Source organism: Lampetra fluviatilis, chromosome 54 (assembly GCF_964198595.1).
Source record: "Lampetra fluviatilis chromosome 54, kcLamFluv1.1, whole genome shotgun sequence".
In the NCBI taxonomy this organism is placed as follows: Eukaryota; Metazoa; Chordata; class Hyperoartia; order Petromyzontiformes; family Petromyzontidae; genus Lampetra; species Lampetra fluviatilis.
The window spans coordinates 7,371,871-7,434,072 of NC_136328.1; the positions used below are offsets into that span (position 1 = coordinate 7,371,871).

At 44.0% G+C, this 62,202-nt stretch overlaps 2 protein-coding genes across 3 annotated transcripts in view; one reads left to right on the plus strand and one right to left on the minus strand.

Annotated features, from left to right (window-relative positions):
- LOC144949495 (E3 ubiquitin-protein ligase RNF212B-like) overlaps window positions 1–11,321 on the plus strand; it is a 13,188-nt gene extending 1,867 nt beyond the window's left edge. The window contains exons 3-15 of the mRNA XM_078879420.1: window positions 1–37; window positions 466–522; window positions 783–841; window positions 3,214–3,274; window positions 3,389–3,414; window positions 4,550–4,608; window positions 5,714–5,780; window positions 6,759–6,813; window positions 6,977–7,076; window positions 7,637–7,673; window positions 9,405–9,592; window positions 11,112–11,152; window positions 11,279–11,321. The exon at window positions 1–37 is cut by the window's left edge and continues 38 nt beyond it. Coding sequence (XP_078735546.1) covers window positions 1–37; window positions 466–522; window positions 783–841; window positions 3,214–3,274; window positions 3,389–3,414; window positions 4,550–4,608; window positions 5,714–5,780; window positions 6,759–6,813; window positions 6,977–7,076; window positions 7,637–7,673; window positions 9,405–9,592; window positions 11,112–11,152; window positions 11,279–11,299 — 808 coding nt within the window. The 3' untranslated portion in view covers window positions 11,300–11,321. The remainder of the gene's footprint in view (window positions 38–465; window positions 523–782; window positions 842–3,213; window positions 3,275–3,388; window positions 3,415–4,549; window positions 4,609–5,713; window positions 5,781–6,758; window positions 6,814–6,976; window positions 7,077–7,636; window positions 7,674–9,404; window positions 9,593–11,111; window positions 11,153–11,278) is intronic.
- Window positions 11,322–25,320: 13,999 nt separating this feature from the next.
- LOC144949672 (uncharacterized) lies at window positions 25,321–48,235 on the minus strand. 2 transcript variants are annotated; one of them, XM_078879668.1, is made up of 8 exons: window positions 47,533–48,235; window positions 42,517–42,897; window positions 38,136–39,549; window positions 36,980–37,101; window positions 34,576–35,603; window positions 34,259–34,364; window positions 27,933–28,008; window positions 25,321–26,691 (listed from the first exon to the last, which is right to left on the minus strand). In XM_078879668.1, the coding sequence occupies exons 1-8, from the start codon at window positions 47,575–47,577 to the stop codon at window positions 26,507–26,509; spliced, it is 3,357 nt and encodes a 1,118-aa protein (XP_078735794.1). In that variant the 5' UTR covers window positions 47,578–48,235; the 3' UTR covers window positions 25,321–26,506. The 2 variants fall into 2 exon arrangements, with proteins under 2 accessions (XP_078735794.1, XP_078735793.1); XM_078879667.1 differs by having other exon boundaries at window positions 36,905–37,101.
- Window positions 48,236–62,202: the final 13,967 nt, after the last annotated feature.

A 62,202-nucleotide genomic window follows, 5' to 3' on the forward strand; every position in this document is an offset into this window, starting at 1 on the left:
AGACACAGTCAAAACATGTCTGATGCAAGTTACGCAAGTATGAATATACATTTTTAAAATACCATGTAGGGGAGGGGTGGGGAATGATTGTGAGATTGCGATGGACGGCAATATCCATGGGGCCCCATGTTGAGTAAGCTTGTGGGGCGAACGAAACTGGTTGAGGGGACATAAGCGATTGGCTTCCATCCCATTGTATAAAAGTTGGGTAGCCAGCTGTTCTACCCCACCCACTTTGTTTGACTTTTAAGAGCCGGCAACCAACCTTGGATGAATGTCATCTTTTCAAGAGGTCTGACAACAACAACAACGACTGTTGAGTTGATACTTGTTGCCGCACGCGAGTAATGGCAGGCGGTGTGTGACGTGTCACTGCGTGCACTTTTGTGCGTGAAGCATGCTTGATTCTCCACAAGCTCGTAAATATTAAACCACCTTGAACATGTTCTTGTTTTTTACATGTAGATAATGGCATTTCAGAAAACTCAAAGGTGTAAACTTTTCATTCACCAAAAACAGAAGGTAACATTGACTTTGTTTAAATAATAAATACCCTATTGCTACATACAGCTCTCCGACGTGCTTTTGTGTTGTGCCGCGCGTTGTTCAGCATGGTGTTCGACGTTTCGCTCCACATGCCATGGTTGAACAAACGCAATACAACCTGAAAACACACTAGTGAGCTATACAGCATAACCGCATTATCCGACACGGGTGTAACACTACTTTACATCTCTGATATTTAAAAAAATGCGTAACCAGGACAGTGGGTGTTTCTTCAGATGTCAAGATTGGAAGTTGCACAAACGCAAATGACCAATAAAATACAGGAAATGGGAAGGTAAGCAGTACATCACCTTCGTGTCAGTGAAACAGAGTTGCCAACTTACTTGTGAAGTAACTGCATCCTTTTAGCACACACTACAATGAGCATTACATTAGCAGTTCAGTTCATGTATTAGGTATAGCCCTGTGAGCCATTCGGCTCTTGAATCGGGTGCAACCGCAACAAACAAAAACATGAACAAGAAACATCTTAAAGTGACTACGCGCAACAGAAAAATCCAGGAAAAAAACGGCAAAGTCTTCCAAAAAAAGCACCATATATCAACGATGTGTGCAAAAATCCCAGTTGGATGCAAGTAAAACAATAACCACCATAAGACAATTTAGATTAAAGTTATCAGTCTAATGCTGTACTACAACAAACCAATTTTGCTAAACCAGAACCTTTTCGAAATCACCAAAATAAAGCTATAAAAACAATGTAACAGTGATCATAGGAACTGTGATTGCCATTTAACAATAAACGATATACATAACCTGTACGACCAAACTTTGCAGCCATAGCATCATGAGATGCGTATTACGACTAACGAAGGCGGCGTCTTTGCATAGACCTGTACTGACGAGTGGTCGTTAAAGTAAAAGTACAGTGGTACCCCGGAGATCGAACTTAATTCGTTCCAGAAGGCCATTCGAACACCGATTTCTTCGAACACCGAATTAATTTTCCCCGTAAGAATTAATGTAAATGACATTAATTGGTTCCAGACACAAGAAATATCTCTATAAAGCATGTTTACACGACGTTTACAGTAATTAAATGCATAAAATCATAAAAAAAAACAAGAAACAATAAATATATGTAATAAATGAACATTGAACTTCACTTTACCTGTAGTAAGGAGAGTTGATGGCTTGAGTGAAAGGTGGTGAGGAGGAGGAGGTGGTGGTGTTATTGTTTGGAAGGGGAGTCCCCTTCCATAATAACGTCGGGTGACTGCCCTTCTAGAGTTCTTTCTCTTTTGTGCTTCTTTTCTGCCGCTAACTGAGTCACTTGAGCTCATTCTGACTAAAAACGTATCTAAAGAGGTTTGTTTCTGCCTCCGTTTTAGGATGTTTCGAAAATGACACATTGCATTATCATTGGCGTATCACTACCACTAACCTTAGGAGACATTGTGTATGGATGAACACCAAAAAACACTAAAATAAAGGAAATTTACGAAAAAGTTAAGGAACGATGTTTTGCGAGTCTGCACCCGCGTGAGAGCTATGTGTTAACTGAGCCTCTCACACGGTAAAAACTTTGTCTGGGCAAGCATCATGACGCTGGCCATACGCGTCTCAGCCGTGTACAGGTTCTTTCAAGTCGCGATTGCCCGTTCGACCTCCGAATTTCGTTCGGTTTCCGGGGCAAAAAAATGTTCGGAAATATCATTCTAACACCAATTTGTTCGAGTTCTGGTGCGTTCGATCTCCGAGGTTCTACTGTATTAAAACGGGCGAGGAACATTTTCCTTACCGAGGGTCGAATAGGACTTAAATACCTTTGGTGGATTACACAGTGATACACGTGTTAACGTTACCCAATGATACAACATAAATAATTCGGGATCACCTATGCCACAGTAACAAAAGAGGCTGAGCTCAATGAAATTATAATCACAACCGCTGTGAACAGGTTAAAATATTCCCCTCTAGTATCACATTAGCGTCCGCAAGATGCAGCGATGAACAAATAATGTTTTGTGGGCCTTTTCAAAGTGATAGGCCTCGTAGCCGTAGGCCATACAACATTAATTCTTCTTCTTCTTCCTAGCGTTGTTCCCGCTGTGGCGCAGGGTCCGCTTTTCGGCATTGTCTTCTCCATTTGGCTCGGTCCAGGGCATCTTCAGGGGATGCGTTGACCGTCTTCATGTCTTCCTTTATTCGGTCCATCCATCGCTTCTTCGGACGCCCGCGTGGACGGCGGCCCTCTGGCTCAATATTAATTCATAGGCCAGATATGGCCCATGCGCTATCGGTGGCCCACCCCTGTTTTAATTAAATGATGATGCGGTCTCTTTTTTACCTGAATTTGTATTTTTTTGTGTCTTATATGTTTTAGTTTGTTTGTTTTTTCCATTAGGCTAAGTGTAATGTTAGATAATTGTCATAACACTTTTGTGTTTAGTTTGTTATCCTTCCTCATACCTCCAATTAGCACGGTTGGCTACGTACGTTGCGAAAGAAGTTGAACATACATCTATAACGTTTGCATAAATATATATAAATCCGAAATTGTATGCATGTATTTGGGGGTGCAATAAGTAGTTTTTATTGGTGAATTGATGCATTATTTCATGCATAGCGCACATTAAACACATGTATTAATAACTGGTGCCAAATTAACAAACACCACCATATGCCTTAAACTTTGTGTGTTAGGGAATGTGCCATGCTTAGGAGAGAGAATGCAGAGCTGAGAAATGCCGCACAAATGGCAAGAGTAAGCACCATTACAATCGCAACATTTATTGCAATGTATTAATAGATTTACATGCATTCATTTGGTAAAGTGTAAAGTGACACATTCTAATTCTGAATCTTCTGATTTTTTTAGGGTTCCCCTGCAATGTTTGGTTTAAGGTTGGTATGAATTTTACAAGTCACACCTTTGGAATGACCGTGCAAGCTGCAATTTCCCAAATAACATTATTTATAATGTTCAAACTGGTTTCTAATAACTTTTTGCACTTGCAAATGTAATTTATCAACAATCATTATGCAAAATACCTTATTGGTTTTTATATCCAAATTGTGTGATTATTTATTAATATGTAATTGTACAATGGTATCTTGATACATATTGCCCTATGTTAAATACAATTTATTATAGGCACCAATATAATTAATCAATTTTGTCCTTTCTTAACACTGCTAGATGAAGGCCTCCTCACCATGGAGTTTTTTTTTTTACCATACTTCAAAATGATCAGTGTGGGAGAATTGCGGTGTTTTAAGACCAGTTAAGATATCACTCATGCGTATATCAGTAGGATGCATTGTGGTAGTGCAGGCCCATAGGGCATGGCGTGGAATGGTTTTAATTCGACAGTGAATTGATATTGGCTGATGATGATGTGGGGAAATACTCCGTCACGTGGATGCCAACGTATACTCCCTGAAATATAACTTGTCTCTAATTGAAACACCCTTGTCAATGTTCGTTTTATTTTTAAATATACATTACACGGCAGACGGAGCTATTTACTACAGCAGTGGACAATAAAGAGTAGCCCAAAGTGTGATGGCGGTCACCAATCTAAAACTATGGACTGCATCGTAATTCTACTGCCCGCTTATACCAGCAAATGGCAGAATTTCAGATAATTACCGCGCTACTTCTGGAGCAATCCTAATGGCTCAAGCACCAACCTCAATATTAACAAATAAACATTGCAGATCAACTCTCCAGTTGACACATATCCTTGTCTGTTCACATGTAGGTACAATGGTCCCTTTATGTCTGTTTAATGTTTCTGTAGCTTTGGTAATTGTACTATGACTGGTATAAAATGAATGCTCAAGCAAACTTGCGATTCCTTGTGTTATAGTTGTTTTTGCTTTTCATTTTTATTTGTGATCCAGGTCATTCTTGCGAATTACAACTTTCCTGTTCTCTTGAGTTCTCACCTGGTTAAACAAAAATCAACTTGAGCTCCCCACCATATGAAAGAAGATATACCGTATTCTCCTTTAACTTTGTACATTTGTGTTTCAGCTTGAATACAACAGGAAACAGACAACGCAGTTTTGCACCATCTGCCATGCCAGGGCTTGGTAAGTAGCAGGATTAGTCAAGTAAAATACTGTATTTTGATTTAAAGCTTTCGTGACTGCAGGGATTCATATTCTTGGTTCTTTCGGTAAAGTCACGTAGAAGGGAAATAACAAAATAATGAAATTAGAAAACAATAAAATCGTGTTGCAGTCGAAACGTCGTGAGAATTTTATTGTTTTATACTTTTATTATTTTATTATTTCCCTTCTACGTTACTTTACCGAAAGAACCAAGAATCTAAAATACTGTAGTCGGCATCCCATGACACACTTGAATGACCTGGTTGGCAGCAGAGGGCAGACCAGCATAGTCCATTGTTGTACTCTACAGTACTTCTGTGCCCTTGTATTTTTACTCTCCACCTTCACCAATCAGTTTCTCTCAGTGGTGTAGTTTTTTTATTCATTCACAATTGAGTTTTGGGTCAGATCACAACCGAACAAAGTTGTAACGTGAACAAACGCACCAATGTATTATTGCTTTAGCACGTTGATATGTTGATGAGCAGTCTACAAACTTTTAACAATTAGCTACACCGTCTCGCTGACAGTTGAAACCAGCATTACTCAAATGCCAAACAGCATTATCATCCCCTTTAGTCTTGGGACTGATGTTATGTATCAGCATGCCTCCAAAAGGGAGGGTAAAACAAAATATCTATTTGGCTGTGTTGGGTGGAGGAGGGTGTACCACACAATTGGTGTTTCACTCATGCACTCTGACCCAAAATCAATTATGAAACAAAATATTAGTCGTGAAAGCCCACGTGTTAAATCACCATCATGAACAATATAATTCGTACTCTTTGGTTCTTTCGGTAAAGTCACGTAGGTATAAAATAAATCACGACGTTTCGGGCGCAACACAAGCGTCCGTCATCAGGTGAGCTTTCCCACCTGATGTGTTTCGCCCGAAACGTCGTGATTTATTTTATTTTATACCTACGTGACTTTACCGAAAGAACCAAAGAGTATGGATTCCTGCAGTCACGAAAGCTTCAAATCAATATAATTAGTGAAGATACCTTGTTGTGAACATTAGTTTGAAAGAGAGATCATTTGGCTTCAGCCTTAACCAAAATGGTGAAAATGTCTTCATTTTCAGTGACACCTCAACACATTCACGGTGCTGTGTCTCCATTTTGTCGGAATAAAAGATCCTTCTCAAACACGTGAGTTGTTCACACATGGCTTTGCTTTGAAGTACTTGATTTCTCATCAGCTACGGTCACTGCAGTTCATATCTGTGTTAATTTCCCCCTGAGCCACGAAATATAATATGTTGACACTAATAATAATAGTCAATGACCTCTGAGATGGCCGGATGACTGAGGTTAGTGCGATGAGCTGGCGCCACTGAAAAAATTAGTTTAAATCCAGGCACGCCAGGTGTGATTAAACTAGGTTCACAAGTGTAATGAGTTGATGGTCTAAGCCCGATCACAAATGACCTCGCACAAAGATCATCGCATTCCAACTTCGTCCTGCACCTAATTGGACTAAATTCCAGCGCTGAGTATTAACAATATCGGTTTTACTGTCATCTGATGAACATTGTTCTCGGTGGGAGGCCGGATGGGAAAGTGCTGCCCCCTTACTCTGCGGACCAGAGGTTACTGGCAGGGAATTCAGAAGGTGCTCTGTTATCCACTTATGTGGGCTGTTCTCCAACATAAAGGGTTGTGCTCTCCAAAAGATCCACATTCATCTCATGACATGACACCAGTTGCACAATAAATATTGGGAAAAACTATATATTTAAAGTATCCTTTTGGTGCAACATGTTATTCGTGTACTTGACCTTGGACTGCTTTTCGATAAATAAGCATTACCAAGAGGCCAGCATGGATTTACCACCGGAGAAAAGTAAACATTTTAATTGTTTGAGTTCCTTCCACTTTTGTATGCACATGCATCATTGAAAGACACTGCTCTCAATGTATTAGGGTGCCTTGAGACATTAGTGGAAGGTGCCTTCCAAATAAATGTAAATTATTATCATTAGAAGTCTGACACTTAAGCAGGTCAAGAACATTTTGTGATATCAGATAAACCGTTTTGGCCACACCTGATTAAAGAATTATCAAAGAATGTTCAGTCTTTCAAAGACTATGGTGTTAAATAACTAAACTACGTTTGCACTCTCCCAGTCCTGAAGGAGGAAACTGTGGTAGTGCCAAGGGAACACGGGCTAGGCCTTCACCGGTACGCCTCTCAAGAAACTCAACACTTTTCTTTAATTTTTTCCCATATAAATACAACATCAAAGTTTGATTATAATTGTGCTGATTCAATGGAATGTATATTTCGTTGACCACTTTTTTTGGTCCATTCATATCCGAGTGAATAGTGTTGTGTTGATGGTCAGCCCGACATTGTTTGGCAGAATGCCATGCTATCCACGCCACGGACACCTTCAGGGTCTTGCCGAGTATCGATGAGGAACCCTCCAGCACAGGGCAAGATGGGTGAGGCTTAGCACACTTAAACATGAAATAACTCAAAATACCTCAATGGCTAAATCACTTTAAACTGTCATAATATTTGCACGACATAAGCCAAACGAATTAAGAACAGCTGAACGCAGGTCACTGACTTCATGAAGCAGTTCAATATCCACTGCACCAGTACCACCGCTCCACTGCTCGCCGACTAGATTGGTACATTAAAATGTCAATGCTGCCTCTTGAGGCCTCTGACTAAAGTACCCTGGTATTATCCAGATGTCGTCACATCCCAGAAGCTAAGGTAGACTTAATCCTGGAATGTGCTTGGTTAGGTGACCACCATGCATTCCTGATTGTCATAGGCGGCTAAGGGCCTGTGCTTTGTCATGATTTGAAAAGGACCATGTAGCAAAATCTACTGTTATATACTTCTATGCTTCCATGATTATACTCCCTGCCTTAAACCCGCATTGACCAGCCCTTCATCCAGCAGTGGATTTAAAAATGGCTGTAAAATGATTCACTTTCAACACCGAAATATTTAAGTTTTGTTAACTGTAATTATTTTATCTATTTGACAGGAACACCATCTCAAATGCAAAGTCAAAGCACGATGAGGTAATATATTATTCTTTGTCTCATACATATGCAGTGTCCTCCTTTCCCGAGGCACGCGTGTGGCATGCGGCGCACACACTCCGTCGGAGACGTGATGGTTGCTGGAGGCACCGTCTCTCTTTATTATCTCGTTCAACTCTACCAACTCCGGCCCCCTCTCTCGCGACCACGCTGCCCTACTGCCCGGCCCGAACATGACCCTATCCGCGTTCCACCGACGGCAACGACCGAGACAGCCAACTACTGTCCGGCCGCGTAATGATCGGGCGAAGGCGGCAGCGACGAAGGCGTCGACGGCGACAGCGACGACGAGACGAGTCCACTCCCAGAACCGACAGCCCGAAGCTCTCGCTCTCCGCTGCTTTTATTCCCCTCGGCGTGGCTTGGCTCCGCCCTCACCGCGCCTCCCTTCTGGAACCCACCAGAGGGTTCCAGGGGCCTCCGTATAAGGTCTACAGTGACCCTTGTCCCAGTTCCTCCGCCCTGCCGGTACACCCGTGTCTATGCTCAACGGCGTGTGCGCTGTGTCCACCTGCAGTTGCTGCTGCTGTACAGCAGTCGGCGCTGTGTCACCACATGTATTCAAGTCGAAACGAATCAAAACATAACACGATTGAAATATTCCTTTGTTTTGACTCCACCACTCAAGACCTGCACATCATGCAAGTTTATTTATAAAAAATATATATACACCACTATTTCCTTCAAGAATTAAACAGGGCACAGTGCCCACAACGATCTAAAACAGGATCCAGAGACGAGAATTACTTTCGGTACCATAGGAATGGCGTAAGCTCGGTCAAAGATGCGACTCGTCGCACTCCCAAGTAAATCGGGAAGTTAAGACATTGGGCAATCTCAAGCGACTTCTGTTACTGCGAAATAACCTTGCAGTGACGGAAGTGAATTTGTGTTAACGTGTCACCTGCCAAAGGTTTTTTGAAAGTCTGATTCAGCCCTCAGTAGGGAAAAGGTTCCTGAGCCCCCTGCTTTAAGAAGACGCTTGGGACTAAGCTTGATAGGCTTCACAGGCTTTGTAAACACTTTCCAACTCAGGTTGAGACGGTGAGTGCGTTGCCTCTGTCACAACTCTCAGAAATTATCCAACGTGAATTACATTTCAATGTAAAGTTGTCTTGCTATGATGGAATTACCTGAGTTAAAACCGAGCCACATTGATTAAAGGGGTTGCACAAAACTTGCCGAACCCAAACCAGCGTTAAAAGGATTCGGCTTGCCGGCCAAGACGATGAACGTCGTCTAATTATTGCGGCTCGATGAAGCTAACATTACCATTGGAACACTCTTGAAAACACACGTTGGAAATCGCGAGAAACAATCCGAGTGTGCGTGCAAGATCCGTCTGTGAAGCGCCATGGTCGCTAGGAGATGTTAACTACCTCGCTTGGTATGCAGGAGGTCGTGGGTTCGATCCCGACCCTGACGCCTGCTGTATATTTAGAGTTTGCGTGTCTCTCTCTTCTTGTGGTCGCGTGGATTTTACTCCAGGTCCTCTGGTTTTTCCCTCCATATTTAGAATCAACATCACGCATTTACAGTATTTGGCAGATATACATTTCCACGAGATATGCCACTTCGTTGAGCTTATCATTTGTGGCCAGATCGCTTCTGACAAAAGAGCTACGTAGCTCTGTGGGCCTTACCTGGTGAAATAAAAAAAACACTTTGTAGTTTTTAACATTTTACTTTCACATGTGGTTAACATTGCAGGCTCGGAAGACACCCAGGAATGTGTTCAGGTCCAGTGTGTTCTTCCGACTGGTCGAGCAGCCAGGGCAGGCCTGAGGGCTCGCAGTTCAGGAGGATTGCAAAGAGCAACTACCCCTCGACCTTCCAGACGCCGTTGGCATCGCCCAGCACTCGGCAGATGCACGGCGTGTCCTCGTCTCGCTTCACAGGTGTGTGCGCTGTTGCCGTGCGCTCTTACGATGTTACACGGTGGGTGCCATCGGGATCCAAGAGGCGACGTGACGTGCGCGTGCGGCCCATTCTTGTGAAGCCACCGTTTGGACTGGCGCCTCCCCCCAACGCCGTGCTGGTTGCCAGGGTCATTTCGCATTTCAGCGGTGGGTTCGTGAAGCAGAGGAGCACAGACGTGGATGAGTATAGATGTACGGCATGGATGTTGCTACACTGCCCCGCAGCGATATAAGCCTATAACACCTATCGCGCATGGTGGTCATGCATTTCATGCACTGTCAAGGCTCAGCTGTTCGTAGCTTTCAGAGATCTGCCGCATTATGGCTCCCCAGGGGTAACACTGAAGTCTGAATGTCCCAATCTAGTAGGCAGTGGCGGAGCAGCGTGCAGTGGTTTTGCGAACCACAGCAAGATGCTGGCTACTAGAGTTGAATTTCTGCCCGTGGCTAAAGTCGTTCGCGAGCGACGTCTGAACTGGTCCTGAGCACCGCCGCTCGACCCACATTGACCAGCATGTGGTGAGGCTTTCATCCAGTAGTGGATTGAAACAGAATGTTTACAATTTAGTAGGCAAGTGTCAATTAAATGCTAATTATAGGCTCATTTACTTTTAGGATGTTAAAATAATACATAAGGCAGCAAACCATGTGACTATATATAAAAAATATTGATTCTTAAATTGAACATAATCGATTTTTGTTTTGGTGAATCATATAGGATAAGTAGTGTAATACATACCTATCGATGTTATTGATTAGCCTTTGAGGGTTGAGAATGTGATGATCTCTGAAGGGGATTGACATTCATCTTTCGTATGGCCAAGTACCGAGCAAACATTTTACGCCGATGTTGGGGTTGGTGGGCCAGTTGGGGGCTACGCAAGTGATGTTGCCATTTGTCTTGATCATGCTGCCAGGGAATGAGCAATTCGGGCATTTTTGGACGAGGGTGTTCCACTGTTAGGCTTGATAGCCACGGGGGCGAGATGTTCAGTACCTCGTCTGGTATGCAGGAGGTCGCGGGTTTTATTCCGACACTGACGCTTGTATATTTGGAATTTGCATGTTCTCCCCGGGGACCCGTGGATGTTTCTCCTGGCCCTCCGGTTTCCCCCTCCACATTTAAAAAGATCCGTTCAGAGTATTTAGCTAAATAAATGTTTCATGTGATAAGCCACTTCGTTAAGCTACCATTTGTTACCAAGTTGCTTCTGAAAAAGAGCAATATAGCTTAGTGGGCCTTACCAGGTAAAATAAAAAAATTGTTCAGTTCAGTTGATTCAATGTCAGCTGGTTTTAATCTTCCAGCGATGTAATGGGTGCCTGCACCTGCCGTGCCACGTTCGGATGTGGTTCAAAGCAAGCCACATTATGGCAATGAAATTACGTACTAACTCTCCAAACACTGTTGGATCTCATTATTTTTTTACCATGTGAAAATGTATCGAGACATTGAAGTTTTTACTATAAATCTTACTAAAATATTACGTTTCAACAGGTACAAACTTATCATCCAGCCAGGCCAAGACACATATTCAGGTTTGTTGTTTCATACAAGGTTACATTTTTACTCTATAAATAATTATACGCGATCACGAACATTATAGTTGGGTATACTCATTGGCTAGCATGACTGATGGGGAAGGAATTCCATTCTTTCCTCAGTTTACACATCCAAAGATTTGATTTCCCGATGCTCTATTATCAGGTGAGCCCTTGACTTATCTCTTTACGTCGTGTTATACATCTACATTAAAGTACTTAATTGTATTGTGCAATATGCTTTGTTACAACATTGACACTTTTTTCTTCCCCGCTGCAGCTCCAAGATGCAGCATTAAGAGAGAAACCTGTTGGGACCATATAACGTTACAGCGCATTGAACAGATTAACTTCTTACATGAAATGGCCTCTTGCAGTTTAAAGGCTTCATTGCTACAGGAGTGTGGCTTTGCTTTTTGTTGTTGTTCTCGTTTGAATTACAATAAAGTTGTCAGTTAACATGTTCAAGGGTCGCACTTAATTCTTCCAATTGTGGGCGTCTATATCATATATAGGACCGGTAACTCTTGTACGCAATGACTGTCCTTTCCGTCAGAATTGGGTGCACGATTTCTAGATTTGAAGTTTTCGTGACTGCAAGGATTCATACTCTTTGGTTTTTTCGGTAAAGTCACGTAGGTAAAAAATTAAAATGAATTAAATCACGACGTTTCGGGCGCAACACAAGCGTCCTTCTTCAAGTGGGGACAACTTAGCAAAAGCACACCGCTTAAGTGTGCACAACTTAGACAATGAAAAGCCTCAACTCCAGTGGCAATGTGGATTGCATTTGACCCAGGTGCAACGATTGAAATGGAGCATTTCCTGTGCCTGGGTCCCTCTGCCACCTGGTTCCCCCTTGTTTAGTTCCACCACCTGCACACTCTGATAATGATAAAACACGTTCCTTCGGAGTGGGCAGGTAGGAACTTGGTTGGACAGCGCATTCGTGCACGACAGACAGACAAATAATCCCTGGTGGGCAGTGTGGAACCTGTTGTTCCTACCTGTATGTATACAAGATAACTTGACTTTAGGTAGCCAGGCAGACAGCCCCCTGAACTATCGCCCCCCCCTCCCTTAGGCCCCTCCCCTGACCCCCTTTCCCTTAAGCCCCTCCCCTGACCACCCCCCCCCCCTTATCCTCAGGCCCCTCCCCTGACCCCCCTTCCCTTAGGCCCCTCCCCTAACCCCCCTTCTGTTAGGCCCCTCCCCTGAGCACCCCCCCCCATATCCTTAAGCCCCTCCCCTGACCCCCCCTCCCTCAGGCCCCTCCGCTGACCCCCCCCTCAGGCCCCTCCCCTGACCCCCCCCCCCCTCAGGCCCCTCCCCTGACCCCCCCCCCCCTCAGGCCCCTCTCCTGACTCCCCCCTTCCTTAGGCCCCTCCCCTGACCCCCCTTGTGTTAGGCCCCTCCCCTGAGCACCCCCCCCCCCCATATCCTTAGGCCCCTCTCCTGACTCCCCCCTTCCTTAGGCCCCTCCCCTGACCCTCCTCCCTTAGGCACCTCCCCTCTCCGTACCCGGCAGTAGGTCTCCACCAATCAAAGAGCTGTTTGTAAGGTCTCCACCAATCAAAGAGCTGTGTGTATTATATATTATGTACGACAGACAAACAGTCAGACAGACAGACAGCTAAATAATCCCTGGTGGGCAGTGTGGAACATTGTTCCTCCCTGTAAAATAATATCTATGGGACCTTTTTCGCCTGTATCAGGCCAATCGGTTTCAAAGACAAGTAGGTTAATGCCGATTTGATACCTTGAAAAAGGTATCTATTTGGTGTTTGAACATGTTAAACCTGCTTTATTGCCAGAAAAGGTTAAACCTATTCTTATTTTTTGTATCAATAATAATATTTACATTTGTGTAACGACTCCAGAGACGCGGTCTTGTGAGGGTTCTTTTATTGAAGATACGTCCACTTGACAGCGACGACCCCGAAGACGCCAGATCATTCCCCTGTCTGTCCCTTAACCTGTCATTACCCCTCGTGACCTCTAGTCCCCTTCATAAGGTGAGAGAAATTAACACTGCAGTTGAACCTTTTGACATTTTTTTTCATTTCAAAATGATCAATTACATCTTTAAATGGTGTTTATCACACAATCTCATTCTCAATAGACAGTAGTGCAAGGGAAAACAAAGCGGCGTTGTTGTCCTATGATTGATCGGAGACAGTTTTTTTAATCAACTTTAGCCTCGAAAAGGAACGCTTCCATTCACAATTTGAAGTTCGCGTGAAGCAAGCGAGTGACTGCTGTGGAAGTAACCATGGGGCAGCAGCACCGACTGTGTATAGTTATCACTCAACAAGGCCTACGAAACGGAAGTGCATAGGGCCTACAACAGTGGTTCTTAACCTTTTTGGAGGTACCGAACCCCACCAGTTCATATGCGCATTCACCGAACCCTTCTTAATTGTAAAAATAAAATATGATTTTTTAAAATTAAAAACATAGGTATATTTTTTACTGGTGCACAATCATATGAGTCGGGTGTGTGTCTTAACCTCCGCCGAACCCCTGAGACTGACTCACCGAACCCCTGGGGTTCGATCGAACCCAGGTTAAGAACCACTGGCCTACAAGAACCTTAATCCGGCCCTGGAGGAGATCCAACGAGTTCGGAGGGGAGCCGGATGAACAAAGATGTTTGAGAGAACAGAGGAGCCGAGTCAGCAGGGAAGTGGCACTCGTGAGCAAGGGGAGAATGGGACGGGACTTCTCTGATAGACGTCAGGGGAATGGGAAGTAATTTTGCAGAATGAAATGCTGTGCTTAGTGGACAGAGCAGGAGGGGCAGAGGGACATTAACGAGAACCAGTGAATGATCAAAGAAAACCCTGGATCCATGGCAGTCGGTTAAATTGTTGAAACCGCTGCGAGGGCACGCCGGGGCTAAAGTGAGTCCGCCAGAGTGAGTGGACATTTGGATAAGGGGCCGTCGATAAATGACGTCACGCGATTTTGGACGATTTTTTACCCCCCCCCCCCCCTTAGTCACACGGCGTCACAAAAAATCAGACCCCCCTCAAATATGACGTCACAAAGCTCTGCCCTCCCCCCAAATAAAACATGCTTCAAATGGCTTTAAACTATTGTCATTGTAGTCCGCATTTAATGTGGCGCTGCGCTCTGTTTTAGGAGAAAACATTTATTTCTCAAACCCCCCCCCCTTCGTCACACATCGTCACAAATGTCTGACCTAGGTGCGTGACGTCATTTATGGACGGCCCCTAAGCTGGATGAAGCCGAAAGAGTTTAGAATGGCCAACAATCCCTTGCAAGATGTCTAGATGGGGCATCGACATGTATAGTGGATGTGGGGGGTGCCGCGGTGGCGAGATGTTAACTACCTCGCCTGGCATACAGGTTGACGTGAGTAAGGTAGTCGTGGGTTCAATCCCGAACCTGACGCCTGCTGTATATCTGGTGTTTGCATGTTCACCCCGTGGTCGCGTGGATTTTTCTCCGGATCCTCCGGTTTTTCCCTCCACATTTTGATGAATGCGTTTTTGGCCGCTATAAATATCCACGTGATAAGTCACTTTGTGGCCAGGTCGCTTCTGAAAAAGGGCTATATAGCTCAGTGGGGTCTTACCTGGTACAATAAAAAATTATTTAGTTTTTATATTCATAGTAAAGGTTTATGGGTTAGATCGAATAAGTTATAAATGTGTTCAGAATCATCGGGCGATTTGCCAGAATGGCAGAATGGCAAATCGCCCGATGATGCTGGATGTAATTGCAATCGGGCGCTTTGCCAGAATTGGGCGATTTGCCATTCTGGCATGATGCTGGCTGTAATTACCTGCGACGCGTCGTCCTCAAATTGTAATCGTTGTGGATTTACTCTCCAACACACCGGTGGACTAAAGTGGTAACTAATTGGCGCGTTTGTATACGTGACAAACCTTACTGGCTGTGTCCGATGGTGGAGGGTTACGACACAACATTCATACTCACGCGATCTAACCCAATAACCTTTATTATGAATATTGCTCGCGAAAGCCTGCCACGTGTTGAGCTGAGTTGTATAGTTTACTTTAACCCCAGGGCACCTCGACAGCCAGCCCCCCCCGCCCCCCCCCTAATCAGTGGCTGCACATGGGGTGTGATGGGTCAACTACGAAGGATGCGGACTATGAGAGCGCCTCGTAAACTTGGCCATTCATCACCCGCCCTCACCTCTGGCCACAACTGCAGGGGACCGGAGGCTGTGAGAAAAGTACAACGCTCCTGCCTCACCGCGAAGTGCCAGACAAATCTCCCCCCCAAAAACCCAAGACTCTCAGGACATCAAGATAACTCGTAACAACAACAATCAGAAAGCTGAATTAGAAACCTGAATAACTCCAGCCCCGCAGGACACACAATATAAGATGAGTTGGCTATCCCCCCCCCCCTGTTTTTGTTCACCATCATAACACCCCTGCAATTAATACCACCTCATCACCACGGCTCTCGGATCGCGTTAATAGACTCAGTACACAGCACTTATGCTGGCAGGAACCTCCTGGTTACATCAGCCCACAGGGGATTATTGTGTCCGTCCGTCGTGCAGGGAGGGGCTGGGTGGGGAGGGGCTGGTTGTGGAGGGGAGGGTGGGGAGGGACTGGGTGGGAAGGGTGGGGCTGTGTGGGGAGAGTGGGGCTGGGTGAGGGGTGGGGAAGGGCTGTGTATAGCAGATTGTATAATAATAGTATAAAAGTGTAATGTTTAATATAATGTATAAGGTAATATATAGTATCGTAATTGTATAGTGAATATACTGCAGTGTGGTATACAGTAGGGTGGGTAGAATAATACATAGTGTAATATTACAATATATAGTCTAAGGTATAGGGTGGTGTATAGTAATACAGTATATAATTTAAGGTTGGGTTTGTCAATGGCAGTATATAGTACGAGGTAGACCCGTGTGATGTAAGAGAAAAAAGTTTAGCTGGAGGCATATGATATATTTTTTGCGACATAGAATTGTAATGTATGACTTACTGTTAGTAGCTCAGCTTATTGGAGAGTATATTTAGTATACTGATGATACTGATGTAGTTTATATTTTAGTTTTTTACGTGGTGGTTTAGTTGCTGCAGCTCCATACTATTAACATTCCTTCCCTTTATTAATGCTAACCCTACTCCCTCCCTTTGATGCTGCTAATCCTGCATAATGCACGGGCATAATATGACTTTGAAACCCCCCGCCTACCTCCTACGCATCCCACAAGTAGTGAATAATCCCATATCTGCATTTCCCATAAATATGCTAAATTCCTCTTGATATGAAAATTCCTTTGTCAAGGCGCTCTTCACCCTCCAACTCAGCTTAAATATACGCTGCCAAGCCTGGTGGTGTTCATTCAGACGCTGTCTTTCCGACAGACCTGTTCTCCACCTGAGGACGGCTGCTTGCATTGTGGCCGAAACGTCGTGAGAATTATTTTATTATGTTTTATTTTTTTTATTTTATTATTTCCCTTCTACGTGACTTTACCGAAAGAACCAAGAAGATACAGCTTACTTTGTTTCATCAAACCTATATATTTATTAACTTACATTTTTTACGATTGAGAACCAAACGGATGCAGGCTGCAGTGAAGGTTAAGAACCACTGACCTAGACTCTCACCTTTTGTCCAAATACAATTCGTCTTCTGAATAAATAAAACTAAATCAAAGTCTCCCTCTTCCACTGATTACCATTCAAACAGATATCCGAGGATTAAATGTTCCACTATCCACTCCCATTAATATCTGTCCCTCCAATTCCCCTTCCATTTGATCTGCATCCCTCCAGGTTCGAGGGCACTGTTGGTAAGTTCCACTCGCTCTCACAACTTCAGAACTCACCTCTTTGATTGCCGATTCCTGATGTACCTGTTGCCCATTGGAACAGGACCCTGCGGGGTGGGCTGGTAGGAACGAATAACCAAAGAATATAAACATAATGTATTATTACACTTGGAAAGCCCCACTGAGTCAAAAGGTTTTTGTAGGGTCCTGCCAAGTGTTTTGCAGTAGGGGGCGATGTTGATACACGGACGGACGGACGGACGATATAATCTATTGGTGGTTTGGTCCACTTCGTTCCTACCAGTAAAAGTTTCTGCATTGGGGCCCTTCGCCTCTTCAACAAGCCTCTTGAGACCAATATTGGTTCCCACCAATTTTAAGATGCCTGCAAGTCATCCCACTCTTGCAAAATCTCGGTCTTGATCCAAAGCTTCCCAATAACTGACGTCCAATTTATAATCTTCATTTATGCATCCAACATCTTGGAATGTGCTGTGGCCTGTTGAGTCTGCGAAAGCTGTGCTTGTCTGCGTCGTTACGATTGGTGAAATATTGGTTGCAGCAAAATTGTATTTGCGTAAATTATGACAAAACTGAGACGGAGATCCAAAGAAAAGGAAGAGACGCGACACGCATGGATGCAATAGAAGCTGGATATTTGATTATTATTATTACACGCTTTTATTTAACTCATCCTCAAAAAAAATCTTATAACTAAAATTTTACCCACTTCCCACTGTGCTATCGACTGCAAACTTGAAATAGCAATGTCATACTGATGACAAGACTATATTATATAATAAAAAGTCCGAAACTTATTTTTAAACATTTTACGCACTTTTATTTAACTTTGTGTGTTGTCGTATCCTAAAATCTTGTAACTCAATTTCAACCGTATTCCCAATGTCGTATCGACAAACTTGGTATATATATATGTCATACTGATGAAAATACTATATTCTATCATTGAAAATGAAAAATATATATTTAAACAATCTTTTTTACGGCTCTAATTGTCCACGCTCAACTCACGTTGCTTGTAAATCACCACGTGGTCCCTTACGTCACGGCAAGCCTCGGGGAGCCACGCCGAGGGGCGGGGGGAGGGGCAGCTCGGACAGTACATTTCATTAAAGCGTGTTTAAAAATAAATACATATTCTATTTATTACACGCTTTCTTTTAACTCACTCTGTCTGTTGTCGTTTTTTCCTCAAATCTTGTAACTCAATTTTAACCCACTTCCCAATGTGGTATCGACTGCAAACTTGGTATACTTATGTCATACTGATGACAATACTATATTCTATCATAAAAATTTTAATATTTTTTTTAACATTATTTTTTATACGTATGTTTCGGCTTGGGTCTAATTGTCCACGGTCAACTGACGTTGGCTGTAATTGCCCACGGTCCCTTACGTTATGGCAAGCTTCAGGGCCATTTCCTGGAGTCGTGGAATTCTCCCATTACTAGTACGGTACATTTCATTAAAGCGTGTTTTTAAAAATGTTATTTTTAAAAAATACTTATTTTTCCTTTCATTCCCACTCTGCGATAAGATCAAGGGTTTGGCCCACACAATTTTCGTGTCATCGTTTTGCTGTTTAGCCGTTTGGACGTGGTTAGAACACCAACACCAGGGGGCGATGTCATTACTTAGTCATTACCAAGATGCCGTAACGCACCGCCCAACCTTGGCGACAAACAGAACAAAACTCGCCATCCATTCCCTTGCCTTACCGAGTAATTAGTGACGGATAGCTTCGTCGTTTTCATAGATACAAATGTATAATTAATATTTGTTATTGCGTTTATAAACATTAGTTTGTGAATTGTGGCTCTTTAATAGTCTGTAGGTGGTTGATTATAGAGCAGAAAGCAACACAATCAAGCGGAAATGAAAAGTTAAAGTTTAGAAACACCTCCCCACGAAGGGGTTGAGAATATTATTCTGATAGCCCTAGAACCCCCCAGCCACCACCACCCACCACCACCACAACTATTAGGGTTGATAATCAAGAGCTCTAACATGCTATGTTGGGAGCTAGTACGGTTGATCATCGATTATCCGGCACAGCCTGATTATCCGGCTGCTGCTTCCAACATTAGCCGACAGACCCGGGCCGATCCGGCGAAACCGCTCCAAAGGCTGTAACCCAGTCCGGCGAACGGCAACCACGCTCGTGCTAACAATAAAAAGTAGCTATGCTTGATTTCAGTGTCAAATATTAGATACAGTACATGATACACTCAATGGCGGAGCCAGGATTTTCAGGTAGGGTGGGGGCAACTCCTCCAGCGATGAAAAAATTATAGAGGAGTTGTTAGTAAGTAAGGAGTTGTTCGTAAGTAAGGAGTTGTTCGTAAGTAAGGACTTGCCCCTTGCTTTCTATTCGACGCGTGTGCGGCGATGGTGCAGTCATCGATCGAGGGTCGAATTCGAGCCGCGTTGTGTGATCGGCATCGCGCTCGCTGAAGCTGTTGATGCCTTCAGGGAAGTCGTGTGCTGTAGACGCAACTGCGCGCAATTCTGAGTCGCTTATAAACGCTTCGCCGTTACTTATTGCCAATTATGGACTCAGACTATTGTCCTATCATCTCATAGAGTCCCTGGCACATAATATGCTACACGGTGGCAGTGGGGGTCGCAAAATGCCGATTTATTACTAATAAACCCCAATGACCCAATCGAAATTAGGGATTTCGATCGGATCATTGGGGGGGCACGTACTCCCCACTGGCTCCGCCAGTGGAAACATCATTACACTCATTGTTGGGTCTTTCGGTAAAGTCACGTAGATAGGTTCAAATAAATAAAAATAAAAACTACGACGTTTCGATCGCAACACAAGCGGTCATCATCAGGAAAAGGGGGGTTACCTTCTAAAGGCAAACTGTTTATGAAGGTTTTCAATGGGCGTAGCCCAAATGTCAGCAGCCAAATGTTAATGTAAGTGGTGGGCAGCGACTGCGGCGGTGGTGGGTTTTCCACCAATCAAAGGGCTGCCAGGTAAAAATTAGCATGTTAATGTAAGATCGCCGAGCATCCTCCACAGCAAGCGTGCCAATGTGGCTATGTTAATGTGAGAGATGAGCATGTCAATGTGAGAGATGAGCAGAGGTGTGGACTCGAGTCATGTGACTTGGACTCGAGTCAGACTCGAGTCATGAATTTGATGACTTGCGACTCGACTTGGACTTGCATAACAATGACTTTGTCCCACCTCTGAGATGTGGACTCGAGTCATGTGACTTGGACTCGAGTCAGACTCGAGTCATGAATTTGATGACTTGCGACTCGACTTGGACTTGCATAACAATGACTTTGTCCCACCTCTGAGATGTGGACTCGAGTCATGTGACTTGGACTCGAGTCAGACTCGAGTCATGAATTTGATGACTTGCGACTCGACTTGGACTTGCATAACAATGACTTTGTCCCACCTCTGGAGATGAGCATGTTAATGTGAGAGATGAGCATGTTAATGTGAGAGATTAGCATGTTAATGGGAGATCGCCGAGCAGTAAACTCGAGGATGGCGCGCGAGGTAGCTGTGTTAGTGTGAGAAATTAAATATGTTAATGTAAAAATCGGAGAGCCGAAAATAACAACGAACATCGGAAGGTGGTAGGATGGGAACATCACAGCCAGTTATGACCTAAACTGGTTGATAACATCCTTCCAATGATTGCTACGTTTTGTACCCATCTTCTCGGTTGAAATTGTGTCTATATATATTGATGGCTTCATGAACGAATCTTTTTTGATAGCCAGTGGGTTTCCAAAGGACCTTCGTCTTAGAGAAATCAATTTCGTGTGAGCCCACCGCATTAAAACACTGATCGTTACACTTAAAATTAACAAGAAACATTGTGCATTTGCATGTAACACGATGTAAAAAAGACTGTATTGTAAATAAAACATAAAATAAAGCAAATAGAAACAAATCTTATATTTTCACTTCCCTTGACTCCTGATGCAAGCTTGCTTGTCGGAAAGGGGGCAATGAGTAACCACAGTTGCACGCACACACACACACATAGACCAATACCAACAACCTCCATTTGCCACGAAATGACGGTGACGTCATCACGGCGCCTGTGCCAGGCCACGTGCACTTTGAGGCCACATGAAGTGTCGAAGGCTTTCTGACAGATCTCGGGACACACCCAGGTGCCATCGTTTGGCTGAGATGACTGGTAATTGCACCCAGCTGCACCCCCAACTGCGCCAACTTGCTGTATTTTAGCCGCCCGGTACTCCACTCGTTGTTGTGAGCATCGCTCCCCTCTGCCCTCCGTTGTTGCTGGAGGACGACTGCCTCCAACTGCCCAGTAGCGTCCTTCACGAGCCTCCTCCATAGAGGCCGATCTTGACACCGCTGGTACCAGTCGTCGGCAAGTCTATTCAGCTCCACTTCCTCCCATACCACATCACTCCATCTCTTCTCCAACCCGTATCGTGCCCGTTCAGTCCCTTCTATCCGGCCAAACAAAAGCTGCATGGGCATGCAGTGGCTTGGCATGCAGGCTACATGACCCAGTCACCGCAGCCTTTGTCTGCTGGAGGAGCTCCACCGATGGGAATGTGTCCAGATCTTTCAAGGATTTGCGAGCTCGTCACACAGCACGTAGGTTAAACCCAGGATGGATCGTAGGCAGGCCAGCCTGAATGTTTCTAACCGGCGGAGATGTTTCATTAGAGGGGTCCACGTTTCACAAGTGTAATGCGAGCGTAAATGGGAAGGCCGGATGTGACGATCCGAGAGGAAGGAGTCAGGGTCACGTGGGAGAGAGGTTATAGGAGGGAGCCCGGAAGAGATCAGGGCCAGTCGATGGAGTGAAGAGGCGGGACCACGTTGGGTGGCCACCGCGCCATCAGCCACGTGGCTGATGGGGCTTGGGACACCGTCAGCCAGGCGCACGGGGCTAGCGGAGTGGCTAGCGGAGCGTGCGGAGTGCACGGGGCTAGCGGAGGGGCTAGCGGAGCGTGCGGAGTGCACGGGGCTAGCGGAGTGGCTAGCGGAGCGTGCGGGGTGCACGGAGCTAGCGGAGGGGCTAGCGGAGCGTGCGGAGTGCACGGGGCTAGCGGAGTGGCTAGCGGAGCGTGCGGAGTGCACGGGGCTAGCGGAGGGGCTAGCGGAGCGTGCGGAGTGCACGGGGCTAGCGGAGTGGCTAGCGGAGCGTGCGGGGTGCACGGAGCTAGCGGAGGGGCTAGCGGAGCGTGCGGAGTGCACGGGGCTAGCGGAGTGGCTAGCGGAGCGTGCGGGGTGCACGGGGCTAGCGGAGGGGCTAGCAGGGCGTGCGTGGCACGTGAGAGGAGACGCCGGTCCGAGGAGGAGGCCAGCGGGGTGCGGAGGAGAAGAATCTAAATAAAGGACCAACGGAGAGCGACATCTTGTGACCGAGTCCTTTATTACACAAGCATAGAGAAGGGAGAGCATGACTGTGGGCGAGAAGACCTGAAGTTTTGTGCGAAGCGAGACCGGGTAGCTTCCACACAGCATTACGCAGCCGATGACATGATGCCACCCGACCTCTGCTGTCAAACCGGAGCTGGTCATAAGCACACTACCCGGGTATGGGAAACTCTCCACTCTCTCCACGACTGCTCCATCACCAATGGGAAGCTGAGGGGGTGGAGTGTTTGGTGGCATAAAATGCCCAGGCAGATGCTTAGTTTTGGTAGGGCTGATGGTAAGACCTTCTCTTAAGACACATCAACAACAACCGCCATTCGCCACTAAGTGGTTGTGACGTCACCACAGCGCTTGTGCCAGGCTATGTAAACGTTAAGGCCATGTGAAGTGTCGAACGCCTGCTGGCAGGAGGTCACAGCACGGACCCAGGTGCCAAGAGTTGATGGTCGGTGCCCCCAATGATCCGATCTTAATCCCTAATTTAGGGATCGAAATCCCTAATCTCGATCGGATCATTGGGGTTTATTAGTAATAAATCGGAATTTTACGACCCCCATTGCCACTGTGTAGCATATTATTGCGTGCCATGGACTCTATGAGATGATAGGACAATATTCTGAGTCCATAATTGGCAGTAATGGCAAAGCAGTTATAAGTGACTCAGAATTGTGCGTAGTTGCGTATACAGTACACGACTTCCCTGAAGGCAAACACCTTCAGCGAGCGCGATGCCGATCACACGTGGTTCGAATTCGACCCTCGATGGATGGCTGCGCCATCACCACACACGCGTCAAATAAGAGGCAAGGGACAAGTTCTTACTAACAACTCCTCACTTACTAACAACTCTATCATTTTTCATTGCTGGAGGGGTTGCCCCCCCCCCTACCTGAAAATCCTGGCCTCCGCCATCGTTTCCCACACACACACAAACCCTTACTCCCAGTGCCAGGTCGGCTCACTACATCTCGCGGAGGAACGCTCATCTGAACAAAAGAGTTTGCGTGGTTCAGTTTGCAAATGCGAGTTCGGGTTTTAAGTCAATATTTTATATTTCATGGAAGTTGGTTCATAAGTCCGGTCATTGGCAAGTCGAAGTCTGCCTGTGTTGGTTTCTCAAACTTTTCGCGCCACCATGCTTGGCCCTTTGTACTCCTCACATCTAGAACTATACTGTGCAGGATTTCACCTTTTCCAACATGTGGTAAAAGTCCCCGGTCCCCTCCACCATCCTAGAATCACATTCCCTCCTGCTCACAACCGCGGTGTAATCTTAAGACCCCTCCCTCTCCAACCACATCTTGCCACGACCAGCACTTTGTTTTCACATTCCATCAAATCTGTCCCATCTCACTCCGCTGTGAAAGTCTTGAATCACTCCCTCGTTTTCACTCACCTTGACTGCAAATCTCTTCTTCTCACCCTTCTTGCTTACACCTTTGCGCTTTTAACGCATATGTAGTGACATAGCAATGTTGTACAGCAGCTGAAACTGCAAGTGGGCACTTACCACACACCTCGTGGGGAAGCCCCCCAAAACCCTCTGGTTCCAGAAGGGAGGCGCGGCTTGGGTGGACCAACGCCGAGGGGAATAAAAGCAGCGGAGAGCGATAGCTCGGGGCTGCCGGTTCCTGGAGTGGACTCATCTCGTCGTCGCTGTCGCCGCCGCCGCCGCCCTCGTCCGGTCATTGCGCGGCCGGACAGTAGTTGGCCGTCTCGGACGACGCCGTCAGTGGAACGCGGACAGGCTCGTGTCTGGGACGGTCGTGCGGCAGCGTGATCGTGGGAGCCCGAGTGGTGGTGTGAACCCAACAACAATAAAAGGTGAGGACAGTGCCTCCTGCAACTACCTCGTCTTTGACTGTGTGCGATGCACGCCACCCGCACACACAGACACTACACATATATATAATTCCTAATCCCGGATTATATTTAACCTCCCCCACAATTACGCTCTCCTTTCCCAACCACACTGGCTCCCCATCTATCGCTGTCATTTTTACATTTCTGACAGGGGTGTTTAAATCCCTCCATGGTATTTCCCCACTCGATGGTCTTTCCCCACCCCTTGATTTTCTCATATCTTACCGTGTCCCAGCCCCGTCGTCTACGCTCCCAATCTCGACTGTCCCCTTGTGTACCCCCCCCCCCCCACTTTCACCCTGCGCCCAAACAACCACGCTTTCGTTCCTTTTCCCTTCTTGCCTTCACTTCGCTGGAACAAACTACCTCTGCACATAAAAACAATCTTCACCATCCAGCTGGAAAGAGGCCATTGTGCAAGCGATATCAGAAACGCAAATAGACCACGAAGCAATTACCAGTACCTTTAATTTTTGTGAGACTTACTTTAATATAAAAGTAACACTTTTCCATTAAATGGGCTTAAACAATGGTTTGTTGTGTCGTGATTTTGTTAAGTCTTGGGGCGGATTTTTGTTATTTTTATTTGTAAGAATGGAAGTAGTGGGAAAATATGGTTCCGATTGACGGAATTTCGCTTTGTGAACTTTTCACAAACATATCCATTCCTACCTGTATGCGGACTTCAAAAAAGGTATGCAAGAAAAAGTCAAGCGGTCATTTTATCTTGCCAGGTGATAATCCATTTGTATGTCATTTTGGAAACGTTAACCGTCCTAAATACAGTTCTCCCAAATGTATTTTGCCAATATATATTTAATGAAATTGTTTAAAAAAAATACACTTTAGAACTGAACTTAGTTGCCTACCACATATAAGACTTTACAAACATTCCACTTAGCTGTTGGCAAGTCAAAATCTAGTTTAGTGGTAATGGTGTGTCAAGTAAAGAACAAGTGGTAAAGACCCTTACACCCATTTGTGAATGTAAATATAGGTCTTCAATTATTCTCACAAACGAATGCATTCGAATGTCAAATTATCGTTAAAGGTTCCATAGTTACCATACAGAAAATCCTCCACAGCTTGGTATAAAGACGTTTATTAAAATGGCATCCATTCTCTAAATATCAAGTTGAATAAACTACGTTTGGTATAAAATAGTATAAAAAATAAAAATAACCTAGACATCAAGAAAAACCAAAACCAGAGAAAAAAAACCACAAAACACAACTTCAAGTTTTACAAATGGAAATCCAGCATCAATATTTACAGATTATTTAAGCATTGGAAAAACCATGATTGGGAGAATCCTTTTACTTTAGGTTACAATTCAGAAATGTGCCACAAAAAAAACCAGTCGCATCACTCCGCATTGAGGTTGCGCAATGATTGATTTGCCAGTGCGTTTTATTGAAGTATCTACTGCTGATTACAGTCACATTGTGCCAATGGTAGAAATCACTCAACTCGCTGCCTTTGCCCATCAAAGATGCCCTAGAGCAGTTCATATACACCAGAAGCAACATTTCAGATAATATTACTTTGGTTTAACACGTAAGCTTTCGCGACCAATATCATCCATAAGAGGATTTTTGGGTTAGATCGCGTAAATAATGTGTCACCACGCAAAGAGAACGTGGCAATTTGTCACATATCTGGCTGTCGCCAGATGAAGCTAGTTGTAATTACTGGTGAAACGTTGTACTCAGATTATAAATGTTGTGGCTTGGCTCTCCTACACTGGTGATTCTGTACTAGTGACGAATTGCCATGTTCTGTTTATGTGACAACCGTTACTAGTTGGCTGTGTTGGGTGGTGGCGGGTTTTAACGACACATATTTATACGATCTAACCCAAAAACCTCTTATGGATATTACTTTGTTACAAGTTGGTCATGCTCCATTATGAAAAAAGGTCAATCTTGCCATTTCATTTTGGCCGCACCCCTTGATTAAAATATCTAAGGTTAACAATATCAACACCGGCCCATGGTTTTTGTGGGACTGTACATCGCATACACTGCCTGGACAAAAATACCGGTAAAAATTTACCAAAAACCCACTAAAGTACTTTCTAAAAACTGAAAGAAATTAAATGGAATAAAACGGTTTAAAAAAACGCCAGTTCTCTCGGGGGGGAAACGAGATAACTTTTCAGGAAGTCCTTAAATTGCCAACAGCTGTGTCTTTCGAGCAAGTGTGCGTATGCGGCCGATGACACTCGCTATAGTCATTAACATGTTCGCTTGCATCTCGTCATTGTTTTTGCTCACGGCCAGTTTTTGCCACCGTCGCAAGTGACCTGGTCCGATTTAACCTCCAAGTAGTCTACATTGCTGCACTTGTCATCGGAGTGCCCCTCCTCCTCCGAGACATTCCCCTCGCCCCAGTTGTCGCTGTTGTCCGTCACATCGGAAGCCGCATACCCATCCCCACGCTCCCCGCGTCGAGCAGCTGCAGCGTGAGCAGACAGAAAGCGGAGGTTAAAAATTAGTTACCAATGTGCATTGCCCTTTCCTAGAAAATCTGTCGGTCTCCTGTAGATGCCTCGCGGTAGCAAGTGGTCAACATGAAGCCTGTAATCACTCGTAGCCCATCCCATGCGTTGGCACACAAATCTATGGGGCAGCAATCAAAATGAAGCCATGCAGATTCACACAAATTTGAGAATTGTTTGTGGAGGTTTAAAATCATTAAATTAGTATTTTAGAATTCCACGTTGTTTGAGGAAATTGAGCATCTCCCATGTTTGCAGGGAAAAACATCGGCACTCGTGTCCTTGCAGATTTGTATTCAACCATAGACAATATTTTCATAATTTCAGGCCTTTATTGGGTTTCACTCGTTTAAATATTAAGGAATGCCACTCGTTGAGTTTTCATGTAGGGTCAAGAGGTGGTTATAAGGTTCCGGGTTAGGGTTTGGGGGGTAGTAGTACCCAACACTGCTTTTCTTGCAACATCAGCAGGGACAGCAGTGCTCAAGAGTGTTTCTTGTTCTGCATCTTTGGAGATAGTAGTCTTTATCAAACATGGCATCCACAAAGCAAAGAAATAATCACATGGATTACACCCAGCTAGTATGACAGCTCCTTGCATCAGTTAACGAGAAGATTAAGCAAGACTAAACACTTAAAAATGAATACATTTGTATTAACTTTTTTGTACCAATTACACTGGTCAAAAAAAAACATTCTGGTCTGGACTTTTGCAGCTGTTATAGACTAAATTCAGGGTGCCGATTCCAAATCTGATCTCAGATTTGCTCTATCACATCTCATTTTTATGCAATCGGCATACCCCATTTTCATTGATTTTACCCGAAATTAACTCTGTCACTTATGATTGCAAGTTGTTGCGAGTCAGTGACTGCTTTAGTGTTAAAATATGGTGCTGTATTTTTAGGATAGTGTGTTTATAATATCATTTTATGTAGATATCCACATTAATTTAATATTTTTTTTCTGCAGTTTTTATTGAAAATGCAATATTTGATATCTCAAAAACCTGATGTGATAGACAAAAACTGATGCCAGATTTGGAATCAGCACCCCAAAATTACCTTAAAACCGTTGGAATACCTTATGCCAGAAAAAGTGTGTTGACCAGTTATCTTTTGCATAAGCACCCATTTTATGAAAGGTTCTCAAGTAGAACTACTTGTTAAAAAAATAGGAAAAGTAGTGTCCTCTCTACCTTTTGCTTCCTTGAAATTATAAAAATCTTCCTTGCACGTAAAATCTGTCGTTTTCTCGTCCTCATCTTCCGTTTGCTGTTTTCACACACGATCACAAAAGCAGACACGCCATCTACTGAAAAACCACACTTTCAAGTAGAAATTAAATGGATTTTAACAGCAGCTTGATAAATCCATACATTTATAATTTCAAAAGTTTGTTTGATAGTGGTTGCATTAAACGGTTAAGTGTAATTTATAATCGTCGCCTATTGTTCATTTGCTTTGAAAATACTTAAGCGATTTCTGATTTCATTGAAGTGTGAACTCTTGAATCACATTGTAGTCCATCGCTGTTCATAAAGGCTCACTTTTGAAATGCATTTTGCGCAAAAGTTATATTTGTTAAGCTAGGCATATTTAGTAGATATTTAGTGGCTATGTTTGGAAGTAATGGTCACTGGGCTGGTCTCCACTACTATCCAGGTCTCAAAGGCACTATTATTCTTTCCCAAACAACATGCTCTAAGCAGGCCAATTCCCCACGCATTGAATCGGTAATGTTTTTGTGGAAATTCAGACCACCTAGATTTTGCCTAAATTGTCATTCAGGCTGGTTAGAATTGACTGCGAACTTGCCCGAGCAGCATCGATATTGGTGGTCAATTGTCACAGACCATACCAGCCTTAGAAAGTATGGAATGGGGACCCAACAAGCAACATCCTCAGGCTCATAAAAATGTAACTTAATAATTAGATTTTTTCCAAGCCTTAAATGCCATGAGAGAACCCGACAGAAAAGAAGCAGACACTTGAAGGGAAGATTCAGCATACGTGGAAATGTCATCAGCATAACAATTGAAGCGGAAAGTTTGCATAAAATATGGCCAAGCCTGGTCTCATATCTCCAAGAGTAGGCCATGGACTTAACCAGAATGTGAATCAGAATGCTGCCCTCAAAGGCTGACAAACTGCTTCAGATCGGAGTAAGAACATTTGATATTGTGCACTCTTATGGGTCCAGTCCATCACGAATGCGCATTGATCACAGGTTGAAGTAGGCTCTCTGAAACAACACTGTTTTGAGTCTGTTGCGGAACTGGCTCAGACTCAGGGATGAATCCCGAACATGAGCTGGTAGCGGTCTTCCAGGTCTTTGGGCCGAAGACCCCGAAACTGCGCTGGCCGTATCACACGTTTACACGCAGGTAAAGGAGTTCGCCACGAGCCACGGATCGTAGTCGATTTGGGTCTGTTAAAGTTGCTACGCACTGATCGGCGAGATAGGACGGAGCAGATTGATGGAGACTCTTGAAGACGAGTAGGCATAACTTATACTTGATGATGATTGCTTGTGTTGCAATCGAAACGTCATGAGAATTTAATTGTTTTATTTTTATTATTTTATTATTTCCCTTCTACGCGACTTTACCGAAAGAACCAAAAATATGAATCCCTGCAGTTACGAAAGCTTTAAATCGAAATTTATACTTAATCCTGTAATTAAATAGGTAGCCAGTGCAGCTTATCGGGTATCAAACTCGTGATCAGATCATATTTACGTTTCCTATCAAACGAGCTGCAGCATTTAACACCGACTGGAGTGGCTGCAGGTAAACAGAGCTGGCACAACCGAAGATGCTGTTGCAGTAGTCCACGCGGCTGATCATGAATGTGGACGAGCATCCTCGCAGCGTTGCGGCCGTTACGTCCGCAAATTTGCGCGCGTTATAAATTGCATGATTATTATTAGAGCACGACGGACTGTGCACAGTTGTCGAAGCTGGTAGCACTGTCCAGTCAGGCGCCCGATGCGAGTGGCAAATGTCCAATTCGCTATCGACAAGGACACCAAGCCATGTATCCTTATCCAACACTGGGATGTCGCAGCCGTCAATGTGGATATGCTCACATTTAACTCTGGAAAGCTGATGGTGGGTCCCAAGCATGATGAATTTAGTCTTAATCGAGCTTAAGATGGTTTGTCATCCAGTTCTTCATGTCGTTGAGATACAACAGGAGTGGAACTTGAGACGCACGAGTCAGCTTTTGTATTAAAGTAAAGTTGTGTGTCATCGCCATATTAATGCACGCCGATACTATGACAGCGGGCGATGCCGATGACAAATGATCCAAATCGGAAAGTGGATACGTAACAATTGGAAGAAAACGTCTGAAGAGGCCGGTGCTTTAAAATGGGAGTAGGTGAAGGAACCGAAATGTTAACCAACACCACTGATCGGACACACCAGGGTCAACAATGGATAAGGTTAGCTACAGGTGGTCCTGGAGTGCGCAAGTCCAAAATATGATTGCAAATATGGGTCAGAGACTTAACATATTGAGTGACATTGAAGCAATCCAAAGTAGCCAGGAAATGCCTAGCAAAATCAGATATCCTTCGATTCTAGTACTATATGCTCAAATGATTGAAAGGCCGACTGGGGGGGGGGGGGGGGCAGAAGATCAAGACTTTCCCCGAAAAATATATTCACTGGGTAGGGGCCTGGTATTACGGCCAGCTCGGGTGCATGAAAACCCGGGGCTCGCGTGGGGTCCCAAAACCCTCGTCTGTCATAGTACGTATTCATTATTTAAAGAGGAAAGTTCAATTTCGATTTAAAGCTTTCGTGACTGCAGGGATTCATCTTCTTGGTTCTTTCGGTAAAGTCACGTGACTTTACCGAAAGAACCAAGAAGAGGAAAGTTCAAGACAAGTACCACGGATGGAGTGTGAGGGTTGGAGACAGGGTGGGAGATTGTGTGGAGCTAAGATAAGAATCCAAGTCCTGTTTAATACGGAGCTCAGACCAAGGAATCGCCACAATCCATTATGGCAGTGTACTGGCACAACCCATAACAACTGTCGTTTTAACCTAGTCCCAACGTGTTCATACAGTTCCGCAATGCCTCGTGTGCTCATCCTCCACCCGATGTCCGAGCCGCTACCATTTCCGTGCTCGCAATAAACCGCTACACAAACACACAAATCACCTCGTGTGCCCACAGCTCTGCAATCGCACACACGGATTGGTTAGACCTCCTCTTAGCCTGCGAAGAGGAGGTATTATGGCATGCAAAGGTGGGCACTTGGGGCTCCTGGGCTGAGCCCTACCTCTTCTGATCTCTCGCTTCGGTCTTGTCTACCACTCTGTTGCTGCAAGATCCACCACCAGGCCTTAGTCCTCCGCATTGGATATTGCCCTAACAAGAGCACCACCGCTGGTTGGTGCATCTCCTGGCCACCCGTTTGGCTTCTTCTCCGACTAATCTCCTGCCGTAACCTCTCTCGTCCATGACTTCTTTGCTTTCTGCACACCTCTGCTCTCCAGCCTGCACAACCACCAGGCTAAAAGGCTGTTTTTCTTGTGAAAGCGACAGTTGTCCACGGGTGCTCCTGGTTTGATGTTGCACTCCTCTGACTTTGAACCCCTCCATGGTCCATGATCATTCTGGTCTGGCTCAACCCTTTATAGATGTGGTCAACTACTCTTTGCTGCCTTGCCATTGACGATCTTAATTTTGGAGCTTTGACGCATTAGCCTCATTTTGGGGGTGGGCCACCTGTTCCTACTTGGGGCTTAAATTACCCCTACTTGACTTAATCAGCCCTCATGACATCTCTGACAGTTGGTGGCTACTGATTATGTCAGTGGCAGACCTGCCCGGACCAATTCTACCACACTTGGTCAAACATGTAGATACAGTTCAGGCCTGCACTGACGGAGTGTTCATTGACCACTGCGTGACACCTGGTTTCACAGATGATCAGCTGGCTGGTATCATGTCTCTGCGAGGCATAATTATTGTCGTTGATGAACTCATCAACAATGTGTGAGTAGGAAAGGGCCGCAGGAGAAAATTATTGACTCCCAAACATTTGGGCTCCGGCTTCTGACAGTGACCACACAACACGGAGATTGCACGAGGCCACCAAGGTGGTAGTCGTAGGTCTTTGCCATGACCATTTCCCCCGATGGATGTAGGGAAGGCGACAAAAAATCTTCATTTGATGACATTTGGCCTCCAGATCAGGGATGATATGCAAGGATGTAGGCCGGAGACTCAGAAGGACTGCATGGGTGAACATCATCACAGCACGCCATAAATCCGCAATGGTCTAGTTGTGAACAGAGATGAATACCTGTGTTGAAGATTTAACCTCGCCACACTTACAAGCTAGGCTTCTGCCAAGGAAAGTTGGACATGCTGTGTGGCAAGCTGGTCGAAAAACTCTTCAAGCCAGATGCAATCAACGGTGAGCTGGTCACAAACCGAGCATGTAATAATGAGGCGGCAGTCAAGCCCACAGAAGCAGAAGAGCAGCGCCACCCAAGTGATCAAAGGTTGCCTGTCGATAGAGGCTCACCAGCCATGCAGCACAAAGGCTTGCGAGTTGGGTAGGCCTCGCGGACTAAACCGTAAAACTGTTTCATCTAAGGGTCGTGATAGAGGCAGGCAGGGGGTGTCGTACGTAGAGGCTCAGGGGAGGCAGAGCCAGAGGCACCCCAAGGCTGGACCTTAAGACAGGAGCAGGAGGCGGACTGGTAGGTCCGACCACGCACCTATCTCACCTGGAATTATAAATGGCCAGGAAGTCACTAGTGGCTGGGCAGCCTTCGTGGGTCTATGCCCACAGGATATCCGATTAGCACGATTGGCTATGTACGGTGCAAAAAAAGTTCATACATTCAGAGAAGGGAAGGTGTAGGAGGAAAAAACCCCAAAAAGAAAACAGTAAAAAATGTAAAACACAAAATAATAAAAATAAAACCCAGATAAAATTTTAATACGGCTTTTAAAACTGTAACATGTTTACATTAAAAGTTACTTTTCGATTTAAAGCTTTCGTGACTGCAGGGATTCATCTTCTTGGTTCTTTCGGTAATGTCACGTAGAAGGGAAGTAATAAAATAATAAAAATAAAACATAATAAAATAATTCTCACGACGTTTCGGCTACAACGCAAGCAGCCGTCTTCAGGTGAAGAAGCCGAAACGTCGTGAGAATTATTTTATTTTATTATGTTTTATTTTTATAATTTTATTAATTCCTTCTACGTGACATTACCGAAAGAACCAAGAAGATTAAAAGTTACTGTTAAAACAAAGAAATACAAAGTAAGATTAAATAAGCTTTAATAAAAATAAGACACGGTAAGATGACTTAAAATTGTTTAACTACAAAGCACAGAAAGGCATAAGGAAAAAGGGCAGTATGCCCACCAGGATGCGCTCCCGTGTGTCCAATTAACAACGTGACACACTTATTAGGTGGCACGTTATGTCTATGTGCGGGGGAGAAAAACTATTTGGGGCATTCCAGTATGAACATGTTATGACCAACATCATGGGACCTCCTTTTCCAGCACCAAAATATGGGAATAGGTATTCCTCTTTTTCTGTCAACAAAACAGGTGTTACGATTTCGATTTAAAGCTTTCGTGACTGCAGGGATTCATCTTCTTGGTTCTTTCGGTAAAGTCACGTAGAAGGGAAGTAATAAAATAATAAAAATAAAACATAATAAAACAATTCTCACGTTTCGGCCACAACGCAAGCAGCCGTCCTCAGGCGAAGAACGAAAAAGCTTGATAATGTTCTCGTTCTTCGCCTGAGGACGGCTGCTTGCGTTGTGGCCGAAACGTCGTGAGAATTGTTTTATTATGTTTTATTTTTATTATTTTATTACTTCCCTTCTACGTGACTTTACCGAAAGAACCAAGAAGGTGTTACGATGTTAAAACATCAAACTGAAACCTTTTACAAGGAATCATGTCTGCATGAACCACAATACTTGTGGTGCTTGTCCTTGTGCTGTATGCCTTTTGGCATCCTCTGGTCGAACACCGTTTGAGACTAGGCTCAAAAGAAAGTTGTCTTTGGTGTGGACCAATCAGTTTCAAAGACAATGTATATATTATCAGTGTTTTTTGTTTGCATTCTGACTACAAGTATTGTGGTTAATGCAGACATGATTCCTTGTAAAAGGTTTCAGTTTGGCGTTTTAACATCGTAACACCTGCTTCGTTGCCAGAAAAAAATAGGAAAACCTATTCTCATTTTATAACCTATACAAGCGTTGGACTATTGCAAAAACCAGCTCTCCTGCCTGGGTATAGCTGCTGCCTGGGTAGCCGCAAGGATTTCCAGCAGGAGAAAGCCCAAGTTGGGAGTCTGCTGTACCCCCACACTAGAGCCCCCAGTTAAACACTGGTTGCAAATTCAAATAATTTGCACATCTAAGGCCAAGTTGCATACCTATTCATTGGACCTTTCAAAAGAAAAAAACATTAAAACATGGCACATTATATACATCTACCTACTTGACCATTGCAACTTCTTACCTGATCTTTTTCATCTTTTTCTTCATCCACATTCATTTTATCATCAAGATACGACTTGGATGAAGACGAGGTTGTTTCCAATGGGTCACTGTAGGATTTATTTACCCTGAAGTGATGAAAACAAACCACCATATGAGCCCCCACGTTTTGTGCCCAGGTTCATAAAAAGGATTAGATAATGCACATTTTACCCAAATCTGAATGACGTGCAAGGTGCTCAATATTTTCAACCAATTCAAGTTGCTCTTCTAAACACCAAACATACATTTGCTGTGGTCACTACACACACATAGGATGGGAAAAACAATGGTACTTACTCCTCGGACGAAGTAGTTCTTTTGCTTAATCCTTTGTCGTTTTTCACAATCTCAAAGTCACGCATCCAGCGTAGATGGTTGTGCTTGGCCCCGTAGCGCATATCCCCAAACCAACCAACAATGACAGTTCGCGACAGCTTTGTCATCTCCACCATTTGCGTGTATTCTTCGTTCGTGGGCCATTGCGTTCGCACAAATACAGACTTGAGAATGTTAAGTTGGCTTTGCGTCTTCTTTGTACTGAGCGGAGGAGATGACATTTTGGATTTTTTAGCATGTCCTGGACTGTCATTCGTTTTCTTGGATTCAGTGTCCTTTTTTGTGGTCATTGTCATTTTACCGTTTGCAGAGGGAGATTTATTGCGTTTCTCACTTTTTCGCTTGGCCTTTAATTTCCTTTTGAAAAACAACACTATCTCTTGTTGCCTCAAGTTAGTTACTTCCACAAGGCGCTTAACTTCTTCATTGCTGGGTTTTGGGTCCAGAGAGAAGCTGGCTGAAAGGACTTCCAACTGATACTTTGTCTTAAAGCGTCGCTGCCCTTGTGTGGTATCCGCTGTTCTTGCTTCGAGGTTACCCAACATCGGTGCGTTATTCAACTGACCCTGTGGAAGTTTGACAGTTTTAAGCGACATCGTGCTGCCATCTTCACTGTCTTCTTGGTCGTACCCATCATTGTCATCGTCGTCCTCTTCCAAGTCATCGCTCAAGTTGTCGTTCTCAAGAACAACCTCGATGCTGCCTTTGTCGGGTTCCAATGGTCCACTTTGATTGAGTTTTTCCATAAGTGAATTGTCTGGAACATTTTCAGTCCTCTCCACTTTCAAATGGCGAGATTCAGCAAGCTCCGCGGTGGCAACGTTCTCCTTTGGGATCCCGCGCTGCTGCCGCTGATCAGTAAACCAGGCCTCGACCTCACGACGAGTCAACTTTGTCTCTGTGTGCAGTCGTTCCAACTCGTCCTCCAAGAGCCACGGCCATTGCTCAAAGCTGGACTCCAGCACCGCCAACTGCACCTCCGTCTTTTCCTAAAGCGCAATTTTTAACATTGCTTCATTTACCGACCAATGCCCCACTTCCACTGCTTTTGTGGTTCAAATGTTTATATATATGTTCCTTATTTGTATTAGCCCATTTTTTTTTTGACAATCTTTCAACAGACCAAAATATGCTGTCACAATAACCAAAAGGAAAAAGTAACATCATATGCACAGAAGCTATCATCCTGTGCCTCGTTTATACACACTAAAAGCTTTGCGCTGGCACCAACCGAAACCAGAGGGGCTGGGTCAGAAAGCCTGCATCCCACAACAGCCTGGTCGTGTCTCAACTGATCCCCATGAAATTCCAGGACCTCAGCCACTGGTTTCATTCTTAAGCCACGCTACACATTTAAGTCCTTTTATTTCCTGTAATTGACTGTTGCAATTGTTACCTTTGGAATCAGAATCTTAATTTACAATAGAACAAATCTGATGAGCTACAAAGATAATGCTTTGCAGATGTCCATTTGGGGTGGGTGAGCATATTACATCAATTCAAATACAAGAAAGGTTAAACAATCTTGAACTTATCAAAAATGGAAAGATCATTTGTATCACTTCCTGATGCCCACCCCCCCCCCTGGCCAAGCAGAGTAGTATGGTCTGGAGGGATCAGACAGGTGAGGGATGAGGCCAAGAAGTGTCATGGATCACAAGAGCATGAAGACTCAGGCCAAGGGTGTGGCTACTGTTCTGGGTTGTTATTGGACTGGCATGCGATTTGGTTCTAGGGTGGTAATGGAAATGAGGTACTAGTCTCCTCCCATGATTCTCAAATGAAAAGGCACAAGTGACTGGCACCAGGAAATGTTTCCCGGCCATACTGGCAACATGAACCCTACATGTTCTACAGTACAGACTACAAAAAGCTGCACCGCACTCAACTTTTGATTATCCATGCTCATGGGTAGGAGGCAAAATCCTGATTAATAAAAAAAAACGCGAATGTTAATATGTAAATTAGGTCAACATGTAAGTATTGTTTACCTACCTAGAATGGGAGTAATGTGTGGTATATTTTTTTACTGTATCTTAAAGAAAAAGGTTTACTTGACAATTTTATTTGCAGTCCCGTAGGCACCAGACGCTTGACGAGAAGCGCATCAACCGAAACAGGACGTGTAAAAGGCGTGAATGGTTAGGCATCTCCGATTAGCACGGTTGACCGAGCGGTGCGAAAAAGTTTAACATGCATATATAGGCATCCCCAGTAATCGGTTCAAGGATAATCGAGAGATAACTGTACATAAAAAATTCCAATGGCAAGATTTTGAAAAAGATGTCACCTTGAATTTAGGTGGAGTGAAATCAGGAAACATGTTTATGTAGTAGTTTCGCAGGTATGTTGATGCCGTTCTCACATTTTCAGATCTGCTTTGTGTTACATCACCATCACTCAACACCTTTGGCAAGGCCGCTTCCTTGGCAGTTTTATTTTCCGATTCCTCCAACTTGATATCAGCAATGTTCACCGGAAGATTCACTGCAACACACACACACACATCTATATTAGAGGAACCTTAGTTTCCTCTGATAGTGGATTAACAAAAAAAACGTAATTGATTGAAAATGAGGTGTAAAGCTTTACTCGAATACAAAAGCACTTCAATAACATGGAACTTTATGTCTATATTACACAGCAATACTAATGTTTTTCACAACCCGAGTAAAAATCGCAAGGCAAGGATGGCTTTTAGTCAGAACAAATTATATCTCTCGATTTAAAGCTTTCGTGACTGCAGGGATTCATCTTCTTGATTCTTTTGGTAAAGTCACGTAGAATGGAAATAATAAAATAATAAAAATAAACATAATAAAATAATTCTCACGACGTTTTGGCCACAACGCAAGCAGCCGTCCTCAGGTGAAGAACAGGTCTGTCGAGAAGACTGTCTTCGACAGACCTGTTCTTCACCTGAGGAGACTGTCTTCTCGACAGACCTGTTTTCTTCACCTGAGGACGGCTGCTTGCGTTGTGGCCGAAACGTCGTGAGAATGATTTTATTATGCTTTATTTTTATTATTTTATTATTTCCATTCTACGCGACTTTACCGAAAAAACCAAGAAAATTATATCTCTTTCACATGAGAAATATGCCAAATAATGAGTTGCAACTGATTCAATATGAAAATAAAATTTACAAATACCGGCCTTAAAACACCTCCATGTACTATTAAAACATGTTAAAACATTATGAAACAAATCAAGGGCTGAGAAATATACATTGAATGTGGAGAATTGCACCACAAACGTCACAGTTACAAGTCACCGATGTATTAACAATGGAAAGAACAGTCCAATAAGATACAAGCTAAATATAATTACATCAAAAATAACTCTGGATTACTACAAGATGTTACAATTATTTAAAAAGTCAAGAAACTGAATTTTATTTGGCAAGCCACTAAGGCAACCTCTTTATCCTCAACCCCACAATCACCGTTCCCAATATGCCAATAATACTAATCGTTCTATGTGCATCCCCGTTTGTGCGACAAGGTGAGCTTTGACATTACCTGAGTTCTGAGAGTCTGTTCGCTGATGCTGGAACCATTTAATCACCTGCGAAGGGGTCAGGTTTGTCTTCTTGCCGAGTTCTTGGCAATCCTGCTTGCTGGGATACTCATTTTTTATAAATAATTCTCGCAGAAGTGTTAACTGCTCTTGTGTTTTCCGTTTGGATTTCTTGCCATTGGTGACACTTTGGGGCAGGTTCTCTTCTGCTTTGCGCTTCTTGTTCACAATTAAAGTATCGATCACGGGCTGTGGAGTTGGGACCACAACAGTGGTTTTTGTTTGGCTCGAACTCGATAGTTTATCTTCTGTTGCCGGCCTATTGTCATCACCGGTTTCTCTGCCATTTTGCGTGGATGAATTTTCAGAGGTGAAACCGGAGTCGCTCTGTACTCTTCCCGTGGTGCGCAAACAGTTTGTGACGAAGCTCTTTCTCTTTATCCTTTCCACCTCCTCGGGTGTCCAACTGATCCCATTGAGGAGACGCTGCGCCATAAACCACATAGCCACCTCCAACTCGGTGTGACCTGTGACGACCGCCAAATAGCAGATCTCGGTCCTCAGCGGGTAAGGGAACTTCCTTAGCGAATTAATAAGGTAAGGGTTTAGATCCATGGCAGGGTTGTAGGATGGAATACTGTTTGAAGGTATGGAGATGGTCAGTGCACACTCATCACTCAAAGAGCTGGTTTTGTCCAAGTCCTCATCCACACTGGACGCGGTGTGAACGTCTGAAAAACTATCCGAGATCTTTTTCAAGGGTTCTTTTTCCCCATTCAGTGTCGGGTCGGCTTTTGACGATTGTGGTGGAGGTTGTCTTTGATACCCATGTTTTATGTTCAAGAGAGGTTCTACTTCAGGTGGTTTTGGAGCAATTGTCTGATAAGTTCGAATTTTCAGCTCTTTCTGAATGGGGATTGTGTTTGCTCCTATAGCGGTTCTCAAAGGTTCAACATTCATGTTATTCTGAGCAATAATTTTGCTACTCAGTACATGAGCGTTGAGTAGCACTGCGTGATTCACTACATTGGCGGGAGATGTAGGTGTTGCCATATTCATCAGTCTAGTGTTTGGTGTAGATGTGTCATTCACCGCTTTAATGTTAGGTGTAGATATTTTGTTATCCACCAAATGAGCTCTATGGGCTGATGATTTATTCGTCACCTCCAGTGCGTTCAACGCACGCGGAACATCAGAAGCTTTCCGAGGTTCATTTTTGCCAACTTGTTTACCTCGATGGTTCTCAACTTCATCATCGCTGGAATTGCCACTTATCATCCCACCGTCGAGCGGCAAAAATTGCGCACTTATTTCTTTGTTCTGTGCCAGTACATTGACCGCAACACGCTTGGCAGAAGAGTGTTCTCCCTTCTTGGACACTTCTGTTGCCGTCGTCTGCTTTGGCACCTCAGGTTCCTTGATGCAGGTAATGCAAAACATAAAAGTAAATAATTTGAAAAATGCTCATATATAGGTCAACACAGTGGTCAGTGACCAAGCTGCTTCCATGCATACCTTGTATAAAATGTGTCCAATCGTACTTTATACACTTTCCTCTTGCCGAGAAGGCATTTGTTGGTATTTTGTTGCAAACTTAATTTTGCTGCATCCTTGAAATCAAGAGCAGTGAATGGGTCTTAAGATGCCGTTTTGGTTAGAAATTAATACTACACACACACGCCTGTTTAATTCGTATTATTCAGAGTGCATTTGTGCACAGCCAAGCAGCATCTTCACTATTTGCAGAATGAAGCGTTGTCCTCAGGCCGCCGCTAAGGCTTGATTAGCGGACAGTCATCACAACTTTGTCTATAAACATGCCTATAAGACCCCATATGTTATGTTACCAATGCCCCTTTTTCTTTGGAGGTACCAATTACTGGCAGTTATCTATTGCTTTAAATAATCCTCTTGCCACTTATCTACCATTACCACAGCGAACATTCCTTGCCTGTTTTTTTAGGCTAAAGAGGACTCTTGACAGATCTTTACAGTATCTCCAAAACATTATTTGGCTTTATTTTTGTAAATATAAAAGTTTGGAATATAATGCTTGCTCGTGAAAAAAATGGCAGATATAGGTGACAATGGGTTGGGTTAGTTCCGTTCATTAGAAAACTATATTGTGAAGTTGAATTTGCTTCCTGATGTAAACATATGTTACCAATTTGGCTGTGCAGGTTAAGGTTGTAGAAAGTAGGCAATGAAAGTGCAAAATTTTAACATGTGAATTGTTTTCCTCTTTTGTAAACGATCATAAATGCGTATGGTTTAATTTATTAGGACGTTTTATATTTCAACTTTCCCTATGGAAAAAGGTGTGATGACCAAAGAAATGTGGTTTTATAAATTGTTTTCCAGGGCAATTGCATTAGTGGAATCGGGTGAGAGTAAAATATTTACTTAAAGCTTTTGTGACTGCAGGAATTCATATTCTTTGGGTCTTCGGTAAAGTCACGTAGATAGGCTCAAAGAAAATAACAAAAAAATAACAAACTACGCCGTTTCGATCACAACACAAGTGATCGTCATCAGGAGGGAAAAACGGGGAGAAAGCTGCTGAGGTAGTCTGCCTTTAGTTATTTTTTGTTATTTCCTTTGAACCTATCTACGTGACTTTACCGAAAGACCCAAAGAATACTGGTCAGAGTAGTCCCAAAAAAATATTCACAGAGCCCTGGCAATCCAATGAAAAATGAAGGCCCACTCCATGCAGTGTCGGCCATGGGGCTCTGATGGACCACGTTGGTCAGCGAGTCGGATATCACTTGCTATAGATGTTAAACATGGCCAGAAGATCAAATTTAGGTCGCCGTTTTGAGAGTGCAGTGTGCCAACCACTGCATCACCGCTTCCTCCGACTGCGACTACATACCGAGTTAAAACGTAAATTGAAATTGCCTATTGGAGGTCACTGTTCCATACATCGCTGTCTCGTAACAATTCCCATGCTACATTTATTGTCACAAGATTTTCTTCCCCACAAATAGCAACAACTTAAACATAGCATTAACTCAAGAGCTCTTGGAAAATAAAGTTAAAAGTAAAATGTTACCACAACTTTGAGGTTTACGCTTTATATGTACTCGTTTAATGGAAGAACATTTACATTTTTAGAATCTTAAAAGTATAATACAGGAACACCTGGCCAAACACGGTTTTATCGTATGCGTTTTTCGATGACACGGTTTCCTAAGAGAGGTCTGTTTTCCAAAACACAGGGGTGGACGTTTCGGCTTTGCGCGGTTTTACGCTGCTTAAGATTCTCATCTCCACGTGTGTCTGTACTCCTGCTGCGTGACATGGTTGTATTATACAATATTGTATATGATATCTTGTCACCATCTTCCCTCGTGCACACACATGCATGCGGTCTCATTTTTTTTTATTCTGGCCCCAAAGTGTAAGTTGAATGGTGGTGATTGTAGTCAAAAAAAGCAGAGAAAGTGCACTTCTTGCACCAGTTATTTTGTGAGCTAGGTTTTGCAAGAGGTGAGAGTGCTGCATCCATTAGAGGGTACCAATGGGGTGAATGAATCGACTTTGAGAGAACAATTAAAATAATCGGAGAACTAGACAACAATCCCATGAGAACATCACCTTCACCGCGAGTTTAAAAACATCACTTTCACTTATTTTAATTTATTCCACGTATTCATAGATTTTATTATATTTATACGTGCAGGAATACCTTGCACTTTCGTCTGGTTAGGGACCAGAGCATAGACAAATGTCAAAAATGGACGAATGTTTAGCCTTGCTCATTAAGTTTGATTATGTCAATCTTTTCTTGCAAATTTAGAACCTTATAGGTTATTTTAGCTTTACCATCACCACACTTAGGACTCATCATGAATATATTAAAGCAGAAAAAATAAGTATTTTACAGTAATCACAAAAATAAGCACAGTATGAATACTGTACACGTGTTTAATGATCATGAAAATAACTATGGACACTGTAGTATTATACTGTTATCACTAAAATTATGATGAATTGTTTACAGTATAATCACAGAAATAAGTACAGTATTTATAATATGAACACAAATATAAGAGATGCTCACTAAACGACTTCTATTCAAAGACTGAACGAAAAAGATGGCGCGTGGCGCGAACGTCGTGGAAGGTTTGGGATGAAATCCGTCGAATGAGGAAAGCACGTGGACGACATTTGAAATGTGGTTATAATTTAAAACGGCCGAAAGAGCGAAATTCAAGTGGACAAAAGTCAAGATATCGCTGTACATTTTTATTTTTTTTAACGTGATACCAAGTGGGGGGGTAAAAAAATTATTAGGAACATAATACCCTGGTGTACGGCGAAGTTTTCCTCTTACGTGGAATGGAAGACAAGTGTGTAGCAGCTGCGTGTAGATCTTACCTTTTCTGTCCGGACGCGAGAGGGATGGGAGGCGGCATTGTGCTCTATAAAGCCTTCATAGCTTGGCGTGCGAAACTTGCATTGGCGGCACACGTAGATCGGATTGGGCACCGCGGTGGGATGCGCTCTCTTTAAATGGTCCGTAAAGGCTGGCAGGCCTTGCGCTTGGAAGGAGCAGTGCTTGCACACGTAAGTTATCCGAACATCGGTTTTCACCAATGGATGTTCTTTAATGTTCTTTGCAAGCTCCCAGTCTGCATTATTTCTATCACTGGACCTTGCCTCTGGATACTTAAAAGTTGCTCCGGTAATTTCGACATCGTCCACATCCGTGTCATCAATAAGAATCACTGCATGCGGTGACTTCCTTCGCCTTCCCATCTATGGTTGAAGAACAATTAAAAACACACATGACAGGAAAAAAAACTGTGCATAAAAATATTATTCTAAATTTAAAAACAACATGTTAATCAAAAGCTGTATACAGTTATGTATATTTTAAAATATAAACACACACGAGCTTTAACGACCAATATTATGATTCATAATAGTTTTTATTTAGATTGCTGGTGTTTTAATTCGTTACATTATAATAAAAAATGAGTTGATGACGTGCAAATGGTACAAGTTGGTTAGTTGTTATAAATGTAGCAGTTCAACTGAGCCAAAAGCTATAAAGTGAGTGGTGCCCGAAACGTAATTATAAATGATTTAATCAACCATATTATATAACACCTAAATTCGTCACGAGCCAACTCCTGCCATTATTAAATTACATTACGTGCATAACTGCCAATGATGACATGGCATCTACTTAAGGACCCGGATCAGGCAGCACTTTCACCTGAGATCTGAGCTCTGTTAACAACCTGATGATGCTGGATGTAATCTCCAGTGAAACCACTGTACTCATGAAAATGTTGCGAGGTGACGCTTCAAACACCATCATGCTGACTGGTTATAAATCTGGCACATTTGATCGTGACATTTATGAATTCGTTGTCATATGGAGGATCGTTTACACGCATTTTTACATGACCAAACCCAAAATATAGCAATTGTGAATCATATTCTTTTTTAATGTTACGAAGTGCAATTGTGCAAAAACAAAACATCTCTGAATAAATATAATACATAAAACATTTTAAATACACGAAATTTAGTTTACATCTTTTTCGCCAATACAGTACAAAATACTGAAATTACTGCATAATGCAAGCACTTAAAATGGACAAACGACTGAAATGGTTGGAAACGTAAATTTTCTCAAAGTATCATCTTCAATCACGGAACGGTTGAAAGGACCCCATGGATACAAGTTTATATTTGAGATTGTGACCCAAAGAAAGTCATAGATGGACCTGAGATTTTACGGAACAATTGCGGCATACCAATGCCCACTGGAATGGATCGAAACAGGGCAGTCACGGGGAGAGGTTCTAACGTACCAATGTACAATGAAAACTGATTCTGCCATCACATTAATTAGATCTTGAAGCTTTGTCGTGGCAATTTCATTTAAGAAATCAAATAAGCCCCCAAAAATGAAATAGGTCACTTTCAATCCACTGGTGGATAAAGGTATCGCCACGACATCCCACGTGATCCTTTGATGCCACATCCCATGTGGCTTCTGAGGATGAGATGATCTCTGCGGTGGTGTTTGTACTCTAGGGCAGTGGTTCTCAAATGGGGGTACACAGAACCCTGGGGGTACTTGAAGTGAATTATAAATGTTAAATTATAATCATACATGAGTCATTGGTGAATAAGCATGCATTAATCTGGCAATATAAAATAAATATGATAAAATGTTAATACATATGGTAATCTAGAACGATATAATATACCTTTTTTAAACTCATTGGACGCAAACAGTAGTTTTAAAGAGTAACCAGCGGCGAGCGTAAAATAAATGACGTTATATATGCAGAGCATCCGTTGCATTTTTGTATTCACTTGTAGTTTCTAGCTACTTAGGATGCCTACGTGACTTTACCGAAAGAACTAAAGAGTATGCTCAAAATATTCCTGTTCATTATACATACCGTTATTTCTCAGAACCATGTTGGGTCAGGCAAGGGAGTACTCGGTTGAAACAAAATTCTACAAGGGGTACAGTCGCCAACAAAGGCTAAGAACCACTGCTCCAGGGCTTGTTCCCCCTTTTCCTGTCACTCTGCCCATCAGCTAGTATCCCTTCATGGGAGGCGTGTACTACTGAAACCCATTTACTTTCCTGAATAATAAACATCTCTTCAATTCGAATTTGTTCATCCACATTTTACACAGGTGTGTCTTTGCTGAATGAGCATTCTTTATGAAAATTCGTGTTATAACGAGCAATATGAATTGAGCCCGATTTGTTCGCAAAACGAGAAAATGTTCACTTAACGAGCGGAAACCGATGGCTCAAATGCGTTTTTGGTCGTGAGGGAAATGGGCCTCGTGGTAGCAGTGTAATGGGTGGGCATGGAGAGCGGCAGCGTAGAAGTTCGCGCGCAGCGCCACATACCCGGCGACCCAAGTTAAATTCCGGCTCACGGCCAACACCAGCGAAGATTATCTGAACCGGTCCTGAGTCTCCGCTAGGTCGACTCAGCCTGCTGCAGTGTATAAACATGACCACTAGGGATACAATGGTGGACGGGCGTGGTACTGGCTACCCACCCCTCGTGTGCCGAACTGGCCTTCGTAGGTGCTCGCCAAAAGCAATTGCCCCAAGTCTGTGAAGGCTATATGGGGGTTATTATAATGTGGTCGCTATTGTATTTCATGTTTTATGATTTTTTTTGTATTTCTCATGTAATGAAAAGTTGTTTAAGAGAGGAACATTTTGGGGTTGAAACGTAGCTCAGCTGTTTTTGCAGAACGTATCTAGCTCGTTAAGCGAGACATGCCCGTACCGACCAAAAAAATGGGTCCCATCGATGTTACTCTTTTTATCTGTAATTCTAAGCACGCACCTCTCCATGTTTCCCTGTACACTTGAGCTCATTACATTTTATTTTGTCAGTCCACGATTCTGATCCACGTCATGACTGGTAACGTCCATAGATTTAAAAAGGTCTTCTGGACACATTATTTACCATTATGAAATACCCCCGCACGAGTCTTTTTCAACATTTTGATCCCAGTGTGCCTTCAAAGATTGAAAACCTGAAGGTGCGCACCTAGGAAGACACACCGAGGTACAGGCAGACTTTGCCTTGCTTTCAAGATGCGTTTCCCGGAGACGTGAGCGCTAATCGAATCAGCGCAATAAGGAGTCATACTATTGTATGGGGATGCGTTCCCCACAAGCATTATTCCTTTCATATGAGTAGTAGATGAACACTTCATTGGGGTATCGGTAAGTACTAATACAATTGGAAAATATTTTACAAATAAAAATATTTATTTATTAAAACGTCAGTATTATGTACTGTATTCACGAGTGCATTCTGGTGTACTCCTACAAGGTACCGGTAGGGGACGAGGATGGAGAGACTGCAGCGCTGCTAATCCGGGGCATTCTCAAGAGACAGTTCCAGGACCTCGGTGATCTAAGCGATGTCCTCAGCCTAAATTTGTGGCGAGGTTTCTTTTAGGTGAGCCTGAGACTCTATCCTAGTCTTGTGATTTCTCATCTGTTTCTTAATTTTTGGGGGGAAATGTTCAAGGACATAGAGCATTATAACAAATCAGGGTTCTACCGAGTCGCGCTAAACGAGGTCTGCCTGTACACTCAGATGTGACATCCAGTAGTATTCTAATTTTATTTCAAAATTTCTTCCCCCCCTATTTTATTTTGTTGAACAAAAGATAAAATGGCGCCGCTCCAGGAAGTAGGGCCAGAGCACAAAAAAAAACGCGTAGACCCTACCAGGAAACGAGTCGCGTATCCCCCAAAAGTACTTAGTACAAAACCCACTAATCTACGCGTCCCAACCATTTCACAAATAAGGGTGCATATCAGTGGTTGCTAGGGATTACGTCATCACTCCCATTACACCAGCCAATCAGCTACTAGAAAATCAATCCTGATGCAACACAGCTTCCGTTATTGCATCATTTCCCTGTGCAACATGACCACTGTCATATCAACTTCTTGACTGAGGGTAAGTTGTACGTTTTAAAAAGTAATGATTGTGTACATTTATTTGTGCGATTGTATGAGAGTGCGTGTAATTGTTACTTTGTGTAAATTGTATGTGATGGTATACGTGTTTGTGTGTGCGCGTGTTTGCGCAGGCATGTTTCGATGTAATTGTAAACTTAAGGTTGCTGTACCACTCTTACATCTCACAGAAATGCATTCTCGTTGCCTATATCCGGTAGAGAATCAAAAACGGGAGAAATCTTGGCCTACGCAATTTATAACCGCGCAAGCCCTTCGGTACCCGGGCGCCAGATTCTTCGTGGACCTCGCCGCTGCCAAATTGGAGCAGCGCAAAAAGACATTTCAAAAGTATCGTTCTTCAAACTAAAGTCCTAACTTTTCCCAATGACGAGGGGAAAAGCAGTCAACATTAAAATTCAAGTTTCCAAAGATTTAATTTCAACCCAAACCAAAATATATCAATTTGGCCTCGTGGACCTCAGACATCGCAACCGCCATTTTGTGTCAGTTGGCAGCCATTAGGAAGCATAAGGGGTGCAACACTTTCATTAGATCTTCAGCACTTCAACAGCCGTGGTACCTTTTTTTTAAACACAAGATTCTTTTATTTGCCTTCTTAAGAATGTGTAACGCCAGAAAACACCCCCCCCCTCCACCACATTCCATCCCTCGTAAATATAAAAAACACGCAAGTCTCCTTCTTTTACCCCCCTCGCCTCCCAATAATCTAGACCGGGCCTCAGGCTTGGGGGCAGCCCTTTCCTCGCGAGCGTTTTAAAATAAATTAAATCCCCACACACGGCACGGTGAAGCAGACAACAAATAAACACGGCGATATAAACCCTCCCCACCCCCCACCCCCACCGACGACGCGTTAATTCACAGGCACGGCGTAGCACGAAGCAGCCTCGTACCTTCATCGCGGCTGCGTCTTCTTCGCTGGTGACGGACCCCGCCATGTTGAGGCGATTCGCGTCCTTCTCTTCTTTGTCTTCGCGCGGTCTTTTGCCCCCTTAACCTCCACCACCACCGGCTACATCGCAAACATTTGCACGAACGACGCTTCTAAACGAGGGCGAACATTACTAAAAAAAACTCGCGCGCGAACGCCTCGCAAAAGTCTGTGCCGCAGTTTAAAAAAAAAGGTTTGAATTAAAAAAAACAACCACCACCACCCCCAATCCTGTCAACTTGTTCACGTAATGCGATCGATTTGCGAACACGGCAAAAGCGCGCGAAGATGCAGCCGCGAGTTTGCTTTGTAATCACCCCCCCCCACCACCACCTCCTCCCTCCTTAAGGCGACTAACTTTGTTCTTCCCCCTCAAACCTTCGCCTCCATTTCTCCACCACCACCAACCGCAACGAGGAGGAGAACAGCGGCCTCAAAGGAAGAATGAGAGGGGAGAGACCACGGGGAGGGGGGGGGGCAGTGGCAACGAACGCGGCAAGATTCACGACCATAAAAGAACGAGGTGGGTGATTAGAGAGGGGCGAAGACGAAGTTGAGGCGAGTGGTGGTTCGGGGCAATGGAGAGGGACGAGTTAAAGCGAAGCCGGCGGGTTACCTAAAGCAAGAGAGGCCTCCCCCCTCACTCACTCCCTGTGTGTGTGTCGCTGCCTACGTCACGTCCTGCTCTTAAAGGGACACCAGCACCACGTTGCCCGCCCGCTCCCAACAACATTCAGTTCAATTTCATTTATTTGGTGGTATAGCCCTGTGAGCCATTCGGATCTTGAGTCGGGTACAACCGCAATAAAAAACTAAAACGTGAACAATAAAACATCTTAAAGTGACTGTGTGACTATGGGCTAATAGAAATCCAAGGCAAGACAGCAAAATATTGCAGAAAAAGCACCGTAATCCAATGCTGTGTGCAAAAATCCCAGTGGGATGCAAGTCAAACAACAACAACAACCACATGATGAAGGCCATCAGTCTAACTCCGTACTACAACAAACAAACATGGCCAAACCAAAAAACGTTTCGAAATCACCAAAATAAAGCCATAAAAGCAATGTAACAGTGATCATAGAAACTAGATTTGAAGTTTTCGTGACTGCAGGGATCCATACTCTTTGGTTCTTTCGGTAAATTCACGTAGGTATAATTTTATATATATAATGACAACACGCGTTACAATTATATATAGTACACATCAACACGCGTTACAATTATATATATAATTTTCTACCTACGTGACTTTACCGAAAGAACTAAAGAGTATGGATTCCTGCAATCACGAAAGCTTCAAATCTCGTAGATAGGTTCAAAAACATTTTTCTTTTTTAGAAAAAATTACGACGTTTCGATCGCAACACAAGCGATCGTCATCAAAAAAGTGCCTAAATTATTACAGACTAATTCAGACCTTATTGGTCACCCCGTGCTCTTATCAATCTCAACTTTCATCCTACAAAGTTCCATCACAACGGAGAAACACAAACAAATAGACACTAACATTGTTTTCCCCGTATTGAAACGGCTGTACGCCGTATGGACCTGAAAACCCAATTTCCACGTACAAGAATACGGGTAAACCGTATGGGTTGACAGGTATTGTATAGTGTAGTAGTGTAGTGTATAGTAATGTGTAAAGTAGTGTAGTGTATAATGTATAGTAGTGTATAGTGTATAGCAAACATGTCAACCCCTTATCAGTGCCCTACCTTACTACAGACCAATTCAGACCTTATTGGTCACGCCGTGCCCTTATCAATCTCAACGTTCGTCCTACAAAGTTCCATCACAAGGGAGAAACACAAACAAATGTCTATGTTTTTGCCCGTATTGAAACGACTGTATCTAGTATGGACCTCAAAAGTCAATTTGCCTGTACAAGAATACGTGGTAAACCGTCTGGGTTGACACGGTATGTGACTGAGATGACTGGTAGATGCACCAGCTGTGACCACCAGCACCACCAACTCCGACACGTTGTGCAAAGACAAATATCAACGGTTTTATTACCTTTCGATTTAAAGCTTTCGTGACTGCAGGAATTCATCTTCTTGGTTCTTTCGGTAAAGTCACGTAGAATGGAAATAATAAAATAATAAAAATAAAACATAATAAAATAATTCTCACGACGTTTCGGCCACGACTTTACTGAAAGAACCAAGAAGAGGTTTTATTACCTTTTATTTTTGTTGAATTTGATTTTCTGGACGCGTTGTGTGTGAAGGCCGGGGAGAGTTGAAGTCTTATGCGTTGTATTTTTGTCCTGTATTGTTAATTCATGTCAATTCACCATAGGTTCATGGGGGGATGGAATGGAATAGGTTGTAATTAATGTTTTAAAACATACGTGCATTACGATACAATGTGGTCGTGTGAAATGGTATTATGTATATTTGTTTTGCTCGAACCTCTTGATGTGTACGGTCTGAGAACTATATAAGGTAAGGGAATTGTTAATGCGGGGACTATGTAAACGTTTTTTGCTACGTACGGTGCAAAAGAAGTTAATTGTAACGCGTGTTGTCATTCGCGACCGATATGATTAAAAAATGTTTGTTTTTTTTGGAGGTCAACTCGCGTAAATAAATGTTTGTATCGATCACCATTGCACAGCACGTAAAGTTGTCAGGGTATAATAAATAAACCGTGGCCAACTTAACGATTCACCGCTTCGGCAACATCGGTGATGTTGGCGAGCGATCTCACAACGTGCGATGATGATGATGATCTTTAATAGTTGACACTGGGTGGTGGACGAGGATGGAAAACCACGCATGTTATTTACGCGATATGACCGAGCTAAATTTTTTGTAATTATGAATGCAGAAGTTAACGTCGGAGAAGGTTGAGTTTTTTCGGTTTTTTAATTCATAGATCAACTTTATATCCACCGCCGTTTACAGTTTTCTCATCTGGGATGATTAAAACGCTAATATTTAACCACACATCAAAGTAATCAATCGTCTTAATCTCTAATTCAAGTGAGGAGATCGGATAATAGTCACGAGATAATCGATGTTCGTTTAACAGCACGTCTTTTAGATTCTCCGTGAATGTATATTTTTTATTTCCTTCATTCAAGTCACGCAAAGACTAAGTACGATCTAAAATCAAGACTAAAATCACCACCGTGTTATCCTTTAATGTGGCGTTTTGAGATAATTCCAGTGGCGGCAGGCTCTACAATTGCGTTTAACGTTTCAAGCCATCCCACGGGGAGCATCCTTGGGACAACTTAGCCGAGTTAAGTCGGAATCTTCTTTGTTCTACCAGAGTACAAGTGATGGTGTTGTTGTTGTTAGTGGGCAGTCATCTGTGACATTAACAGTGCGCCCGATGGATTTGCGATTTGGCGAGAAGCCCCCTTCTTCATTGATCGTTCTGTTTATGGAGTAAAATATCCTCCTCATTTACTCTTTATTTTTTTCGGTAAAGTCACGTAGGTAAAAAAATGAAAATAAATTAAATCACGAGATTTCAAACATTTCAAACGTCGTGATTAATTTATTTTCCTTTTTTTACCTACGTGACTTTACCGAAAAAAACAAAGCATATGGACCCTTGCAGTCACGAAAACTTCAAATCTAGAATCTTCCTCACTTGTTGTTGGGTAACGATTTGCGAGCGATCATCACAGGGCCGTTCTCCTTCGAGGTGCTCTCACCATTACCGCACTGAATTCAAACGGAGCCCAACCTTAAATTCTTATTGGGCCAATAATGACAAAAATAATGGTGACTTAAAATTTTCGTGACTGCAGGAATTAATATTCTTGGTTCTTTCGGTAAAGTCAGGTAGATATAAAATACAAATAAAATAATTATAATCTTTAATAATTTATATTTTTTATTTTATTAGATTTTTTTTTATCTACGTGACTTTAAAATAAAAAATATTTTATTTTATTTTTATTTTCTATCTACGTGACTTTACCGAAAGAACCAAGAATATGAAAATAAAAATAATGGTGCCGCTTCACAGTTGCGAGACAATATTTAACACCAAATTTTTTTTATTTGTTTAGAAAATCGCTAAAATATGGTAACGTCGACAGAGCAAGCCACGTGCTGAACCAACTCTTGTAGGATTCAATCTTGATTTGAAGCTTTCACGGCTGCAGGAATCCATACTCTTTGGTTCTTTCGGTAAAGTCACGTAGGTATAAAATAAAATAAATCACGACGTTTCGGGCGCAACACAAGCATCCGTCATCAGGTCTTGTGGGATTGACGGCGGTGGGCCATCGTTCGCTGTTAAAAGGGGGAGAGCCTTTCTAAATGTGCCCTGCTGCCAGGCGCCTTTAAGAGCCCCGTTGGGCGACGTTATTTATTTAATTCCATTCGACGCTGGGAATTTTCTCCGCCTCCTCCGGTCCCGTGTGTTCCCCCCCTTCTCCATCTGTCACAGCAGCAGCAGCCAGCCAGCCCCCAACGCCGCCGCCTTTCTCGATCTTTCTATCCAGGGCACCAACAACCAAAAAAACCCTCCCCCACGCAGTTGCGTAGCGAGAGGCGTGGTTTGCTTCTGGCCAATAGCAAGCGGGCACGTCGTCGCCTGCCGACCATTGGCAAACCCAAGCACCCGTCCGAGCGAGAGGAGGGCCAGCCCCCGACCATCGCGCGTTAAGGAGTGGTTTTATTGGCACGCCTCACAAGGCGACAAGTCGACTGGTCCCCCGTCCCCCTCCCGCCATTTGGTAGGGTTCTTGCTGTCTCACCGGAAAACAGCCCCGTTCTCATCAGGTCAGGGCAAGAATCGGTGATTTTAGAGAACGATGTTTCACACATGATGGGGACAGGCTGCCCTGTCGGTCGTGGTAAGACTCCCCGGAGATCTTCCCGAGCTGTTAACCCTTTTATGATTCAGAGGTCTTTGAATGACAAGGTATTTTAGTAGTTTGGACCTTGTTTGTCTGACCCATATGTCGTCACTATATATATGGCTAGGATGCCTGGCTTGAACATATTTTTTTTTGCCAAATAGATTTTCTGCTCAAATTCACATTTGGACGGTGCTCATCTCCTGTTTACATCCCTGAGCCAGTGGTGGAAATTCCCCGTTCCTATGGCAGGGTTGAGTCCACAGAACAACTACTGTTGGATTTGACCATACTTCATACTGGTCAACGTGGGTTGGGGAAGTGGAGCGCCCACAACCATTTCAGGCATCACTTATATTTATCAGCGTCTGGAAATGTAACTGAGATTGCCGAGTTCATGGTGCAACGTGCTGGTGGTCATGTTTACGGTACAAGAGATTAGTTGCAAGTGCTCTAGTAATCGAGGAGGGGTTTACTAATACCAGTGAGGGCCTGGGGGTGTGGGTGGAAGAGATGTAATTAGATACCGGAGACTAATCCTGAGACAAGAGGTGGAACCTGGCAGGAAAACATTTTGAATCGGACGCAACGAGACTTGTTTCCTTGTGTGCCACCATTCATAAGAAAGGACCCTACCACGTCACAGCTTTGTCACCCTTGGGTGCTCAAGGTTGCCCTTCTCACTCCCTACTACCCAGTAGGGCTTCTGCCCACGCATCTCCACTTATCTTGTATTGGCACAGAAAACCCCCCAGGACCTTTGGGCAAACACCCAACAACTAAAGACGGACACGCCAAACTACCGGGAGCCAAATAGAAGGCCAAACATCTGAGACCAAGCACATCAATCTAAACCGAGACCCAGGCAGCCCAAACTGTGGGGACACTGCACAGTCCCATAGTATAGAATTAGCAGCTCTGGATGCCTCTTTTTGGACCAGGATGACTCCCCAGCACACGAGACTTAAGGTTTTAGCACCCTGACTCCACTGCTGAATGCACAGCCTCTTCGGATCATACCACCACCCTTGAAGGGGCAGTTCAAAAGGGTCAGCAATACACCCGTGCACACTCTGCCCTGAAAACAATGGCAGGAAGGCTCCCAGAAACCACGTATCCTCGACGGTACAATATGACCATCTAATTAAAAATCTCCTTGCCAAACTTGTTTCACCGAACACAATGTATATTACAACATGACACGCAAAGTGCAGTGTATCATACACTGAAAACACAAGAGCCACGTGCAGAGCTTACGAAACGTGACAACCTAAGTTCAATTCATGCTAACGGCCACTAACACTTTTGACGATTTTCTGAACTGGTCCTGGGCCTCCCTAAGGTTGACTCGGCCTTAAATAATTACCTGGTGCGGTGTATAAACATTGCCACTAGGTGACTAGGGAGACAAAGGTAGCTGGGTGTGGTGCTGGCCAACCCACCGCTTTGTGTCCCGTGCCGGCCTTCATGGGTGCTTGCTAACAGCACCTTGCCCAAAAGTCTGTTAGGCTATATAGGGGATCTTTGTCTTGTTGCACTGGTGCGTCAAGTGGTTCATCAGCCTCTTGCACCGTGCCAATTGTTTTGAAATCCCCACTACATGTTCATCCCTGGTATCTTCGGTTTTGGCACAGCAATCGTCCTGGGATACCAGGACAGAGCTCCACTGCTCCTGTCGGTTCAGGGGGCAGGAGACAAAAAAAATAATCACACAACAAGACATGCATGCCCATAGCTGTTGAAAGTGATGTACTATTAAATATATTATAAAGTACAATAGATGGTTTGAAGTTTATGCTAAGGTCCCATTGCTATTGGAAAGTGAACTGGAATGTTTTACAAACTAGGCAGGTTGACTTGGCACCGACTTCCCCTGGTAGCCTTACCGGCCAATCCAGCACTAACCACACTGTGCCGGTTCTCTTATATGCTACACATTCACAATCCTCTCCCACTACCTTTTCTTCCTTTTTTCAGACGTTGGAGAGAAGTTATTTACATATATATTTTAACAAGGCTTAAATAGCTGGGCTAGATCATGCTATCACAAGATAAAATATATAACATTTGTAATTTCTGCCCTTATTTGCTCGATAGAAATGCAGTTCAACTAAGCAAGAACGTCATCAGGATATCAGAAAGGTTACTACTAATGAGAGGGGGTCGTTAAGTCCAATAGTATGTTCATGCAGGTAATTACAGAAAAGCTTGAGGGCAATCAGAAACCAACACCGACAATTGTTGTAATTGGCAAGAAAACGTGTACACTCTCTTGCAGCTTGCATGTCTCTGGGATATTTGATGGCAGAACGTTCGCAAGTATAGGGAGGTAGGTAGGCCTCGGCAAGGTAAGGTAAAAGTTAAAAGGTAAAAACAACGAGCCTACCTTTACCCTACCTTTTACTTTGCCACAATACCATCACTCTACCCTACCTTTTAGCCTTTAGCAGGTAAAGTAAAAGGTAAAAAGCAACGAGCCTACCTTTACCCTACCTTTTACCTTTACCCCATACAAATTGCCCGATTACAGGGTAATTACTGGGGTACTACTACACGTGAAAAAGGTTTATAATGGTAAATGCTAGGTAGAGTGCGTTATTCATATAGAATACTCTCGATGATTCCAATTTTACACGCTTGTTGTCGTTGTTGTTGTTGTCATTGTTGTTGTCGTTGTCGTCGTTGTTGTCGTCGTCGTATCCTCATATCTTGTAACTCAATTTTAACCCACTTCCCAATGTGGTATCGACTGCAAACTTGGTATACTTATGTCATACTGATGACAATATATTCTATCATAAAAAAAATAAAAAAAATGAAACACTTTTTTATATGTTGTGTTTCGGATTGGGTCTAATTGTCCACGCTCAACTGACGTTGGCTGTAATTGGCCACGGTCCCTTACGTTATGGCAAGCTTTGGGGCCACTTCCTGGAGTCGTGGAGTTCTGCCATTACTCGTACGCTACATTTCATTAAAGCGTGTTTTAAAAAAAGTATTTTTAAATATAACTTTTTAAATGGAGGCCACGGACTGCGCCACGGAGCTTTTAGCGGTAAACAAGGTACCATATTTACCGGGTAATACTGCGCGCTAACTTTACCCTACCGGGTAATTATTCCATGCTACCTTTACCCTACCCTTTACCTTACCCCTTGGCATGTTGACACCTTTACCCTTTGTTATTTGGTTCTTTCGGTTAAGTCACGTCTAAAGATAAAATAATAAATTAAATTAAATAATAGAATACGACGTTTCGATTGCAACACAAGCAATCATCAGGTATAATGAAATAGCGACATAAAATCTAACCAGAAAACTATAAACAGACATATTAGCAGACAGATATCACCAAGATACATAGAGAGAGCAACACAGGTAACAGAGAGAGGTGATCGTCTCTGTGGGGTGGCCTTAAATAGACAGAGGAGGGCGGACGCAGAAAGAGGGAGGGGGGTTAGAGAAAAAATTAGCATATCAATGAGTGGACAACAAAACGTGGTGCTGCAAGTGCGATGACACGGCAAGCAAGCCTGAAAATCAGGAGAAGGACACACTAAAATTAAATAACCTAGCAAAATATCGAAATGTAATGTAATACAACACAGAGGGTCGGTCAACACACAATTAACGCATAGCCTGGTTGATTACGTATTTCAAAGATTGCTAAGTTAGAATTTAAGTGTGAACATTCCAAAGAGAGGACACAGGCAGAGAAAACAAGTAGTCAGAGAGAGAGAAAAAAGAAGATCAGTTTAAAACTTCCCCGTAGAAGTGGTTCAATCTTAATTTTAGAACTTTCGTGACTGCAGGAATTATTATTTGGTTCTTTCGGTTAAGTCACGTCTAAAGATAAAATAATAAATTAAATTAAATAATAGAATACGACGTTTCGATTGCAACACAAGCAATCATCATCAGGTATAATGAAATAGCAACATAAAATCTAACCAGAAAACTATAAACAGACATTTTAGCAGACAGATATCACCAAGATACATAGAGAGAGCAACACAGGTAACAGAGAGAGGTGATCGTCTCTGTGGGGTGGCCTTAAATAGACAGAGGAGGGCGGACGCAGAGAGAGGGAGGGGGGTTAGAGAAAAAATTAGCATATCAATGAGTGGACAACAAAACGTGGTGCTGCAAGTGCGATGACACGGCAAGCAAGCCTGAAAATCAGGAGAAGGACACACTAAAATTAAATAACCTAGCAAAATATCGAAATGTAATGTAATACAACACAGAGGGTCGGTCAACACACAATTAACGCATAGCCTGGTTGATTACGTATTTCAAAGATTGCTAAGTTAGAATTTAAGTGTGAACATTCCAAAGAGAGGACACAGGCAGAGAAAACAAGTAGTCAGAGAGAGAGAAAAAAGATCAGTTTAAAACTTCCCCGTAGAAGTGGTTCAATCTTAATTTTAGAACTTTCGTGACTGCAGGAATTATTATTTGGTTCTTTCGGTTAAGTCACGTCTAAAGATAAAATAATAAATTAAATTAAATAATAGAATACGACGTTTCGATTGCAACACAAGCAATCATCATCAGGTATAATGAAATAGCGACATAAAATCTAACCAGAAAACAATAAACAGACATATTAGCAGACATATATCACCAAGATACATAGAGAGAGCAACACAGGTAACAGAGAGAGGTGATCGTCTCTGTGGAGTGGCCTTAAATAGACAGAGGAGGGCGGACGAAGAGAGAGGGAGGGGGGTTAGAGAAAAAAATAGCATATCAATGAGTGGACAACAGAACGTGGTGCTGCAAGTGCGATGACACGGCAAGCAAGCCTGAAAATCAGGAGAAGGACACACTAAAATTAAATAACCTAGCAAAATACCCTTTACCTTTACATTTTTACCCGGTAAAAAGGGTAAATTACCTTACCTTGCCGAGGCCTAGAGGTAGGGGAATGGTGCCAGTTCAGTGTTTCGGTTATGATGGGCATTGAGTTCTTTAATTGTGCATCTATTAGTTTTGTGTACGAGCTCCTGGACTAGGCTAAAGCACAGTGATAGGGCGGCAGATCGCAGAACATTAGCTGAAGCATCCCACATCATTCCTACACGTTTCTGTAGCAGGGTGATTCTTGATTTGGTCTTTTTACAGATCTGTTTTATGTGAGGTTTGAAAGTCAAACGTCTATCCATGATAATCCCTAGACATCTTGGAATGGGGCCATAGTGAACTGGGCTGCTATAGAAGGAGACATCAATGGTGGAATCTGCTGCATAATTGTTGAGGTGGAAAGAACGTGTTGTGGATTTGTAGAGATTTGGTTGGAGTTACTAGACTACTAAATGCGGTCAAACGTGGCCGCTTAGTGCTGGCTCGACTCAGTGTCACCCCTTTACCATTCGCACATCCAAGTCATGTCAGCACGGGGCCAGAACGGTAGTGGCGTTTTTCCACTGGCATTTTACTGGGCCAAGCCAGAACCAAGTCATGGTACGCTGACTTCACAAGACATCTGAATCTGGCTCGGAGTAAAGCTGTCTTGACATCACAAATCTTACTTATAAAAGGCATTCTTTGTCTGTCTGTCTGTCCGTCTGTCTGTCTGTCTGTTTGTGTGTGGATGCAACTTGCGAAGGATTTGGCTTGCAAGCCGTGGGGTTTACGTTTTAAAAAAGTAGCCAGGTTCCACGCCATAAGCCGCGTGGTGAGCCAGCGCTATTCCGTTTTCCCATCCGTCAACTTTAAAGTAGTTAAATACAAATTTTAGTGGGGGTTATTATTTAATTATTTCCTTGCGCCACTTCGCGAGCGACACAGCACGCATTTGCGCATGCGCGAAACGCTGACGGGGGTTACCCCTAGCAACGCACACACGCGATAGGTGGAGGGGGGGATTCTCAATTGCGATAAAAATGCAAACAAAAATACACAATGCTGAGGTAAATTATTCACAGTGTTATGTCCTCTTCTCCCCTCCCCACCCCGATGCGTGCAGTTACTACTATAGAGTCGGTAGATGCTACTGCTATAGGCCACACATATTACTGCAGAGCGGTCGGGGGGATCGTGGGTGGGGGGGGGTTAGCAGCCCAGCCCCCAGCCTGCCAAGGTGCCACCTAGGCCAGCTGGGCAATCTAGGCGAGGCCGGGGGCTCTGCGCGGGACGAGGCCTCACCACGTCAATTTTAAGTAAGTGCTAATTTCTTGCTTCTTTCGCTAAACTCACATACATAGAAAACTGATATTTAAAAAATAAGTTTGGAAACATTAAAATAATAATGTTTGTGTGTAGACAACTAATATTTCAAAATTAAGTTGCTAAATATTAAAATATTAAGTGTGTGTCGATGTCCTTGTGTGCATGTGAGTCGATGTGCGTGTCTGCCACAATGTGTGTGTTAGTGTACGTCCGTGTGTGTATAAGTCGATGTGTGTGTGTGAGTCCATGTGCGTGTCTGCGTCGATGTGTGTGTGTGAGTCGATGTGTGTGTGTGAGTCGATGTGTGTGTTAGTCAATGTGTGTCCGTGGTGTGTGTGTGTAGACAACTAATATTAAAAAATTAAGTTTGTAATTTTTTAAATTATAATGTGTGTGTCTAAGTCCATATGTGCGTGTGAGTCGATGTGTGCGTGTGAGTCGATGTGTGTGTCTGCGTCGATGTGTGTGTGTAAGTCGATGTGTGTGTGTGAGTCGATGTGTGTGTGTGAGTCGATGTGTGTGAGAGTCGATGTGTGTGTGAGTCGATATATGTGTGTATCAGTCGATGTGTGTTAGTCTATGTGTGTGCGTAGCTCCATGTGAATGTGTAAGTCCATTTCTTTGTGTGTGTGTCGGTCCATGTGTGTGTGTTTAAGTGAAAAAAATCAATTGTGTGTGCGTGTAAATCAATGTGTGTGAGTCGATGTATGTGTGTGTAAGTCGATGTGTGTGTGTGTGGGTCAATGTATGTGTAATTCGATGTCTCTGTGTGTGTGTAAGTCCATGTGTATGTGAGTCGATGTGTGTTTGTAAGTTGATGTGTGTGTGTAAGTCGCTGTGCGTGTGTGTACGTCGATGTGTGTGTGTAAGTCGATATGTCTGCGTGTAAGTTGATGTGTGTGGGTCGATGTATGTGTGTGAGTCGATGTGTGTGTGTGTATGTCCATGTACGTGTGTGTATAAGTGGATGTGTGTGTATGTGTAGGTCGATGTGTGTGTGCGTAAGTCGATGTGTGTGTTAGTCGATATTTATGTGTGAGTCAATGTGTGTGTAAGTCAATGTGTGTGCGTGGGTCCATGTGTGTGTGTAAGTCCATTTCTTTGTATGTGTAAGTTCATGTGTGTGTGTGCAAGTTGATGTGCGTGTGTGTGGGTCAATGTATGTCTGTGTGTAAGTCGATGTGTATGTGTGAGTCGATGTGTGTGTATGAGTCGATGTGCGTGTGTGTGGGTCGATGTATGTCTGTGTGTAAGTCGATGTGTGTGTGCGTGAGTCGATGTGTGTGAGTGTGTGTTTAAGTGGATGTATGTGTGTGTGAGTCGATGTATGTGTAAGTCCATGTGTGTGTGTAAGTCAATGTATGTGCATGGGTCCATGTGTGTGTACATCCATTTCTTTGTGTGTGTAAGTCCATGTGTGTGTGTGTAAGTCAATGTCTGTGTGTGTGAGTCGATATGTGTGTGTGTGTAAGTCAATGTGTGCACATGTAGTGACTGGGAATGTCACTGTGTGGTGCCAGGCCTAGGAGGCCACGGCGGGATGTATACTGTTGTGTGTACACCCCGGACACGGGGTGTAGTACCAGCCCTAGGGGGGGCTTGGGTGAATGCTGGTTAAGCGCGGTGGCACCACACACAGTGTGCGGTGGGCTCCCGTTGAGAGAGCGAGAGAGTGTCAGCCAGCTTGGGTTACGTTGGGGGAATGATACTCTGGCTGACCTGGGGAAATGTGACCGGACGATACTGGAGTGGGGCCACCGGTGGAGGGGGCCGATAGGTGGTCACATGGTCTGGGAAGAACTCTCGAGAGCCTTCGGGCAAGGGGCGAGAGAGATCGAGAAGGTGGGCGGGGCGAAAGGCGGAGCCAGCCCCAGCCCGGCCCAATATAAGGCGGGCCCTGTGAGGGGCTCGGGGTTCTTACTGTTGGAAAGGCAGAAGATCCACATCAAATTTGAAGAAGCCTCCAGCCACGCGGTCCGGGACCCAGATTGTGGTCCGGACCAGGATAGTGGAACCGTGTCTAGTTCCGCTGTAGCGTGGTTAGTTGGGTGGTCACCACCCGAGAGTATATTGTGTTAATAGCCTCGAGTATGTTGTGCCAATAATTAATAAAACGTGTTGCTCCCTAAGACAATGTCCGCAAATCCGTTGGACTCACTACAACTGGTGTAGGAAGTGGCCAACTTGCGAGGAAATAGCTAGCGGTAGACAGTCATGTCTACACGTCACAGAGTTCGTACATGGGCATCAGACGACGAAGACGATGAAGAGCTAATTCTGCCCACGGCTGTCAATGAAGGAGCAGGGGCGCTGCCAGCAGAGCAGAGCACCGTCAGAGCGTGCGGCGCCTCGCCATCGTTGGAGGCGCTCGTCAGAGACGCGCATGGTTGCCTTGCGGAGCTTCTTCAGACGGCATCCTCGATCCTCGCCGAGCTGCGTCCTCTATCTGCTGCGGCGAAGGAGGGAGCGGCGGAGTCATCTGGACGGAGCGACACGGCCGGCATTTCACAAAGGGTGGGAACATCGATGGCGCAGCCCACGCTCGCGGCCGCCAGTTTACCCCCAGCGCGGAGCCCGCCAAGCTTGAAGCGGAGCTGTCCTCGCCGATGGACATCCCGTTGCTCCGCCACTGACTGCCCTTAATTAAATAATTTGTTGCTGCCATCGGCAATTGGGTAGCGTTTAAGCACCGATTTCTCACCAATGCCGACTTGGCGGGATGGACGGAGGCGGAGGCACTGAAAGCACTGCCCACCACTCTTGACAACGATGCCTTGGCGGCGTTCCTCGCCATCCCGCCGTCTGACAGATCCACCCTCACGCGTTCGACCAGATGGGGGCTGTTTGTGAGCCTCCGCTGAACACCCAGCAAAAGTTCGCCATAAAACGTAAAGGGGAGGGTGAGTCGGCTCTCGCCTACCATAGCACGCTTTTGACGCTAACGAAGGCCACGTGCCCTAAAATGGACCACAACGGTCTAGACGTCTTTATCCTCGAGAAGATTCTGGGAGTCGCAAAAGACCTCCATACTGTGCTTCCCGGCGCAGCAGACCCTGCATCGCGACAGGGTGTTGGTGGCGTACGTCACATCCTCCACAGAGCCGGAGGCCTGCGCGGAGACCGAGCCTGCTCCTCTGCACTCTACACTTGGCCCCGGGGTTCACTTCACCCATCGGGGGGGTCCGACTTGTGTCGGGGTCGTGCGCGGGTTCGGGGGGAGTCGGGACGTGTTCGTGACGCGCACCCGCTCCGACTGGATCAGTGGCCGGAGCTGGCCCATCAAGTGGTCGCGGCGGCCGCGGGTTCGTCGGCCATGCTCGGGTTTATTGAGGGAATGGAAATCCGTATGCTCTTTGATACCGGCGCGTCTTCGACCATTATTTCTGAACTTGTCTAGAACATTTTACCTCCCCGGTGTCGCGTTTTGGAACATGTGGATGCTCCGTGTTTTGCCGCCAATGGCGGATCGTTGGGAATAATCGGATGGATAACAGCTGAGTTGCGTATCGCCAATGTCAAATTGTCGAGCCACATTTTGGTTTCTACGGCCCTAGCCGTCCCGTGTTTGCTCGGGACCAATTTTCTGGGCAAGATGCCCTTGAAGATTTGTGTTGATCAGGGCTGTCTGGA

Bases quoted from the DNA above. Each gene is read 5' to 3' on its own strand.
- LOC144949672 (XM_078879667.1), bottom strand. From the start codon at position 47,577: ATGGCGGGGTCCGTCACCAGCGAAGAAGACGCAGCCGCGATGAAG. The intron at 35,604-36,904 runs GTGACATCTTTT...ATTGCGCTTTAG, and splicing joins TCACTCCACCTAAATTCAAG to GAAAAGACGGAGGTGCAGTT. The intron at 28,009-34,258 runs GTAAGAAGTTGC...GTGTGAAAACAG, and splicing joins AAAAAGATGAAAAAGATCAG to CAAACGGAAGATGAGGACGA.